At 44.2% G+C, this 72089-nt stretch overlaps 1 protein-coding gene and 1 long non-coding RNA gene across 2 annotated transcripts; one reads left to right on the plus strand and one right to left on the minus strand.

Annotated features, from left to right (window-relative positions):
• Positions 1-13986: 13986 nt before the first annotated feature.
• Positions 13987-21087, minus strand: ARRDC4 (arrestin domain containing 4). Its single transcript, XM_032994307.2, has 5 exons — positions 19169-21087; positions 18205-18461; positions 17491-17653; positions 16791-16945; positions 13987-16676 (listed from the first exon to the last, which is right to left on the minus strand). Exons 1-5 carry the CDS (start codon positions 19242-19244, stop codon positions 16620-16622), a joined length of 708 nt encoding a protein of 235 aa, XP_032850198.1. The 5' UTR covers positions 19245-21087; the 3' UTR covers positions 13987-16619.
• Positions 21088-23633: 2546 nt separating this feature from the next.
• Positions 23634-44141, plus strand: LOC116961913. The gene is made up of 3 exons (XR_004407232.2): positions 23634-24852; positions 34963-35119; positions 43529-44141. It is a non-coding gene; the product is annotated as an uncharacterized LOC116961913 (long non-coding RNA).
• The last annotated feature ends 27948 nt before the right edge of the window (positions 44142-72089 follow it).

Below are 72089 nucleotides of genomic sequence, written 5' to 3' on the forward strand. Positions count from 1 at the left end.
CTGCAATCTGTGAAACAGCCCATTGCCGATGGAAACACAAACAAGGGCTGTCAGAAAATTTCTGTTCAAAGGTCAGTGGTAAATGACAGACACTTAAATGTTGTTTTATCTCTGTTCCACAAGCTGGAATATAATAGGATTGGATTTTGATCAAGAACTCTGTTTTATTCCCTCCAGTCATTAGCTTTGTGGTCTCCTGTATCCTGAGACAAAGTATAGCTGATAGTAAAGGGAGGAGAGCTTTGACAGTTCATTCATTTTCTGGATTTTTGGGGAGTTCAATTATTTATACGCAGGGAGCACCATTGTCTTTGACTAGGACTCAGTCTGTTTCTCCTGATGCTTTCCCATCTGAGACTGCTGCCCACCAGGCTGGCTGGCTGCTTAGCTGAACCCTCTAACACACCCCAGCTCCGGGTGTGCCCCGATCAACACACAACCAGTGACCATGTGGATTTTCTTATTATTTGATACAGGGGCACAGCAAAGGCCCACCCGCAGGGAGCCAATTCCTGTTCTAAACAGGGAGCCCTGGGTGATGCTCACCTCTGAGCTGTTGAGTTGTGAAGAGGGGTCTCCTGGCCTGCAGGATTGGGAGCAGAGTCCCATTAGCTGTGGGCTGAACCTGCAAGACTGTCATCTTGATGTGCAGAATTGCAAGGGTTGGGGTTCTGGGCTATTTAAAATAGATATCCTCTGAAACTTTCTGACATGGCTTCAGATTATTCTGCTAATTAACTGTTGAAATGTTTTTGGACAGTTAGGGTTATGGGGCAAAAAAAACAAACCACCAAAAACCACTTCCCTTTTTTTTTTTTTTTATATAATTAAAATGAACATCCTGTTTTAGAACAGGAAAGCAGGTTGGATCTTGCATAATACAAGAGGCCTCACTGCTTGGGTAGTTTTCCAGATTCCCCTTGGGACCCACAGTTGTATATATGCATATGCTCATATAAACTAATAACTTTTCCAAATATCTCAGAGGTGTTAAGAAACCGTTTCCATCATGATTCAGAAATGAAAACTTCTCTTTAAAGAGAATTGTGCATGTAATCTTACATAGTGCTAAATATCCTTCATACATGTCTCTAGAAAAGAGTTTTGTAGATGTTTACTGGGCTCAAAATAACAGGGACGTGAGCCCGCTGCCACATCCCCTTTCCATAGAAATATACACAATAACAGTGTCCCATTGCTTCCTGTTAATCAGTGGGACACTGGTCAGAGGGAATTACAGGGTCTGTCCTCCCCAAAAGTCACCCGTTGCTCTCCCAACACTGAGATGCCTGAGGCAGAAAGGCTCAGCTGGGGCATGATGATGGTCCCCTCTTATCTCGTTCATGGGCTGCTTTGAAGATTAACTCCTGCCCTTGGAGGTTCCTATACAATTTACGGTTCTGGTCACTGCTTTTAACACCCAGATGGCTGCCTCAGACACTCTTCTCTCTCTTTCCAGGCCACTTGCCCTCCCAACAAACTTTAGGCCTTTTTCTGCCTGCAAAAAGGTTGGTTTTGTATGGATGGTCACATCCAGGAACAGTTTCAGCTTAAGAACATTTCCATGTAGGGTCAGATTCTGCCACTGTACTTGGGACCTCAGGATTATTCCCTGTTAGCGAATCAGGACCCATGTGCAATGTGCTGTACAAAAATAAGAAATACAGGTAGCTCCTGCCTCATGGACAGTGTGATCTAAGCTTCACAATGTGTTTTCCATGCCAACACAGCATTCTCTGCAGTGTCTTCTTGCCCTTCCTATGTCTTTATTAGGTGATTAAGATCATCTTCAAGTGAGGAGCAAAACAACCTAGCATCTTGCTGAACAGGAAGAAAATGTCACTCATCTTTTAGCTCAGAAGAAAGATCCTTTTCATTTGCAAGAGGCACTTCATTTTCAAGAATTTCATTTCCTCTCTTTCCTGTCCACCCGTCCACTGCTTCATCATTATGTAACACAGTATTGCAGCCTTGCCTGCTCCCGTAGAAGTGAGCAATGGAGGTGCTGTGTTTGGAGGTAATTAAGGGTTGCTGCTCTCAGTCCTCACCCAACAGTGTACCCTTTGCACAATGTACCTTAGTGGAGACTTCACCCTGCGTATTAGCATTGTTTGGTCATATCACTTCTAGTAGTCCTTCCACTTCTATTATATCCCCTGAGTAATGCCTGCTTGGAGGACAGTGCAATAAGTGACTTCTCCCTAATCTGATTTTTGATTCTTAGTGGCATGGATAGACCAGCATTAGTTTGCTGTTTCAGTCTGATCTGTCAGTCCTCTGCTGCACAGGGCTGCTCTTTTTATATCATTGATGTGGCAAAACCACAACTTGATTCAGCCAGTCTCCAAAGCAAGGCCAATCAGGTCGTGTGTGTGCAGAGCAGAGACAATTAACAGCCTCCCACTGTACCAAACCCAGTGCAGGAGCTGAGCAGAGAGGTCTGCTGTTGGCCAGAGCTGCTGGGGAGAAAAGGGGCCTCTGCAGGTTGTGAACAGGGTGTATGATGCAATGCAATGATAACTGTTTATGCATTGAATGAATACTTTGTCATCTGGATGCTGGCGGCATTCATTAGACCCCTTTATCACCAGTTCTGCAAATAATGGACTGTTTCCAAGTGTTACTTGAAATAGAAATCCCCAAGAAAGGATTGATTTTAACATGTCTGATGGAAGTTTACAGTTAAGTCAGTCATCAGACATAGCTGAGCAAGGTGAACAGAGTGTCAAGGTGTGGATTGGCATGGGTTTTGGGATGGAAGATCATTACCCTCTCCTTTATGAACTGCTATACTTCTTCCTGGTGTCCAAACCCTTACTGATGGATTGTAGTCTGGAAAGAGAGAAAATAGAAAGGAGGGAGATACAGTGGTCTTTTCCTGAATTAAGGGACCTGAGTGTGGTGGAAAGAAGCTGCATCTGCCATTCCATCAGAAAATCCTTCCTGGGAATTAGGTGAGGTTAGAAATGCTCCGGGGATATGCCAGATTTGTGGGGTCCCAAGCTTGGAAGGATGTTGCAGTCAGACGTGGTCCTTACCACCCACCTTTGCTTCAGAGCAGCTGGCTCAGGGAAAGCACGGTGGGGCAAATCACAACACCACTGACAATGTAATGAGAGGGTCAGGGTAGGAATTGCTTTGGGACCAGTGATTTGACTTGTTGGGTTCTGGAAAGGGTCTCCTTGAGTCTGATGGAGGTTGGATGTGTTCCCAACTTCCTTTGGGGCTTACCTTTTCCATGTCTCCTTGTCAGATGTGTTCACTGCTTAAAATCATTGAGATTTCTTTACTTGGCATTGCTAGACTGCATATCCAAACTGAATCTGAAATTCCCCCATCCTCCCTCGCTCTGTCCACTGTCCCCAACCTGCAAGAAAGCACATGATCCTCCCCAACATCTGTCAATTTGGTTAATAGGGCAGGAAGATGAAGAAAACAGCCTGCTTCTTCCACAGCTCAACGTGTATGTGGCTGACAGTGGTGATGTTTTATTTTTTTTTTGTCAGCAAGCAAGAAACAGAGACATGGTTGAGCCGATTTTTCAAGGGCTTGGTCTCAAAGACTTCTTGCGGCTTTGCAAACTCTTTTGCAAAATGCAAGAGCTTTGCAAACTCATGGATATGATTGCACAAATCTTGGAGTTGCGTGTGCCAAAGTAAGTTATTCTGCTGCCTGTGCCACCTGTTTAGATAACCAAGCAGCTGTCTGCCTACCTGCCAAGCCCGAGGCTGATGTACGGGCATAGACGTGAATGGGAAAGGTTGCAGACTGGGGGAGGATGGATCTTCCCATTAACTGTTGCCTGTCTCTCTCTGTCATACACCATCAGCAAAGGTCTCTACTGTGACCTTTGAGGATGACTGAGCTTAGCATGAGGATGAAACTGCCTGTGTGAGAACTATCCGTATGAACCGCATCCTGTCAATATGGTGGGATCTTGACTTAGGTCTGGGTGTGGTGAGGGGCAATTGCCTTTCCAGCAGAGTCACAAATAAGTTGGTTTAAGTCAAGAGCTTTCTGAGTACCTCCTTCACTATGGTTTTCTCTAGCTTGGCAGCCTCCACTGTTACTGAAATGTGACTGATGTAGACACAGGGTGAAATGGTTCCTTCACTACACAGAAACTAGTCCAGCTCCTGAGCTGTCCCCTGTCCTGCTCTGGTGCTAGAGAGCAAGACAGGGATTTAGGAGTCCACTGACTTCTGCATCCCCCAGGAAAATTACTCTGATATATACAGATTGTAGACTGACTCTAGGACTGATGGATATGTAATAAGATAATTACTGTAGTACTTGTTGAGTGTTTGGAGATTTTGGTATAAAGGCTTAAACTTTTATTCTTATAAGGGGATTGAGCTTGGGTGTCTGTAGCTAAAAGTGCAAGTTTCTACTATCTGAAATAAACAACTGTGGGGTAGGTAAAAGTGGTAGCAGACTTGTGTGCTGGGTGAATTCAGCACAAAAACCAGGATGTAGTAAAGACTGATCGATAAGCGATATTTGGAGAGTTTTCCAGGACAGGCTTACTAGAAGTACAGAGTGGTTGGTAACTACTGCCTTGACTCTGCCTGGTGGGACATGTTTTCTCATGCTGGTTGTGGGAACAGAGGTGGGTGGCCCTTTGTCCTTTCCGGATCATCTTGGATCCAACCCCAGTGACACCAGGTCTGGTTCTGGACCCAAGAGACTGAATTCCAGACAGATGTTAAAATCTTTGCCCCCTTTTTGTGTCTGTCCCTGACACTGAGAGCTTTAGGGTAGAGTGAAAATGTGCATGAATCTTGTGGTGCTCCCTAGGTCTGGAGCCAGGATCTAAGCAGGATACGTTCACCCATCATGTTCTACCTTTCTTCCCCAAAGCTCCTGTATCTGTTGCCTCTAGTCCAGAGGTATCTAGTCAGAGACAGAGTATCCAGTATCCTACAAAGCAGCATGGTCTTACCTCTGTTCTCCATTTCCAAATCTTTGTCTCTGTTGTTCTACTTATGGGTGGATCACAAAAATAATTATCTAAATGAACCAGGCACCGAAACACCATAAGTGATCGTGTACTCCAAAGAATAACAATGATTAGGTCACCCTTCTTGATTATCTCAGGTTCCCATCCTTAAAATAAGGGCAGCAGTATTTTTGCTTTTAAAAAAGCAGGACAAACTTGTTCATGTTTGAAGTATTAATTGTTGTTATTATTATTACTCATATGGATGACAGGGAAGCACCTAATGAATTCTGGTTATGTTACAATAGGCCGTGACTGCTATTGTCATGACTAAGGCAGCATAAGTTTACTAGGCTGCCTGTTTATACTAATGCAAACTCCACCACATACTTGTGGTTCATTACCAACAGATCACCACAGCCAGGAAGTTCTTATGGTCCCGATCATTTTGTATTACACCTCCATCTTTTCAAAAGACAGCAGCCTTGCTCATCCAATAGAGTATCTCTGCATGTGCTGCTGAAGAGCAGCTGCCCAGCTTGTTTCCTTACTGCCTAGCAATGGCAGGGTCTGTCTGAAGGAATTTCTTCCTTTCTGCGTTAAAAGACATAGAGGGATGCAGCTCAGACTTCCAGCTGTTGATTTGAGATGCTTTCTGTGGAGTGGGTCCTTTCTGTTATTAGAGAATTTATGCAGAAAATCAAATTCCCTCCGAGTGTGTCTGCTCAGGACTAAACATTGCTCACCCTGTATTTTTCCTTCATAGAGAGCGTTTCTAATTATATTCCTTCATAATTTGCCAGAAGTGACCTGGGGTGCGTGGGGTGATAAAATGGGATGCTAGGTGTGTGTATTTGGGTAAGTAGGAGTGGTGTCATTTTTGCTGTTGGCTGTCACACAGGCTTGACGCCGTGTCCCCCGTTTGCAGCCATTGCACGGGGAAAGAGAAGAGTTACAAACAACCTGTCCTCCCCAGGAGCTCTGCCCAGTCCTCCACGGGCCAAGCCACACGAGCCACACACCCCTTTCTGGTTAGGGCCACCCCTTCCCGGCTGCTGCTGGCCTGTGGCCCACACCTCCACCCCTGCATCCCCACAGAGGTTTTTGGTGTTCACCTCTCCCTCCTCCCAGTGAATTTTCAGCCGAAGGCCACCTCTGAAAGTTGACTATGTGGTGTGTTGCGTCAGTCCCTGCACAGCTCATGATTCAGCAGTTGTACAAGTTCCATACCTGTTAGGAACATGCCAGGAACCACAAATGTTCCTAAGCCAGCAGCAGCAAAAGGAACTGGTAGTTTCCATTCAGCTGAAGACAACAATGTCTGCAGTAGATTTTCTTGCAAACTGGTTTCCTTTCATTGCCAAGACATGAGAGCAGGAAAAGGATGGCAAGGGATGAGAGCAGGAAAACCAGCATCTGGATTTCTAGAGCCCAGAAAGCCCAAGATCTTCCAGAGAACAAGTGATACATTGCTCTGCACTGAAGTCATTTTAAAGAGAACAAAAGTCCTCCTGGAAGCAGGGCTGTGAAACCATTAAGTATTTTAGAAAAATCCCAGGCTGTGAGATCAATTAAAAGAAAATACTTCTGAGGTGCATGGGAGCAAAATGCAAACATCTCTGCAGGCATCAGCTTGAAAATATCATTATTCAAACAAGTGTTGGCACAGGAGCAGTCACCACGGCGTGCGAGCTGTGCGTCCTGGTGCCAGGCCTCAGGCAGAAGGGCTGCCCCGCTGCTGATGGAGTGGCGGGTAACCCAAGAAGGGGCATCTCCTGGCATGCTGCAATGCCTCCCGCCAGCTCTGTCTGCCAGAGAGCCAGGAATGTGTGCCAGCGACGGCAAGATTGCTTCTCACTTAGTGTAGCAGAGACTGGGACGCAGCCTTATTAGTTTCATTCAACCGTTGGCTCAAACGAGTTGAGCTGGCAGGGAGAGCTGTGACAGCAAATGCTTGTGTTTCGAGCACAGGAAGCCTTGTTCCTTGCCTTCCTCCTGCTCGTCTGCCACCCCCTGCTCTGTGCAGGGATTTTAAGATCAGTGCAATTTAGGTGTGAGGGGGAAGGGAAGGATTGAACAATTGAGGTCTGGCAATAGAATAGCCAGTCTTTGCTCAGGGATTGTAGCTGCGATGTAGCCAAGATAAAAGTGATTGACGTGCAGCTGTCTGGAAAGAAGGGAGTAGTTGAGGTGCAATTGAAGGAGTGGGAGGGATTGTTGCCTACTCAGGCCTGCGGGTGATGGCTTATGCTTGGGAAAAGTGGCACCACTGTAAATGGATGGAGACTGTGGGTGGGGAAGAGAAAGAGGGGATGGTGAAGAACCAAACCTGGATTGCCACCCTACATTAAATTAAAATGTCCCAGGCCAAGGCTGATGTTGTCAAACTTGTCAGGTCATTCTCTCTTCTGCCTTCCCCCTCCCAAAGTAAAATTTTCTGGAAGGATGTCTTTAACAGTGTGTGTTACAGGCAGAGATGGGAATCCCCTTGAACTGTGAACTGTTGTAGGCATGGGAATCCTCTCTAAATAGCCTTGAAGTCATTTTCCCAACATGCTTGCATTGTAAGTGTGTGCCAGATCCCCATAAGGGCTGCTTGGCTGTGATCAAACAGAAGGCTTAATGACAGGAGATGCAAATGATTGCTATGGTTGCTGATTGAAGACGATCTGAGCATAAGTGGGAGGTTGAGTTCTCATGGAGCTGCTCTGCGTTAGGCTGGCGGGAGGTGGGGGTTGGAGTGGGGCTGAGGGGGCATTCAGCCTGCGATGTGCCCTAATGCATCTGGGGGTGATGTAACGGCTCAGCTGAGTGGGGAGGGAGCAAAATTTACACACATGGCTCAAGCGGGGCTCTGAGCTCTGCCAGTGTTTGGTGTGGTTTTGAAAAAGTTGCATTTGAGAAATGATTTTAAGCATAAATTGAGTGCGAGAGCGTAGGAGAGTGCTCTTAGCACTGCTTGGGCTTTCCTACTAAGTCTCGTGGTGCATAACTGACAGATCACCTCTCTCCCCATGCCCACGTACCAGTACACTCTGCTGTGTGCCATGTTTGATAGTAAAGTGTTTCACTGCTTGGTTTGGGCTTCTGCCTGGAAAAAAAATATATACCTGGTACCCACCCAAGAGCTATTTATAGCAGGAATTCCTAGAAGAAAGCGTGACAACTGCAGAAAAAAAGGAATTGCCAAATAATCCCATAGAGAGCAGCAAATTAACCCCCCCGCCACATGCACCAATAGCTCCAAACTCAGTGAGAATCGGTACCAAGTGACTTAATGAAGGAAACTCTGCCAAGAATCAGTGAGCACAGTGCATGAAATGTCACCTCATGAGCAACAGCCCATGCGAAAGATCAGGCGAGCTTTTTGTCCTTCTGACAAATACTGTGGAAACAAACCCCGAGGACACAAAGACTCAATTCTCCAGTGACATGGCACAGTGTCTTTGAAGATGGGTCCCCTATGTAATGTCAAGCTGTGCTTCGGATTCTTCAAGTCCTCAAAACTTTTTGGCTTTGCTGCACATCATAAACCCCAGGATCTACTAAAGAAGATACCACCTCTCTAGTGTGACCTCTGAAATGGGAACCTGTACCTCTGTTGGACTGGTTGTTCCTACCAGGGAGACGCAATTTTTTCATCAAATGTTGTTTCCCCTTTCATAGCTCACAGACAGCAGATGTTTCTCTCACCTTGTCAGGAGCTGGTGGTCAGAGGTCTGCAGGGAAACCCAGACTTTATTTTTCACTCTGCCTGGCTGGATGTTGGAACAGGGTGACCTTGACCCTTCCTGGGCTAAGGGAGTTCAGTGTATAATTGAGCATGGAACCCAAATACATAAAAACAAAAACAATAACAAAACCCCAAACCAGATATTACCTAACTTCTGCATGGAGCAGGGTCCTGCCCAGTATATCATACTACCTCCTTCCCAGTACTTCTCTGTAAACACCATTTACATTGCGTGTTTATTCAATCCATACGCTCCTTGCAGTTCTGCGATACCTTCACTTGTTCCACCCGCCAGACTAGTTATAACAGGCACTAAATTATTAGGGTTTTTTGTTGCTCGCTTACTTTATACACCTGCAATTTTCTGGTTTATATGTCCAGAGAGGTTTTGTAGTCTTTAATTTAATATTATTATTCATGGATTTTATTGAGTATTAGTTAACTTTGTAAAACACCTTAATGGGCGGTGTCTTTTTAATTATATATGGCAAAACTTATAGAAACAAAGGAAAATTGACCCAATTTGTTGTAGGTGGTTTACAAAGAGCCCTTGAGGTGACTGAGCATCACTTTCCCTTTTTCTTGTGCTTCACACATTTCCCAGCTCCTGTCAATTCAGATCACATCTAACCTCTCTTTCCTGAAGCAGCCTCTTCATGCAGTGCAGCTACCCCTTCTCCTTACAGCACTGAGCCAAAACCCAACATCTTGTCAGTTATTTTAGGCAGGAGGAAGAAGAAAATTTGTAGAGTTTTCTTTTTCTGCTGCTTGCTGGAAATGTGTAAAATGCTGTTTTTCTGAATGTGGCTGCATATTGAGAGTCTGTCTCTGCGCTCGTGGATCCAAATGCTTTGCATGCAGTGCTTTGCCCCCAAAAGATCCCCCTGTCCTCTTCTCAAGGCTGTGGACCTGCTGCTTGCTCTCACTTCCATCTTGTTTCTCCACTTCTCTTTGTCTCTTTGTCACAGGCACACAAACCTGCAAATGAAGGGAGAAACTCTTCTCTGCCAGAAAGCTGGGGGGACTCCTTTCCCAATGCAGCAACACATGCCTGTGTTTCAACTGGAGGCTGCTGTTGTCATGGCACTAGCTCATCATAAAGTTTGACTACTTCCTACAACCATCTTAAAAAAACCTTTCAATCCAGTTGAACTTGTAATGCTATCATGTCTATCATGGAAATGACCAAGAAGCATTTTCTGCAACTATATGATGGTTAAATGACTCTGTATTGGTTAATGTATCTCTTTTATGCAGCAAAAGCTGCCATAAGCATTGAGATAATCTATGCCCTTTTTGAGGTATCCATCAAACACTGTCTGGCGCATCAGTGAAGTGTGAGATACAGCTCTGGTTTGTATAGCTGGAATAGGTTTGAATATTAGCTACACCATATCCTGGATGCAGCATTAATTAAACAGAATGGCCCTGCTTCAGGCCCCAATGGACAAGCATCCACATGGCAACTGTGAGCCTTGTCGGCAGCAAGAGATTAAGGAATTAATTGGCAGGGTTAATCTTCATGTCAGGGTTGGAAATGAATTGTTAATTTGTTTGGATGAGTGTAAAGTCCTCTCCCAGCGATGGCAGGTGGGATCACATGAGAAAAACCCTGCGAAGCTGCCCTTCCTGGGGACCTTTCTATTTAACACCTCCTGCAAACAGACCTCTCAAATTCTTTGTCCCCGACGTGTGAGACTCCTGCATGGGGTCAGAGGAGCAGGTTGTGCTGTTCGCGTGTAAACTCACGTCCTTGCAGACAACAGCCCAGCTGCTCTGGGCCGTGAGATGGGAGAGGGACTGGCTGCAGCTTGGGAGGGCCCCTTCGCGTTACGGCTTTACTTTCTGATCTTGCTCCCTTGTGCTAAGCAGATCTGATTGCTGCCTTGCAGATACTGGATCAGGCCAGCCTGCTCTAGGGTCTCAGAGTGAGGGAGAGATGTGCTGATGCTGAAATGCTGCTGTTGGGGCAAGTGGTACCAGCCTTGCACACAGCATGCAAAACTTGATAGGTCTGTATGGACACTAAACCCTCTCAGACGCTTCTCCTCCAGGACACTGTAGTATGAGAATCTGTCTGATCAGTTAATTCTTTTTCCTTTCTGCTCTCATTTTACACCTAGGACAGCAGAATATTTTCCATTTTAGTATCTTTCTAATCTGTTAAGGCTAATGCATTGGTCACATCACATTAAGACATAGGAGAAAAGCACTTCAGGGCTTCAATTATTTAAATGAAAATGTAACTTTTTGTCACTCGTGCTGTCTTTTGTGCATTGATTTATCTAATTAGTTCAGCAATAAGAATCACTTTCTCCTCATGCTGTGGGCTGATATGTTGTGACTGACACAACCTGATTCTAGAAGTGACATCATATATGACTGGCCTATACAGGAACCTGGGAGCTTTCTGGGTGTGCAACAATCCTGTTTAAAACCTTGCAGCCAAAATACTGTTGCCTTGTTGCCCGCGCTTCAGTTCCCACCATCAGCTCTTACACCTACTCTTTCATTTTCCGTGAAGCAGCACTAGGGAGACTGTGCGTTTGTGTTCCCCAAAGCTGAGGTAGGGCTGTTCACAACACACAGGCACTGCGAGGTCTGACCTGACAATGTGTATGACAGACGGTCAGGTCGTGATTACAGTCTGATCTCCTGAAGTTAATTTGTAAGAAGCTGCTACTATACACATGCAAGATATGATCCTCATTTTTGGAAAAGCCTTTGTGTTTGTATATAAGTATGACACAACTGAGTACTCAAATACAGGTACAATCACCTCCTGTTATTGTCTGTGACAGTCAGTGGCAAGCCACCTCTCTCTGTGCCCGGTGCCTAATTTATGGTGAGGCTGATGCTGTTCCAAGGCTCTGTAAGATAATGAGAGTTTTTCATAGCCAAAAATAATTGGCTGGGTTTAGCCTACATATCTGCATCCTGTCTGCGCACATTGTGTGTCACATCTGATACCAAGTCCTGCCAGTAAAAAGAGTCGAGGGCGGTTGGTTGGTTTTGGAATTCAGGTTAAATCCCCTCCCCAAGGACTGCTCACTGCTGGGTCTGTGTCCCCCGCCTGACACCGACCACTTCTCCTTTCCATATCTACCCCATTTCCCCACTCATCCAGCTTCCATCCCATAATGCCTACACCAATAACTGTGTACCATTCTCACCAATGTCTTTATGTTGCTCTCCTCATCTGTGTGAGCCTACAGAGACTTCCATCTGAGGCCTGGGCTACAAGCAAAGTATCAACGAGCCGTTTTGCTGGAGAGGGGAGAGCAGAGCAAGGGTGTCCGCAGAGGTCTGGGACACTGAGTAGAGCTAGGAGCAAAGCAGAAGGGCTGGTCTGATGTTTGGGTGATGGTTTTTATTAGGCTGTCACAGTTGCTGAGTGCTAAGTAAAAATATGTCTGACACGATCCTTAGGTATCCTTAATCTGACCACAGTCACTTGTGATTTGAGACCACAAATAATAAGAAACTCTGCCATCAACTGACACAGCAAGTATCTTGTGTATTTGTATAAAAATGTTTTGGGCTGCTCTGCATTCTTCACATTATTTGAAGCAATCTATTTGTAGGTGTCTGTCAAGCACCAGCACTTGCTCCTACTTCCACCCTCCATTTCGTGTTCTCTTCACCCTACAGGCAGCCAGATGGTTGCATGTAAGCCAAAACTAAGAAGGATTTCCTCTTTTCTTTTGAAGGGATGGGTGCTCAGAGATTTATCAGTAATACAATTGTACTTAATCAGATAGAGTCTGTCCTGTGTAACTAAGAAGGCCCACAGCATGTTGCTGGCATAAGCAGCTACTCTGGTGAAGTCCTACTTGAGTTGCCATTTTGCATTCCACGTAAAACTGTGCGTTGTTCTTTTGACTTACTGGTATTGGTCTGTTGTCCTAAAATGCCAGTAATGTGGTGATGTTCTAGTACAGCTTTTGTGTACTATCATGTCATATTAATCATGTAGAAATTATGACCATTACATAATTTGGAATAAGACTGTCACTCTGCCTATGCCACATATAAAATTTCAATATTAAAAGTGAATGACTGGGTTCATCATAGACCTAATTAGTTCTTTAGAGAATCTACTTTGTGCAGTGGCCTGTACTATCCATATTGCTGTTAACATATTATATAATCAGCTTTAGAAAATGCAACAGTCTGCAAGCCAGTTTCTACATCCCTGTGCTGTCACTATCCTAAGGAGAGTACTGAAAATCAGTGGAACTTTACTAGAAAGTAGGTGTTTCTGCTGTGGGTTTTTTCTGGAGATAGTAGAGGAATTGATTATCATTAAATCAACTTTGTCTGCAAACTGTGCTCTCCAAACACTTATTTACTGATATATATATATGTATATAGTAGAGATTTTACAAAGGGAGTTCAAATTGGGTGGTGGAGTAATGGAACATGCCCCAGGAGTTGATTAAATGATCTCTCTTAATTTGATATGTGAATTATGTGTTTCCATACAAACATCCAAAGTTTCAGAGCTGCAAACACCAGCCTGCAGTATCTGCTTTATCCCTGTATGCCAGAGTACATAATCTACTACTTGTTTAAACACTAAATATATTTTAATAGACAATTACAGTTTGTCAGCAGTAGTCTCCTATAAAACTTAAGTGTGGATGAAGTAGAATTGCTATTGTGAACTTAGTGATAGGGTATTTTAGGATCATTTAGTAAGCGACTTTTTAGAAATCCAAGACCAGAATATAAGGTTTTGCCATCTTCCTTTCTATGAGTCATGTTTGTTGTTTCTCAGATGTTTGGATGGCAGGACCCCAACAAGAGATTTCACCATCTCATTTCTGGCTTAGGTGAGCTACGTGGTAGATACAATTTGTCATGTTTCCCCATGGTGGGAGGGAGTCTGCTTTGGTCATTCTGTAGGAATGGTAGTAAGGTTGTTCTGATGTATTTAAATCAATGAACTACACAGTGAAGATAATCTTGTCTAAAGGAAACACAAAGTATCCTGTAGCATTAATACATGAGATGGGAAATCCACTTAGAGCACACATCCTGCCACTTCAGTTGTTAGGGTAAGATACCCACAATTAAGTCATGTGTGTTACATAATAACTATGGGTAGGAACAGGCCAGGTTTGATAAATTTGTTCCAAGTCTTGGTTATGGATAGTGCAGGGAACTAAAGAAATAACAGATAAAGCAAAGTTCCCAGATCAGAAAATATTAGGAGATCTTTATGTGTTTGAAGTTGGTAGTATACAGGTATTTCTTGACAGTTCAGCCATTTTTCTTCAGAGACACCAAAAGAGATATGAACAGCAGGGTGTAGGTTTGACACTTTTATTAACAAAGAACCCATGGGGCTCATTCATTAGTACAAAATACAATCATGTTCCTGTATGTTAAACAGCATTTTTTTTTTATTTTGTCTCTTTTAAACTGTTTCACAGTTATCAAAACAAAGCCCCTGCATATTGAACTTATTATTGTGCAAACAGTAATTATTTTAAGGATCAATTTCTGCACTAAGCCCGTGTCAGAGAGCAGAATTTGATCTCGTTTTCACCCCTCCTTTGAAGGGCCACATGTGCTTCCTAAGAAACACATTCTAGTTGTCTTTTTTGCAGCAAACAATCTAAGGCCACAGTTTATCTGCAAATAATAAACTCCTCAAAGATTTTTAGGGAAAACAGGAGGAAGAAAAAAAAAAAAAAAAAAAAAAAAAAAAAAAAGCACTTTACCCTTCATGCTCATTTGCTTGACCATGTTTATACCAGGTAGCACACATCACCTATCAGGTATTACAGTCCAAAAAGCACCTAATGTTCTTTAAGCTAGTATTCTGAATTATTGACATGCAAGTTAATACACAGCCACATTACTTTTCAAGTAGCTATAATGGATCTATTTAAGGAAACTATGCTTGTTCCCTTTCCAGGTGATGTGAATGAAAATCCTGCATTGATTGCATGGGCATGCCCTCACTTAAATAAAAAGGCATGAGAGCTACATCTTGAGACTTAAGGTAAATACTCATTTTTAGAATGTCCTTTCTAAAACATGCACTCAGATTTTGGTTAAAGCTGCATTTGCTATAGAAGACAGTATTTAAAGCTGCAAATGAAAAAAAAAATAACTGCAGTTTGGAAATGAGTATCTCAATCAGTAGGTCTTTTACACTGATGTAAGTGACTTGAGGTGCTAGAAATCGGAAGTCATACTAAAAGAAGACTAAAAATATATATCCGTGTAAGCCTGTAGAAAAGTCCCTGCTTCTTAAATGAAGACAGATTTAATTTTAAAAGTTCATATATTTTTTTTTTAACTGCAGTTATTGATGAAATGGAGGAAACTTAATTACTGTTCTTGTAGTTATCAAAGTACAATGTTTTACCACATGAAGCACCGGGTTTTAACGCCAAACCCTTCTGTAAGACATATGGAATAGTTATGATAGTTCAAAATCCCCTGTAGTTTAGAGACTTGACTGTAAACGTGTGTTTTGAGAATGCTGTGTTTCTGCTCCGTTTAAGTGATCTGTTGATGGTGGCTTACTTATTCCAATTGATGCTTGGCAGGAAGCAAACATTCTACTTTAAATGAAGGCAGCAGAAGGGCCAAGTAAAATGCTGTGCCTTCACTCTTAGCAGCAACAAACTCTCACTGTTCTAAATGACCTGAGGAAGAAAACATTAAAATATTGCACCAAAACAAAATTAAACAGCAAAAACAAACAAGGAAACACAGTAACAAAAATTAGTATGGATAGCAAATGACCAGTGCAGCCCCTGACAATAGATCTCTAGACAAAAATGCAGGAGTAATGAAAAGCTTTGTGCCATTACCAGAGGATTTTGTTCCCCTGATGTCTGCTTTCACTTCAGTTATAAGCTATGTATATTCTGGGTATATTTACACCTCTCCATACGCCTCCTATCTCATTCACTAACCACAGAAACCATTTAGGGTCCCTTTTAGAACCCTGAAGTATACTGGAGCTTTAACAAGACTTTTTTTGGTCTCAAATCTGACCGTAAGTAAATATCCAAAACAGAGGTAGGCTTATAAAGGCTTCTGAATAAATAAGTATTGTCCATTTTGCTAAGTATACCTGCTGTTGGCAAAAGGATTCTCCCCTGCCATGCTTCCCCTTATCATGCTATCCGTAGGCTTAAGATGCAGAAAAAGAACTCACAGTAGAAGAGGCTAGAATAATTCCCTTAAGAAATCCCTTGAAAGAAAGCATAGTGCATAAGCTCTTATCAAAGTTCAATTTTCTTTTACATACTTGTGTCTTTCATTCAGTAAATGGTTGCCTTCATAATATTGCGTAATAGCTATTCTGTCATCCATGATGTCTTCGGAATCATTATGAATGATGAAATAGTACCGCTTGGCAGTTGTTAGAAGGGCAGGTTCTCATGAAAAACAAAGTTTAGCTTAAGTGAAGACTTCACTCCACATTTTAGTAGCGTTCCTTTCTTGGATGCAGACAGTGCAAAACTGAAGCCCCTTGAACACTGGAATCTTTTGGAAATGTTTTTTTACCCCATATTCTGTTCTACTACGCAAGTCCTACTACAGAAGTTCTCAACATCATTACATAAATTCTTTGAGTGTTCCAAACAAAATATAAATTCTTTTCTCTTCAGAAGAGCCTTACATCTCCTCCTTGTACTTTATGTAGTATATCCACTTTTTAGAAAGCTTTCAGTATTTTCAGATACTTCAAGTATCCCAAGTGTAGCTGCTCCTACAATATCCTCTGTGCAGACTGATCCAGCAGATCCTCTTCCATCACCAAACATGCTCATACCTCCCTCTCGATCTTCCTTTGCCTTTCTTGTATACAAACTTAAGTTTAGAAAAAGAAAACTGTTTCCTTCTTAGCTGCACTATCAGCTTAAGCAGCAGAAAGATTAAGACATTCATCACAATGATGCTCATTACAAATCCTCTTTAGAGCATGAATGAAACAGGCTGAACTTCTTCTACATCAGTTGGATGTGGATCGATCTACAGAGAAGAAAGGCAACAGTTACTGTCTATAATTCTTGCATTTCTGTATGTGTTGGTTTTTTTTTTTTGCCATTTGACAATAAAAACACCACCTGCTGTTTATTTTTTTACCTCTGAATAAAGAGGTGGAGGCTGAAACCGGAACTCTTGTATGTAAGCAAAGACAGGACAACACAATTGTTCCTCACAGTCAATTGGTGGTGGATAAGCTGGAACATGTCTGGAGAACTCTTCCTCAGACACTACATCAGCATAATTTGGTGGTGCTGAAACACAAGGGATGACACTGTCAAATTTTGAAAATACTCACTCACAGCAAGACAACATATGTATTACTATATCCAAGACCATGAAGATTGTTTTTACTAAACATTGTACTATTGTAAAGTTGTATGAAGCACACTATACTCAAATACTGTAACTAGAACTATGTTTTTAATAAGCTTAGGCTATTCAGCAGAAACACGACAGATGTTTTCAGGGCTACTCCAGCAAAACCTGTGTTGTATCAAGATATATTCAGTAATGATTAACTTTAAGGTGTCTACCTCCAAAGCAGAATTCTCACTATTAGAAGTTAGTTATTTCAAGACTCAGCTGAAAGTAGTCAGAGGTAAAGAGAGACTTACAAAAGGCTGGAGTTAAGGTATCTTCACCAATCCTTTATGATCTTGACTTAGATTTACATGCCTCACTTCTCATGAGTCATAATTTAATGGCGTACATCCCTAATATGCCCTTAAACTTGCCTTACTATCCTTCTGTTGCAGACAGTACTATGCTGTATTACAAAGAGTTCAATATGTATTACCTTCAGGGTGTTCTGGCATGGTCAATGCCAGCCAACTCATATCCATACTAAACTGGCTGGTAATGCTGGAATTTCTGCTTGAAAATCCAATACATGGAATAGTGCCAATCACCAGAGGCATTTCAATCATCAATTTCTTAGCACCAGGAATATGGATATACACCTATATGACAACCCCCAAATAAAAGAAAAAAACATCATGAGACCCCATTGAATTGCTGCTGCTAGAAGCAACCCTACTGCCTACACTGTAGATTGTTTAAAAGTTAAAGACTTCTCATCCCAGATATATTTAGCTACTACTCTGGCAGCTTTCCTTTTTTCCCAGCAACTACCATCTTGCTGTACCTTGTCTCTAAACAAGATTAAAAAAAATACAAAACAGGTTGACAAAAATAATTATGCACTTGACTTTCAGTCCTACCTTCCCATTTCTGAAAAGAATTGCTAGAGGACCCATTCAGCTTGAACTACTTTCCCCAAATAACCTCTGGAGCTCTAAAACTAAGCTGCTTCTTCCTCAGAAAACATCTTTCCATTTCAGAATCTCTTCATGATATTCAGGCTCTCACCTACATGGTATTTGATACTTATTTATATTTATTGTTGTTCCCAAATTCAAAATCTAATAGCTGCCTAGCAGAGAAAATTCTTGTTCCCAGCTCAATGTAGTATTCAAGAGTATGTACATTTGTAATAAAAATCCATACTTACAGCTAATGAATATTCTACTCTAATAATACAGCAGTCAAGTATAGAAGGGGATACAGGTGGGATTTTCAGGGTTTTCCCATTCCAGGTATCTGTACTCCCAGAGGCAATATGGTTTCCTCGGACATTGGCAACCATCTGACGGAAAGTTTTTGTCTTCCCACTGGCCAGGTAAGTTTGTGTTTGGAAAATGGCAGCTTTTGGAACAATCAAACGAGAAGAGCAGTTCTCAATTTCTGCATAGATTGGTATGGCTTCCCCTTAAAGACAGAAAAAGTTCAGTGAATAATTTGTAATTACCAACTTTCCTCTGGGAGCATCAAAGCATGTTATACAGCACGTACATCATCTGCAATGTTATGAGAACAATACTTGTTAGTTTCCTCAAGCTAGGTTTTTTTTTTTTTTCCAGAGTGGTATCCAGGCAGAATTATAGCCACCTACTATGTTTTACGTATAAACAATGATTCATTTTGAAACATTTAAGCATAATATGAACAAGCTATAAACACTTTATTTGCAAATTATGCACCAATCTTCCTTTTATATAGTACTAACTGAATTTCAGAATGTTTTATTTTATTTCCTCAATATATCTAATGTTATCAAGATGACAAAGAAGCTGCTAAATCTTATTTTTACTGAAGCATAAACCTACACAAACAGGACATAAAATCCTGATTACATCCTCAATTAAGTATTTTACCCAAATAAAAGTATTTTGTTGTTCTTTACACTCAAATGTACATGGCTTTTCCAGAAGATTACCGACTTCCTTTGAATTTATATTCCCAAGGAAGGAGTGAGGGGAACAGCAAGATGATTCTTGTCAAAGCAAGTTCATATAGATCTCAGTTTACGACCTACTAAATGGAACTATTCTTTCAGCTATAAAGTGTTGGCTTCACTGAGATAAAAATGCCCGTTAGATGTTTAATATTCACGTTTTGAAGATAACTACTCTTACCATTACAGTATCCCTTCCTCTCAATTTTGGCACTGAGAGACACTGGCCCAGAGGTGAAAAACCAACAGCCAACCATCTTCTCCTGACTTCTTAGAACAGGTGTCTATAAAATACAGAGTATTTTTCATTTTATGGCATAAAACTATTGATCACTTGCTATTTAATGTTATGCATATCAGTCATTGCAATCTAGCCCTAAAATCCACTTGATTTGAATCACTGTACTACTCAATGCAACTGGAGTTTTGCCACCATGTAAAATGGAACCAAGGTTTGGCTATGTGAACATATGGCTGTTTTAAAATCCCAGTCTGCATTGAGACCATATCAGCTAGGTAACACAGAGACCAATGTGCATTTGAACGTAATCTGTCTTCAAAAAGACTGATTTTGCAGATTTTATACGTGTGACTTTTTAAAGGTCTAATGGAGTACTGTGGTATTTATGTTCCTTGGTGCAGAAGAATGCAGATTCAATTTCATCTGCAAGCAGCAAACAGTTAAGCAGGTGAACTGTTTTTACCTTTGTACCTTTCATAAGAAGATACAAACGCATACACACTGAGCTAAGGTGATGTATCTTCATAACTTGCAAGCCACAAAGCCCCCCAAAAATTTAGGCTCATGGCAAAACCCATCTTAATTTTTCAGAGGACTGTCACATTAGATGACATTTACACTGTCTGTAATGTTTTCACTAGAATAAACTTAAAACATACAAGCACACATGTCAAGGCTGCAAGCCAGGAGTCAAGTGACTTAAAATGATTTACCAGGCACTAGTGCCCAGTGAGTGCAATTATGAAGTCTAAAATTTCTAGTGTTTTGCACTTTTCTGGTGTAGCCTTGGAATCCATTAAGACCAGCACTGTCTACATTATGTGCCCCACAGCTCTCTCCTGTGCAATAACATACGGTCTACTCAATCCTTGCAGTATATGGATATGCTGTCTTCATTCCCCTAACGTACACAGTGGAATATAACGACTGCATTCTGCTTAAAGATGTCACTGCCAAAATACTTCTCCAAGTTCTGTCTAGAGAGAAAGATTAAAATGTAAGCATATAAAGAGGGAAAAAAACCCTGCTCAAAACATCTCTTAGCTACGTTCACATCATGATGAAATGTTAAAATTATCCTAGCATTTTAAATAAAATAGAAATTACTCATTCATATTTAAATGAATAACCACTTAGATCCAGTTGCTATCATGAAAGTGCAAGGTATAATTTTATATTATTTTCGTAATATGGGTTGAGATAAAAGAATCCAGCTCATTAGCTTCCATCTTGCCTATTTTCTCATTACTTAATGCCTGATCTTTCTTATTACTCTACAGTATTTCTAGTGATTATTAGAAACTCAATGCTTTAATGTGGCCAAATCTGTCATAAGGAAATAACTGAAAAGATCTCTGAAGCAGCTGCATGCACACACTTAATGTTAGAAAACGACATGCAAAATGGAAGGATACGTAACATAATGGCCAAAGCATAAATGACAGGATGGGCATGATTAATACTCTTCTATAATTACTGTTCCTCAACCTACTATTATTGTAGAGTTTAGGACACTGCAGCCCTATGAATGTAGTTGCTCTGGTAAGAGTAACTACTTTATGCTTGTGCATTATTATTATTAAGCCTTATTTATGCATCTGAAGCCTGCATAACTTTTTGGCAAGAGCATCTCTGCCAGCAGGGATGTAATCAATGGTATTAAAAAAAGCCACTCTGTTTGCTATTCACACAACCTAAGATCATCTATTTATAGAGAAAAGCTTAGGGAGCTTATATGCTTTCAGAAGTCAGAAAATGACACTCCAGAATAACATGGAAATGGTTATGGCTTGATGTGAATGCTTCTTGGAAATTATTATTTTTTTGCAGCTGGCTTTACGGGGGGGGGGGAGGGGGGAGGAGGAGTGGAGGACCCTCTTACCAATAAAGCTGGTGAGCTGACGTCGATATGGCTGATGACCTGGAGCTCTGTCTGTACACTTTGATCAGGTGCTGCAGGCCTCTCCAGAATTGCTTTCACATAGTACTGAATACTGCCATACTTCCCAGTAAAAGAGGTCACCAGAGGTCTGAAACAAGCAGTCATGAAAACTTTACTGTAGGTTTATAATTCAGTCCCAAACATGGACACTTCCCGTGTACATACATGTTTTCCAATTTACAGCTTGTATTTTTAGGGCCTTAGGGAAACTGAGGCCAACAAGGCACATCTAGGTGGTGGTTGATTAAGACAAGCATATAAAGCCAATCAATCAGTTTGATATTAAAAAAAACTGAAGTCAAATTACAATTAAATTAATGTTGCACAACAAGCAGTGTCTAGCACAATCCCTTCAGGTTGGATTATTTAACTTACTCTTGAGGGAGTTGAAAGCTGAACGGAAATTCATGTCTTCCATCTAGAAGAATTAAGCTTTCCTCACCTGTAAGATAAAAACGAATAGTATGTTTTAGTTATTCCATAAATAGAAGAACAAAGCAGATGCTTTTATAAATTATTTATGTATAACAACACCCAGATGTAAGGGACTTGGAGAAGTTTTTCTTGATCCCAGTGGGTTCTGGATTGGAGCCCATGCTTTATTTATGCTGTGATGTGATTTCAGTGAAAAAAATCAAGGAAACATGGAGACCTGGAGTTTCAGTTCAGGACTCTGGCCAATTTCTAATCCAAAATGGCTTCTGGAAAGCCTAAAGTAAGTTTCTTTTCCTTTACAGCAGGACAGCAATTAATCTGCTTTTTCAATGAATAGTTAAACTAACTTGTGTGCTAAAGAGCTGCAATTTAAGGTCAGTGTTATGAAGTACTATACGTAATCTCAATACATTCATAGAGTGCCTACTAGTACAGAGGCCTACATTTACTTTTCCTACAGGTAAGTCTGAGAAGCATTTCGCCCTTACAGAACAAAATGCCACTTCTCTTTAATTTTTCCATTCTGCCATAGGGCTGCAGCATCCAAGTGACAAAACTGCCAGTTAGAGAACTATGCAAAGAGCTTCCTCTGCTTTCTTAAGCCACTGCCAAAGGAGGCCGACTGCTTTGGGTGTCTTCCACGGGCAGCTTCCCAGGTGCTGCTTACAGAGCACAACGAGCATGCCAGGTGCCCGACGTAATTCACAGAAGAGCTAACCTCTGCAGGAACCCAACGCAGAGTGTAGGTAACTATGAGCTGCAGGCTTTCTTCTGGCCCTGCTCCGCATTTTTCAGCCGTTTATACAACAACTCGAGTGACTGCTTGATGAAGCTGCAGGGAGCCTCCCCGGCCACACACGTGAAGCCCGAGGTTTCCAGTGCGGGAATGCTGTCCCCATTGGCCGGGCATCAAACCTGCCCTCATGCCGTTTCTCAGCATCCCCGTTCCGACACCGGTTTCTCCTCGGGGGAGGGTTTCAACCCTCAGCCTTCCCCCTCTCTGCAAAAACCTGGGACCCGGGGGGGGGTCCTCGCCGCTACCCCGGGGAGCGGGCTTGGCCCCGCAGCCCTACCCTACCGCCCTCCCCCGCGAAGGAGGCGCCAGTCCCCTCCCCACATCGCCGGTCCCACCCCCGCTGTGGCCGAGGCGGCCGGGCAGCCTCCCCCCCGCATCCCCCCGGTCGCCCCTCACCTTCGGGCGGGTCCCGCAGGAGGCTCTGCCGGATGTCCAGGTACCGCACCTCCGCCTCCCGCCGCGGCCCTGGCCCCGGCGCCCTCACCGTCAGCCCCCAGGTTCCCGCCCCAGGGACGGAGCCCGAACTTTCGCTCCAAGCGACGCGGGCCCGGCCGGCCGCCTCGAGGCGCAGCCCGCGGAGCGGCAGCGGTCCCGCCAGCTCCAGCAGCACCTGGCCCGACACCGTGTCCCCGCTGCAGTAGCAGCCGCCACCGCCGCGCCGGGCCTCGTCCTCCAGCACCAGGGCCAGCGTTTTCACCGCCCCGCCGGCCCCGGGGCCCAGGCCCGGCCCGGCCGCCGCCATCGCTCCCCGGCTCCGGGTGAAGCCTCCGGCTGCCGTCGACGGTTGCTTTAAAACCCGCCCGTCTCCGCCAGCGCCCCGCAGCGGAAAGTCCCGCCCCGTCCCGCTCCTCATTGGCCACCGCTCTGCTCTTCGCCCTACTATTCGCCGCGGGCCGCCCTTGGGCCCCCCCCCCATCCTCATTGGTCCTTCGGCGGGGCGCACGCTGGGAGTGCGTCACGCTGCGTGATCACCGCGGAGGAGCCAATCGGAGGCGGGCGGCTGCGCGTGGACAGCGCCCCGATTGGCAGAGCGGCTGCAGCTCCCCGGCGGGGCGGCCAATGGCGCGGCGGAGCTACCACGTGCACAGCCTGTGGATAAACAGGCAGGGAAGGGGCGGGGCGGGCCGAGGGGGCGGGGCGGGGCGGGGCGGGGCGCTGAGCTGAGGGCTGAGGGCTGAGGGCTGAGGGCTGAGGGCTGAGGGCTGAGGGCTGAGGGCTGAGGGCGTCGGGACGATTCCTTCGGGCGGTCCTGGCTCTCGCCGTCCCACCTCCGGCCTGTGGCCGCTGCCTCGGTCCCCTCCGCGGGCTGCTGGGCTCTGCGCTGTGGAGTAGGGCTTTGGGCCCTGGCTGGGCTTCGGTTCCCGTCATGGCGGCTGAGGGAGGGAACTCTGAGCCAGGCTCTGCCTTGCCTTCGGTCTACAGCCCCTCCGCACCGGCAGCCGGGGTGGCTGAGAATGTTAAATAGGGCAAAAAGTTGTGGTGCTGCTGTTCCCCTCGCCTTGGTTTGCCTTGGAGTTCCTTCAGGAGCTCTGTACCACACAAACCCCTTTCCTGCCCCAGCTGGGGGTGAGGGGGTTTAGTCTGTAAATGAGCCCAGAAGCCTCACTGTCCACACAGATACTGTAATTTTCTGCACTTTGTAATCCAAGAAGTGCCCTGGTTCAAGAGCTTGTTTCTACAAGTACGTTTTGTAGTTGGATAACTAAATGGGGACACGAGCTGCGTGCTGTTACACCTGAGTAGTGTGGTATAAACCCTTCTGGACAAATGATCTTTAGGTAATACTTGGAAGACTTTTCCACCAGAATAAATGCAAAATTTCCTGTTATTTCCATTTTTTAGAAGTACAAGCTCAGGAAAAACCCCAGCATCTAAGAAGGACTGGCAAATAGAGCTATGTTGGTAGGTGAGTACAGCCAGATCCAGCAGCCTGACAGATGTGAGGTTGCTCCAGCTCTGGCCCCAGGTCCAGCCAATAGCCAACCCAATACACCTTACAAAACAAAATGCGTATATTGGACAGATACTAAAATTAATTTTGTTCTCGGAAGTGTCGTATTTTATGATTGCCTGAGTTGGCAGTAGTGCATCGTCCTGAAGGTGTGTACAGTGAACGATCTGCCAGGATTTCCATTGGTAACGAAGCAGTCACTTCCCGGTCCGAGTCACCTGCCTGCTTGAAGCTTCTGACAGATGCATCTTCCTGCATTCCTCCACCACACTAGAGCATTGGAAAACACCAGCCTGGTGTTTCCCAGCTGACTCAGTTAATTACTGAAATTAGCAAAAAATATCTTCCAGACTCAGAGCCTTGGCTTTTAAATAACTGACAAGATAACGTCAGACTTCCTGAGAATCCCGGGATACTGTTGTGATATCCTGTCCTGTGAAATGTAGGCTCATATTCAGATTTACTTCTGCGATGAAGAACTCGTCCTTGCCAAGAATGAGGTAGGCCCTTTGAACACTTTTGGTTGGCTACCAGTTAATGCATACCTCTCTGTTAATCAGTAATAACGTGGGAAAAAGTAATGTGGTTACAGAGGTGGTGAATTCATGGGCTTTATGTGGCCCCTTGGCCACAGATTCCCCAGCTCATGATGAAGAATTATGTAACTAAAGAAAATAATGCCTTGATGGTTGGTTGAGTATTTAAAGAATTTTTGGATATTCATATCCCTTTGTGCTTTTTGAAATAGTTTTTATAGAAACTGCAGATGTTGCATTATATTTGGGATTTGTTGTGTACATTTGTTGTGTACAAAATCATGCTATCTCCGTTATTTTTTAGTTCAAAACTTGAACGTCTAGTTTCACATAAATACTTTCCTTATATCCAGTTTTTTACATTAGCAAGTATCAAGTTAGTTTTATAGCTAGCCAACAGAACATGCTTGGGTGTGCATACTGAATATTTGCTTATTTGGTAAATTTGCTTAGGTACAATGTGTGTATGCAATTTCTTGATTTTGAAAGTATGATACTGGGGGGGGGGGGGGGGAAGCACAAAAGCCCACAGCTCCCTTTTTTTCTTGTATAAGTTAGATCCTGTATAAAAGGAATTAATTCTCTTATGGATATTATGTGACCATTGAAATGTTGCCTCCCGTTATTTTTTGCAAGTGCAAATTAATTAGATAGGGAAATGAATAAACATGGGCAATTGCTTACGAAACAAAACATTATACAGACTTAGTGAGAGTTAGGAGGCTTGAATAACTTGAACGATTAGCCTGTAGACGACACAGTTAATAGGAACATTCTGTCACAGTGAGATGATACTTATTCCAGATGTTTGTTTGCCCTTTAATACATCAGCAGGATTCAAAGACCAGAACTTATTTAAATTGTCATGGAGCGATTGGTTTTCTCATCCACCCATCTTGAGAATATTTTCTGGTGCATGAGGCATTTTAACTGACCAACACAGTGAAGTTGCATGAATGGTGGAAACTACCGTGTCACTATTTTAGTCTTTGAGAAGCCAGAAGGAAGGAACAGAAGATGAACACTCAGACAGTGTGGGTGTATGTGTGTGACTGGACATTTGTGTGGGGGTGCATGTATAAAAGAGCAAGAGATACATTAATGTGCTTGATTATATTTTCATTTCACTTACTTTACCACTTTATTCAGGACTGTGTAAGAAAGAACTGCCTGAACAAGTTAACAAATGCACAAGTTAGCCTGTAAGAGTAAAGAATACACAAAGAAAGGTCTCATGTGGAAGTATCCACAAAGCTGTGAACAGCTCCAGCAATAATCACAGACTTTGTCTTGAGGGTGAAGGAACCAGGAGAACATTTTCCCACAGCAGCTGGTAATATCATAGCTCTGCTGGTTAATTTGGAAATGACTGCTGTGGTCAGATTACTGAATTTAGATAGATCTAACAGTGTAAGTTTCTATATGTAGTAATTATTTTTAACTCATTTCAGTGCACATATTGAAAACAGGCTATGCAACCTAGACTTTTTGAAAGTATCATATAGATTCCAAGTTTCCACAACAGGAAGGACACCTGATATATAAATAACCATTTTTGTGGAAGATACAAGATAATAAGTGATCTTATCACCAGCAGCCTCTGCCAGGAAGGTCTCTATTTTTCAGGGATTCAAACAGTGACTGGGAAGGAAGTGCAAAACTTCATCAGTATTTGCTGTCGTCTACGAGCTCAAAGGGAACAGAGACAGAGCTCTTACTCGTGAGTCAGGCACCAGCACTAGGAGCTTGCCAACTAAGCCTTTCTGATCTTAATCAATAGCCTGTCAGTTTAGAGAGTGAACAGCTATTTCTGCTACTGGAGGAGGACTTTGAGAAGTATTTATGAGAGCTGCTAACAGCTAATTTACAAACTGTGGATTTCTTATTTGAGATCGCTGTGCTGTAACATCCGTTCAAGTGTCTTCCTTATCCAATACCAAACACAACTTGAAAAAAAACCATGACTGAGCTGCAGTTGAGTTCAGTGGAAAAGCCACGAGATAGGCTCTGCTTAAATGAAGGCCTCACAAGGGCAGAGAACAATGTGTGAACTTCGTACTGGCCTTTCTGCATGGTAGGGAGGATTTGCCCATATGCCTCGACCTTTATTTGCAAATAGTCTCAACTATGACTAACGTCTGACAGATGTCAGAAAGCAGTTGAGTGAGAAATGTTTACCCCTGAAAGCAGGTATTACGGACTTTTTCTAAGTTCCACAAAAGTCCTCAGAATATAGGGCCTTTTTTTGCCAGATATTCAGAAATGCTCTTTCTGGGTTTGTTTATGGAGTCAGGACAGGGAAGGATGGGAGGTCATTCCTTTCTTTCCCTAGTTCCTGGCCTCTTACCAGTGAGTTCTTTCATCAGCACTGTGACAAAAATGAAGCCCTGGAGCCAAGTGTGAATTCTCCCTGGCACTCCCAATCAGCATAAGAAGGCAACGAAAGGGTATTGGTGACACTTGCTGTCACGTACAGTCTTTCATTACTTTTATTGTATTACCAGTAATTGAAAGGTCAGCCAAATTTTTCTTAGACAATTAAGTGACATTTACAGATAGGAGACTGCAAGGAGCCAGAGATGCTTTTCCAAGTGCTGCTGCAAACGGAGTGCCCAGCTAGTCTGATGTGTCACTGCTGCCAGTGTGTAAACCGCCAGTAAGCATGTTTTTAAGAATCATGCTGTATGTGGTACATTGAGAAAAGCAAATACGAAGATACTGGCCCAGGAATCTCAAGGTGGACATTTTATCTCAGCAGGTGTATGTTCACACAACCCATCAGTCAAAGTGCATCTGGAAATGGAAAATCACAAGTGACAGTGGGACAGCTGATACAGGAAATCTCAGGCAGAGGAGGGGCACAGCAGGTTGCAGTAGGGTCATGACCGAGAACCAAGCTCTCAAGGCTCACGTGCTGAGTGCTTGGTTCATACTGCTGCCTCCTGCCCTATCCTTACCTTCTGAGGAGTGGGAGAGGTGTGTCTTGTCCCTGGGTCTAGAGGTTGGGGTGGAGGAAAGGGTTAGAGTGCAAACTGCAAGGGATCCCTTCCACTTTCGGTAGCAGCACTGTGCCAGGACCTTCCCCCTCACCTCCAGATGAACAATCACGTGAGGCAGTAGCAGCAACCCTGACTGCAGGACAAGGGTCCCCATACCAGTTCCTAGCCCAACACGTTGGGATTGCATCCCAGCACGTGATGGACCATCATGTTGTTTCATGCACCAGTAAAGAAAACACTTGAGTGACCTGTTGTTTGCTTAAATATTTATATAGTGATTCAGATTGCAGGATCTGTTATGGCTAGTTCCCTTACATAAAAGTGATCTAAATCCAGCACTCAGTCGGGCAGCAGAAGACTGCTCGAGGGTGGCTTTGGATGTTTACATCCACTACAGGCTTTGCAAGGAGTCTGAATAGAGAAAAATGGATGTGGTTAGAACATCCCTTCATCCTGGTGTCCCCTGAGGACAGAAAGATTTATTGGGGTTAGTGGCGCCTGCACAATTAGAGTGGCCTTCTGGAAGTGCTCCTCTGGAGGAAGAGCTTCCTACAATTGTAGCATGCACCCCTCTGCATTTCAGTGACTCTGACTTCAAAGCAAGGTGGTCAGAAATATTCCTATAAATATCTGACACAGAGGGAGGATGCAGATTTCTGTTGTTGAATCAACTCTGAAACAGCAGCTGTATTATTTATGTGTGGATCGTGGTTTGGTGTTCCAGCTCAAGGGAATGAATAGCCAGAAAGGGAAAGGGGAATTAACAAACTTATTTGGGTTCTTAGCTATGTGCTGCTTTAACTGGTTCCTACCATGGGCTGTAATTTGTGGGTTTTGAGGGCTTTGTAAAGTGCCTTTTTTTAAATTAAAACTGAAGAAGTTTGAACTCGGGGTGAATCTGGGTCTTGTACCAGAAAACTTCACACTGAAGGGAAGTGTATGCCTGGATGTGAACTCATCTTTTGGTAGAGTATTCCTGTAAACAGGAATGTGTGCCTTGGGGTGACTCTTCAGCCTTATCAGTTCATACCAAGAGATGACATTGAATCATAGCTCCAAGGAAACACAAATGGCACATCCAAAATCTTTGTAAAGCTAGTTCCAAGTGTGCTACTTGCTGGACAGCATCTGGCTGAAGCAGTTGCTCTCACGGCTGTGTCGGGCTCTCAGCATGGTCCAGCAACACAGCAATTAACAAATGTAGAGGTGCTCTACGTGAAGCGGTTTTTTCACACCACCATTTCTGATGGCTGCTGCTGTTGCCCAGGCTTAGGAAAGATTTTGATATTGAAAATTGAGATAATGGAATTCTTTATGCCAAAAGGGCATGTAGAGTAAGAGCCACAATGGGTGGAAAGTGGAGTCAGCAGCCTGAGATGACACGAGTGATCGACAGGAGCCCGGGATCACAGTCAAGCTCTGCTGATGGGAATGCATACTTTAACTTAGAACAGTGTTATTTGGCATTTACTGCTATTTCAACGTAGTTTGCAATATAGACACAGCATGATTCTGTCCTTAAAAAGATGCATGTGTCATGAGGTGCTTATGCTCAATGTCAGATTGTTGGATGAAGAAGAGAAATTATGATGTTAGGGAAGTTGTACAAATGCATTCAGATACTTGATCTCCTATGCCTGGAGTAGCAGAAGCTGCTCCATGATGTGAAACATCTTTCCTTCTAACACTTGGAGTTGGGCTTGGAGTTTAATAGTAGCTGCCCAGAGTTAAGTCCATCTAGTCAAGCTAACCCAGTACCACAAGCTACTAAGTTTTCTGTGTGTGCTTTTGCTCAAGCTTAAAGTCCAAGCCAGTAGTTCAGTCATCATATAATTGCTTAGCACAGGAGGGGAACAAGTGAAAGAAGGGCACCAACACTGGTAAGGTGTGTGGAGGTGAGGTCTCCCCACATGCTGCCATCAAGAAATTAACGCTGGATGGCAGAAGGCAGCAGAAAAGCAAACATAGCCCAAAACAACACAGCTCCTTAACAGCCTTTCCCTAAAATCTAGAGACCAGAATAACCTTGGACCTGTAAGCAAGTCATATCATCAGGTCAACCAAGGATATTCTTGGTGTCCAAGACAGGATGTCGAGCTCCTGCCTCCTGTGCTTTGGAGGGAGGTAGAACATCTCCAGTGATGGAAGCTGACTGACAAATCTAGGGGAAAAAATCCTCTTACATTTACTGTTAACCAGCTGATGCTGCAAGGCATGAAATCTGATTATAATTATTGTCTTAGGGTAGAGCTGCACCTTCTATGAGTGTGCGCCATTATGGAAGTGCATCAGAATCTCTCTCAAATAATTTCATAGTTCCCTGGGGACACCAGGATGTTTTGAGTCACATCTTCCTCCCCCTTTATGTGCGTACAAGCAAAAACTCTTGACAAACACTGGCTCAGAGCATGCACCCTAGAAAGATACTGAATCTTGCCATAAAGGTGCCAGGTCATGGCAACACTGTTATTCCCTCTACTCACCTTTGCTTTTTATTCATCTTTCTTCAAGGAAATGGTGTGTTAATTCAAGGTAGAAATTGGTAGTTTCTAACTAGTAGGTCATTGTTTTGCTACTTTGTATGAGGTTGAATCATTCCCATTACTGAATTTGTCTAGATATCTATCAAGAGTTAATACCGTCCCAAGCTTTTCTGTTGATAGGCTGAAGAAGTTGAATCTTTTATACCTCATCTAAATAGGCCCATTTTCTCAAACGTGGGAGTCTTTGTTTAGAAGGGTGGCTTTTTAAAACCATTAGTGGGTTAGCCACATTTAAAAATATTTAAATGTTTCTTGGAGAAATTTGTTGGTAGACCAGTTCAAGCCATGATTAAAACAGAAATGAAAAAGCTGGGCTGGCAGTATCTTGTTAAGCCTGTATTTCCTTTTAAAATAAAGTACACAAATTATTCTTAAATTGTTTATATCTCAAAAGAAGAACTTCCATCCCAAGGTACATTTGGTATATGAGAAACTGCTTCAGTCTGCATGAATTTCCTTGTAGAAGTTTAGAAGAGGTCCTGCCCTTCTATATTAGCCTGCTGAACTGTGAGGGGTTAGAGATGAAATTACCCGAACCCTTCCCATTAAACTTTAACTGAAACAAAACACCCCACTGGAACAGAGGTAATAGTGCTTGAAGGAGCAGATGGAGCCACTGGATTCCAGAAAATATCTTAACCTAGCAACTTCAGTGGCTGACAATATCTGATGGAGAAAAAAACAAACACAACGAGCTAATATATTCATCACCAGAAGAACCCATCCCCAGTAGCTGCTCATGGACACACGGAAAACGCCTCTTTCTTCTGTACTTTCCATCCAAGCACATTGTTCATTACTGACTTGAATGGCATCCAGCTCCCAAAATAGCCATTAAAGCCACCTCCAGTGAGCCCTGCTTCTGCCCCTTGCCCGAGACATGTGCCACTTGTTTCTGGCTGAAAGCGCCTCCTCTGTCCCACAGCTTGTCCAGAGGCTGGAAGTCCCTGCTCCACTCTGGGTGCTGTGAATTTGGCAGCCCGTGCCTTCAGTACTGATGTGCTCTTACCAAACTGTGGGAAAAGCTCAAGTCTTGGCCTTTCCTATCCTCAGTCATTGATGAGACATTGTAAATGGTCCACATTCATAACTGGCTCGTAAAAGTGAACACAAAGGCAATTAATTTTACTGAGAATGCAAAATCCTTTAGGGTATATTCAAAACTAGAATCTATAGTGAAGTGTTGCAAAATGATACCGTGAATTTCATCTGCCTTTGTACCACAATGGTAACACAAAGTAACTCACACAGAGAAAACCACTACTGATGCCATCCAGGTAGCGGTGGTCATTGAATTAGCTATTAGCTGTTGCACTAAGAAAAGAAGTCTTGCCATTATCAATAGTAATACTTTAAAAACACAGTGTTCATCAGCTGTCACAAATGCAGGGAGAACAGAGAATCCAGCAAAATAAGTGATGCTGTTCTGCTTAAATACACAGCTCGCCCATGTCCTGATCGTGTCATTCAGCTCTAGAATTGCCCTCTCCTACATCTCAGGAGTTTGTAGTAAAACCAGAAAAGTGGTATTATCTGTGTGTTATAGATATGCATGTATACATATATGCATAAATATATATGTATAAAAGAAAAGGAGAACACACATAAAACTCACTTGCTATGGTAACTGTTGTGGAAGCCAATAATGGTCAGCTAGCTGTGAAAAGCATGGGAGATAAGAACACATTTACTGTTAATACTGTTCATTTTTAGAAGAGCGGACAATGATACAGCTATTTTGACAGTTTCTTCTGAAATGTGAAGTATTAGGCATTGTCAGAACCAGGATACAAGGTTAGATGGACTTTTAGCTGCCTGATGTTGTGATTCTTATCTTCCTCCATGGGGTGAATTAGAATTCTTTGGATCAATGAATGTACACATTCTTTTCTTGTATCAGACAACATTACACATCCTCTTGTCATTATAATACACCAGAAGATTATTTTCAATGATAATGAGCAAGACCACGTCAATCATAGGACTTTTGTAGTGGGAATTTGCTTCTTACTATATCTTCCATGTGCCAAATTTCCCCCTTTTTTCTTCTTGAATTACCACTCAGAAGTTGGTAGCAAAATGTTCAGAATTTAAAAAAGATAAAAAGAAAACGTCTCACTTCTGCTGCCACCAGTGCTCTAAGTTATACAGGCATTAACTTCTCCTGTGCATCAATGATTATAAAAATGGCACAGGCAGAGCCTACATTTTATTCTGCTTAAATATCTGTACAGATCACAGCTTTTTGCTGATGGACACTATTGTTGGAAAACATTAGTATGCGCTACCTGTGTTTTCCCATGTTCAAAGGAAGCAATCACAGAGCACTTCATTTATTTTGCTAAGAGCTCAGTAAATGCTGCATTGTTGCCATTCTGCAAAGAATGTATTGTCATGTAGAGGCATTATCATTAACAGATTCTTTTCAAATTCCAGGAAGAGTGTGATATTTTTATTTGGCATAACGAAGTCTAAGCACTTATGAAATTTGAGTGTTTTAAGGCCTTTAATTTCCTCCACACTCAATTTTTTTACTTAATTAACTGGAAATTTCTTCTGTGTAGACAAGTTCTAGGCCCCATGTTAGGTCTTGGGCTTGGTGTGTAACTGATGAAGACACTATTGGTATCCACAGGATCTGAAAAAAGTAGAAATGGATTACAGAACATGCCAATTGTAAAACAACTGCATCAGGAAGTTAACTTATAAAGAGTGGAGATTTAGCTCAGATGTTGATGGAGCAACTAACTTGAGGTGGCTGAAGTTAGGCAATCAGGATCCTCTTAGTGCCTCTAGAGAGAAAATTGCATTTTCAGATGTGTCTCAGTCACTGTCATGGATTTGGAAGTCAATCTCACTCTGAAATTTTAGGAAGTTAATTCACATTTTCCAGTATGAGGGATAGGAGCATAAGGCTTCCTGAAAGTCAGTAGGATTTAGGTTCCTAAGCTGGGAAGATACTTTAGAAATGGGATACTTCAGCACATTTTCCTTATCTTTGTTTTGGTCATTCTGTTCATTTTTGTTTGGGACTATTTGTCCTTCTAATAAATAACCAATTTGCAATTAATTATAATTGATTAGTCTCTTCTTCAGTATTCATACTTTGATAATCTGTAAAACTTCCCAAAAAAAGTGGTGTCATAATTGTAACATTTTGTACCTTGACATTAACTGTATATTTCACTCATGGCCAATTTAAAAATCAAAATAGAAACTTTGTAATATTCTCCCTTTACAGTTTGGGTTATGAGAAGCTGAGAATTCCCTTAGGCTTGATTGATAAAACATGGCATTTATCCTATTCCTAGGATGACGTTCAGCAAACTTTATGACAGAGGGAAACAGCTGGTAAAGTGGGTTCATGGAAAGGTGAAGGTAATATAGACATAAAAAACAAGGGGATAATGATTTTAAAAGGGATAATAGTTGTAATAACACCATTAACCTTTTGCTTCAAATTATTGAATGTGTGGTCTCTTCAGCAGACTAATCAAAGGTTTGCATTAACTGCAATGCAAGAGGAAGTGGCAATATACAACCTGAGGTGATTTTTTCCCCTCTTCCAATTATTCACTATCAAACATTTACTTAAAAAAAAAAACCAACAACAATAAAATAAAATAAAATAAAAAAACAAACAAACAAAAAAACAGAAAAAGAGAGAAAAACAGCCCTGTGGCTGTTGAAGACCCCTTCCAATTTTGAAATGAAGCTGGCTTGCTTTCAGAAGAAACAAACTCCAGCTTCCTTCCTGCTTTGTAAGAGGTGGATTTTGCTAGGGAAAAAATAAATGAAAAGTAAATATAATTTGCTATAGATAAATAGAAATTAAAGTCAGAGATGTAAAGAGGTAGTGAAGTGTTACAGGGCAGACTGTCAGAGCTAGCCCTGAGCTGTTTGGTGGTATTGCATGGGGGGATCAGCAGCAGAGCTCCACCTCGAAGGGCAGGCATACACATCTCTTCATAAAGTGTAGGCATGTCATTGCAGAGGCCTGATGGCTCACTTGAGACGTGCGAAGCTCCACGCTGCTCTGTCCGGGTCACTTCTGGTAGCTAAACTGCTAATTCAGCCTGGATTGGAGAAAAACTTCCTTTTTTGCTTTCATGTTACATGCACACAGGGTTGACTAGCAGAGGCAGACTATGCTTTGAGAGTTTATTCACATGCTAAAAGGCAAATGCACTGATGGTGGAAAATTGCCGTTGATGGTGGAAAAGCTCACGGTGACTGGATGGAATTGTTCAGGAATTTGTCCGGTTGGACAAATCTGCTTTGTCATATGATTTTGCAAGTGGTGATCCTTACTGTTCACTTAAGGCGTCTATCCAAGGTGCACATCAGAGCACCTTTGGTTGGAAACCTCCCTTCTGTATGCAGTGAGCGGAGAGAGAACCACCTGAGTTAGACACCCCAAGCAAGATTGTCTGCCTGGCTTGCAATGTGTCATGTCAATCTAGTATGAAAGGAATAAGTGTAAAAGGAAGTTTGCACCGTTCCTCGCTGACAAAACCTCCTATCATTAACAGCTCCGTTCTGTGGAATCAGAAGACGGTAAAAGACTTCAGGAGCAGCGTGCCTTGAATTTGAATTAGCCAGATTGAATTTAAAATCAACAAGCTGAAAGGGCCTGAGATAAGAAGTCAGAACATTCAGAGGAAATGAGAACTGTTCTGGGAACTAAAGGTGAGAGAAACACTAAGTCACATTAAAAATATTCAGCAAGAAAAGAGACACCTTTTCTTTTTCTGGACACCTTTTCTTAGAAGTTGTCTATAATCAGTAACCTTTCCCAGGCACTTTCCCAGGCTGTTTTTAGTAGCTGAATCCTTTGTTTCAAAACCACCCATTGATTCAGTGCCCTAAGTGAGAAGTAATTAAGGTGGACAGAAATCTTGCCTGCTGTATGGTTGTATGAGGTATAGAGGAGAGAGGCAGAAAGAGGAGTGAATGAATTTTTCCAAAAGGTAGCTCTCACAACACATGTGAGTTTGCTGTAGTGTATCGTTAAATACATGTGTATGTAGATGTGCAGCTCTATTCATCTGTCTATTGATCTATTTATTTCCATATACACACATGCTGATGTACATATGTGTGTGTTCCTGAAAGATAACGAACTGTTTAGGCAGTACTTTGTCAGAATATCATTTAAAGAGTTACATCCTTTTAATACACAGTAGTTTAAGCAAACTCCAAGGTTCTTACTTGGCAATAAACCCATTAAATCATCTTAAATACCATGTCATAATGACAATTTAATGCCACCAGATGTGGCACTAGGGATTTTTTTTTTTTTTTAAATGCTTTCCTGGAGATACAGCTTCCTGAATTTTAAACTCTCTAGCCTGTTTGCACAGCTGTTAGATCACAGAGCTCTGCCATCTTTTTGCCTTGCATCACTTATTCACTAAATCATGTGTGGCATGACTACAAACTCACTGCATCTAAAACGTTTAGGCTCATATCCACTTCACCCTCGTAAAGGCTGAATAGTTGCACCGTATGGGAGAGGGTGTATGAGCGTTAAAATCCGAGAGCAGTATCCATTCCAGCTGTGGAGCTCCCTCATGGGGAGATTTTAGAGATGCAGTCAGAAGACTACCCTTTTCACACTTCTTTTCACTGGCTACCTAGCATCCTGTGGCTCTGTAAAAAATACAGATGCCTGGCCACTTTCCTGGCTTTTCTCACCTTGTTAGCCAAAAAGGCAACCAGATTGGTAGTACGGCACCACTTCTACATGAGAGAGACTTGAGAGAAGGACGTGTTAGCAGCGTACAAGAGTCCAAAAAAGCCCTCTCACAAACAAATACTTTACACACTGCATATTTAAATAGTGGAGAAGCCATGGGAGGCTGTGGAAGAACTTAGGGACCAACAACAGAAATACGTTAAATGAGGAGCAAAATGAATGGAGGAAAGATGCTTTCCTGGCTCGGAAACACGGTGGTCCAAAGCAACCTGTAATCCAAGAATTCCCGAATTTCTGACTGACAGAGAGCAGGAGACCATCTAATGAGCAGACTGTTGATTTACCTGACCAGCAGCACTGGACCAATCAAAGCCGGGACACTGGGCCTTTGCTCTGACCCAGTGTGGGGGGACCGTGTTGTCAGGCTTTTTGTCACGCTGTGAGTTTGTCTGGGTGAGTGCTGCATGATCTGTGATGGCAAATGCGGCTGCTGTCCCGCTGAGACCTCGCGTTAGCCATGCATTTTCCCCTAAAAAAGGTGGTGGGTACGTGGGAGACATGTTGGCAAGGGTTTGAAATGAGGTGGTGAATTTTGTGCAATTAGGACATGCTGATAAGTGCGATCACAGCTGAAGCACAAGCACTGATGGTGGAATTTGGAGCGGCTCTTGGATGAGTCAAAATCATGGTCTGTGACCCCAGGGGATCGCTGCGGGCATTTCCTGAGGGTCAGGAAGGTGGGCACAAGACACTGAAAGCCTAGCTGTCAGTAGGTGACAAACACACTCAGCTTGAGTGTGATTTGGTGGTGTCGCAATACCGACCTCCTATCAGTGCCAAAGGATTATTAAATCCTGATTTAATGTGAATTAGAAATACTCTTCAAAAAGCTGACTCAAAGCCCAGTGGAAAGATTACCATTGCCTTGCATGGAGTCTTGGTTTGATTTGCATTTTGGCTCTGGGGCTGACATATGAGTGCTTGAGCAGCTCTGTATTGAAGAGGGCATGAAATGCTGTCTAGATGACCCTCCAGTGAAGTGTAATATTTGATAGCATCAGTAAATACAAAGCAGAAACAAAATGACAACAGCATTTGAGCATCTTGTGATAGCAAATGAGGTGGAAAAGTTAAATGGATATAGGAGAGGATCCCCAGAGGTTGGATCGCAGCATGATGCTGGTAGGAGCCCGGTTGTTACCATACTGATATCAACATGTGGAGCTCTAAATCTTTTTGGATCGTGGCTGAACAGAGATTTGCTCGTAACTGCCTTTTCTCTTATTCATACTGTAGAGGCTGTCCTCCTCTCCTACCAGCAAACAAATAAAAACTCTGTGCCAGCTATAGCAGCAGTTTACATGGAAAAGCAATGAAGCAATTTCAGCAAAGTATTAGATGTAATTTAGGCTTTTTTTTGCTGTCACTTAGCAGCTAGAAAGAGGAGATGCACTGATGTGCAGAGCCGGGTGTGTATTATGCAAACTCATATCACAATCTCATTGACTGTTTGTGGACCCCCATATCTCTCTGTTTCCATCTGTTGTTTTAAGACCAAGTTGTTTGGAGAATGTCCAAATTCCTTTCCCTTTCCCAACTTTGGTGAAGTACCTGCCTGCCTTAGGCTCCCTACATAGACAACAGGGAGAGAGGCTTCTCCAAGGAACATGATCTGCCAGGGGATGCTCCTCTACTTCTCCCCCTTCCGTCCTTCCACCCTCTTCCCCTGACTGCACAGGGATTTTAGAAGGTGCCTAAATACATCACCCCAGTCAAGGACCAGAGTTGGATGGGGTGAACTGGGGCTATGCTGCTGTCTTCAGCTGGTCACGGTTCAGAATTAAGATACCACAGACTGTAAGGAGTATGAATGTGTGATCCACTGGTTACCCACGGCCCACGGGTGGGCAGCAGCAGAAGCTGCCATGTCTGAGTGTAGGCAATATCTGGTGGCTGATGCAATATTTCAAGAGATAACAAGGGAAAGTTGAGCTTATCCAAGAAAACAGAAATGACACAGAAGATAAATAAGCAAAGCATATAAAACATAAATGCAATCCTATTAAAATTAAGTGTGTTTTAATTTCTGAAAAGAATGACATTTTGGTGTTAGATTTACTGAACAACAAAAGATTACATGCATCATTAAAAGAAAATGTTTTCAAGGGCCCTTTTAAAAAATTGTATCCATGTTTGCAATTGCCATGTGCAAAATATAAAAATCAGAGAAGGGAAAAAAACAGCAAGCAGTGGAAATAGCCCATTTTGTGAATTATAGGAAAAAATATACCATCTGTGATTTAGTGTAGTTCCCAAGATCCCATCTGTGATCGAAGCACAGTCCTCGTTGAAGGCTGAATCCCTGAGCCATTCCATATGATAAAATATTTCTCTTGGAAGATGCTTGGGCTAATGGGTTTGTTTTTCTGGAATATGGCTCTTCTAGATGAGACATAAAAGCCTAGAGGCCTTATTTCTCCTCCAGTGGCCGACTACAGCTGATGTCAGGAGAAGCAGGAGTGAAAGGAGGTCAAAGATCTAACCACCTTTTCCTTCAAAATTTCTATACTATTTATCAGGTCAGGTTGTTGGGTCTGAGAGGTCTAGATGGTGATTTCATTATCTCTGGTGTCAGACGTGCGGTCACTGGGCTCCTTGCATGAGGAGGGCTCACTGTGCCGCTGTACAACAGAAGCTCTATTTCCTTTTGTTACTGCTATTCAGTTTTCAGCAGAGTGAGAGAGAGAGTGATCCCTTAAACTGGCGCAGGCCTCTGATGCAGATGCACTTCTGCCGTCGTCCGATGCCTTTATATGTGTTGTCACTGTGATCTCTTGGTCTTAGTCCAAAGGTGGCCTTGGCTGTATCAGGTATTTATACAAATACAACAGATTTCATTCAAATTCTCTATTAATTACACATACACCTACAGACTGGCGCAATTTCAGTTACCACTGAAATTTATATTTGAATAATAAATGCATTCACCTGTTTAATATATGTTTATACTTTCAACTCTATATAATTACATGCTGGTTATACAATTATAGAAAATACTTGCATATTTTGCACAATTATGCTATTACTGAAATAATGCCTGCAATAGAACTGCGTGTATGTGTGTGCACGTTTGGTAAAATACAGCCGTGGTTGGTTGTTTCAGAGGCGTCCAGAGCTGGTGCCGCTCCCTCTCGGGGGAGGCGTGCTGCCTGAGCAGACGGCGATAGACCGCAGGAGCGTGTGTGTTACTACTGTTATCACCTGTGGGTGAATCTAGCCCTTTTACAGAATGGTTTCAGCTTTATTATAAACCACCTGATTTCATGCTTGGCTGGCCCGGCTCCCCGTGCCCCTCGGTTCTGACGCCCAGCGCGAGGTGCCCCCCCGGCTGGAGGTGCGGCTGCCCAAGCAGTCACCCCAGAACCACCGTCCCCCCTTACGCCGAGCCCCAGGCGGCGCTTGCCTCCGCCGCTTCTGGGACAGACGTTTTGCTGTGTGCCTGTGTGTCCTCGGAGCGCTTCAGGCATCCTGCCAGGCTCGCACTACCCGCTGCCGCGCGAGCGTGCGAGGGACGGGGCAGATTCGTGTCACGGCATGCTGTGTCGTGCTGGAGAATACAACTGCAGCTGGCTCTCATACAGCCCTCTGGCCTGGGTGCTCTCCTGCTTGGGGGGGTCCTGGTCACCGCCTTAATACAGATGAATAAACAAACAAGTAGCAGCCATTGATAGCAGCAGCATCTGTGTTTGTACTGATGGCGAGTGAAACGATTCACCCAAGCTAACACGACAAAGCAGCGTCAGAGCTGGGAGCGGGACGCTTGCCTCCCACCTGCCGCTCCCGGGATCAGCCGGCTGCCTGCACAGCACCACGTGGCAGAAAAAAAAGGCCCGTTCAGTGGGATAAATATCCATGCCGTACAGGTCTTGCAGCCAAAGGGTTAAAAAGAAATGAGTGCATTTGGCGTTCTCTGCGGAGTGCCCAGAGTCTGAACATGAATGACCAAATTGCTTTTTACTTTTTAAATTAAGGCCTCTGTCTGTATGCACGCAGCTAACACTGCTGTTCCATTAAATAAAAGAATTTGTTCCCACTCTTATTTTTAATAGGGTAAGACCCTGCCGTTCCATCTCACAACTTTACTGACACGAGATCTTATTAAAAGCAATTCTCCCCCCTTTCCTCCTTGAAATCTGAGCTTCTGATAGCTTCATCCACATTGTGTTTATTTTATATACACAGCTCTGCAGCTGCTGCTTCCTTCTTCTCCGATAAATGACAGCATAACTGTTGCATCCACTAAAAAAGTAAATAAAATTAAATGGGGAAGAACAATACATCTCTGGCAGAGCATAATAACTCTTTTAAGGCACGTATCTAAATTGTACAGCCTGATCTTAATTGTAAGGATAATTCTTTGTTATTTCAAGCAACTTGGAACGCGACAGCAAACGCACACTCTTGGCAGTACATCCAGAGAGATTTCTGTGGAAACAATGGGGAGAATTCTCCTGAACTGAAAGGAGATTGAAGCGTCTTTATTAGGTTAATAGGGCTAGAGTCTGTGCTGAGAAAGAATGGAAGAATATGTTATGATCTGTTGGAGGGTTTTTTTAAGCACAGACAGTGCTGGATGGGGCCCTGCGTGGGTGTTGTGTGGGTGGGGGTTCAGTGTCAGCGTTGGCAGCGAGGAGCCCCTTGACCAGCCAACCTCCAGCCCTGTGTCTCGCTCCCCGGGGAGGACCAAGAGCAGGAGGTTTCCCTCATCCTCCCCAGCTGGTGAGCCAGGCTGGTCCCATGCTGGACCGGTGCCGCTGACGTGTGGCCCCATCCAGGCTCCAGGCCAGTGCCTTTCTGTTATTATTTCTCTCTGTTTCATTGTCTCTGCCATCGCTGAGGAAGCCACTGCCAACAGTGGAGGCCAGCAGCAGTGTGCTGGTAGTTACTGGTGCTGCGTAGCCACGGCTGTGGGGCTGGGGTACAGTTTCAAAATGTCTATTCAGTCCTTAGACAAAAGTCCTCTTGAGTTTGCCCAGAATTTGTCTGAGGAGCTGGGAAATTATATTAAAGCAGAACAAGCGAGAGAGAGTAATGTGAACTCAGACTATTAAATTAGGAGAGGACAGTATTTATGGTAGCATCAGAAACTGGAATTGTTTTTGACAATCATCCAACTCTGTCTGGAGTAAGGGGAACCTGTGCAAATGTGTGATTGGCTCTGCTAACAGCTTGGCTGATTCAGAAACTGCATAGCTGAGACTCCAGGGTAAAGCAAGTTGCTTTCCTGACTGGTGGCTGGGGAAGAAAGATGACCTGGTGAAGTGATCTTATGGAGGAAGGGAGAAGAAATACTTCCAAGCAATGAAGCACTATCCTTGGTGAGATGATAGGAAAGAGTAAGAGGACAGAAATACAGTCCAGGTGATAACTTAAAAAATGTAGAAATCTTTAATTTAAAAGAGAGATAAAGCTACATAAGGTGGGAGGTGTAGTGTCTGTTTTGGAAGTAGCTAAGACCTTGGGAAAGATCAGGCTGGGCAGGAGCGCTGCTGCTCTAAGGGAGTAGCAACAGTTGACAGGCAAGGTGGATGCCTTATCAAAAGGATGAAGGAATAATGGCTATAAAAGGCACGAAAGAGGTTTCCAGAGCAGGTGAAGTAGCACTTGTGGGAGATTAACCCCAGGTGTTATCTGGGAGATGTCTGGAGGGAGAGGTGAAGAAGGGCACTGGCTCAGCAAGGCCCGGGGTGGCTGCCTGGGCGCTGCACAGCAGGACACAGCCTCTCTGCTCCGCAGGGTGTAGAGCCGGTGCTCGCCAGCTCCGCCGCTACTGCCCCGTGAGCGATGCCCGGCCATCGGTGTGGCACCGCAGCCTGCGCAGGCGTCCCCGGGAAGATGCTGTGGGGACCGAGTTCTCTGCAGAGGGGCCCCCCGTGCCGGGAGGGTGGGCACTTGCAGCTCCCCATGTGTCTTGAGGGCAGCTTTAAGCCTTCTACGCATCACGTTTACCATGTAATCGGTGGCCGTTTACCCCTGCACCGAAATAAATAGCAAGTTGTTTACCATGGCCTCAGCCTGCTTTCCTGCCCTGCGTGCAGGGCACTGGCGGGGTTGGGTGCTGCCTGGAGGCCAGACTTGGGAGGGTGGGGTGAAACCTCAGCTTCCAGGAGAGGAGGAGGAGGAGGCTTCAGACCTCGATCATGTACCTGCTCTGCAAGGCAGGCTGAGGCTGGCTGTGGGTTACTATTCCAGCGTAGCCTCAGGGATAAATAAAAGGAGCCGTGTTCACATGAATGCTGCCCCTTGTACCAGCTCCAAGTGTCAGCAGGGCAGCTCCTTGTCCTCAGCCAACCCAGAGGAGAGGCTGAGGCACTTGCTTGTCGCCCTGTCGCTGTTTTAAGGAGTTCATTCTGCCGGGATGGACCATTTTCTCTCTGCTCTGTTGCAGCATGGCTGTGAGCAACACAGCATAGCTCAGCTCCCCTTGGACCAGCAAATTCCAGACAAAAACCAAGGACAACATCTGGCCCTTTGAAATCATCCAAGAAGTACCAGACGCAGCCTGGTATGAGAGGCAGGAGGAATCTATAAACCTGAAGCAGCACTCTCATTTTCTGATGCTGCAGTTTGGTCAATGGCAACAATGTCATTGCTGGGTCCATTTTTGTCTTTTAATTGGGAGGAAGATTTACAGCTTTTATAGTATCTGGTCTAGCCATTATCATACAGATGCTTCTTGCATATGCTCCAACTTGAAGCAAAACACAAAGTAGCTTGATATTAATATAAGCTAGAGCTCATCATGAAACAATCACATCACCAGAGATTTATCCTTTGGTGAGGGCAAGAATTTCCCTGGGAACGGATCAGGTTTTTCTCTGTGGTCTAAACACTGAATTAGAACCAACGAGGTGACGACGACACAGTGGGCAAAAAGCCTTGCCCGGTGAGTGCAGGGCAATAAATGAGGTTTTCGTTTAGTTGCATAAGCTCTTAACCTTTCTTGCTGCAAAGTGCCATCTAGTGTTCACAGCCAGGCCGGCCAGCCCCTCGGCCAGCCAGGAATTGCAGTGTCAGGCTGCAAGCAGCTTAAAAAGACTAGGGGGAAGACAGACAAGTAAACAAACTTTAATTATTACTAACCAGATGTGATCGGTCTTTAACACATGATTGTAGCAACCGAGGCAAATGAAGCTTCTTTACTATGTCATGCAATAGGAGATGTTTCAACTGAGTTCAAAAATTAACCTGGATCTCAGAAAACAACGTGATCGCACTGAAGGAGCATGTTGTTGGGAAAGCAACTGTGGAATTTCATGCACAAAATATATGCCCAATGATGTGTCAAATTTGCATGTGCAACGAGCATCGTGGCATTATTAATGTTGTTTGTGTTACAGCGGTGCTTCTGCGTGCTCATGAGAGAAGTGGAATCGGGCACCGGACACACGGAGTGGTGCTGGATGGTCCCTTACTTGCAAGTTTGCAAGCCAGCTGCAACGAGTAGGTGAATTCAGGAGCAGGAGAGCACCTTAATGACCATCATCTGCTGTGTAAGTGCATGCAAGTTAATTGTACATGCAAATTAGTCATGCAATAGCCTAAAATCACACACAGCAAAGACACAGATTAGCATCTAAAGTGCAAGAATCGGGGAGGGATGATCCACAAGAACGCTGAGAAATTGGAGCAGAGGGGGAGCTAAAAAACTGCACAAAAACGACTCTGCATCCAGATTTGTATCTGAGGCATCTTTCGTACTGGGCTGGGGCTGACCTGATAGGTTTGGAAATCTCCCTGGCACATCTCATCACCCCTAAAACCACCGTGAGCACAGACCTCAAACACAAAGGTGGTTATTATTATTTGCTGTTATCTGGATAGCGCTGACAGCACTTAGAAGTGCCAGAGGATTCATGCCTTGGGTTTTGCTCTTGCAATGGCCAGGAGCAGAGTCTAATTAGCCCAAACAACATCCATGATAGAGAACAGCCCTACTGACAGGGAGCAAATTAGGTCTCTGACCTAGCAAAGCGTTTAACCATGTGCCACATTTTTTAGTACGTGTATCTCTGGATTAAGACCTGGATGATGCAACCTCTTGCTGCCTCTGATTTTTTTGACTGCAGTATGAAGCCCAGCTCATCTTGCTGGCTCAAAAATATCTGTGTACAGTATTAATCTGCTTTCTAAACTGACTCCTTGTGTCTGGACAAAACACCAGGGTTTCCTCCTAAACTGAAGGATCTTTCTCATCTACCTTCCTAGACTTTTTGTAGGAAACCCCATCCCGGTGTTCAGCCATGCACAGCAGCTGGCTCCGCACTGATGCTGGTCAGCAGCATCTGGGGAGAAACATAGAGTGACTTTAGCACATCTGTGGTGTGACCACTTGCCTGATGTCTCAGCAGTAATGCAGCCCTTTTCATGACAACAGGTCACCTAAGGGGCTCTTAGTCCCTCTGTCCAGTTGCACACTCACACACACACACACAGGATCTTAAGGCTGTCTCAGTATGAACGACAGCAGCTCCTCCTTTCTGTTTGCTCCTTTGCGATCTGCTGAATCTCTCTTGCATTCCTTGTCCCACTTTGGTGATAAATGGCAGAGCGAATACAACAGCAATGAAGAACCTGGAAAGCTGTGCAAACTACAGGGGATGCTGAGAAGTGCCTAGTTTTATCTTGGAATTTGGGAAGCAGATGTTGAATCTGGTCTTGAGGGAGTCACCTTGCTGTCAGAACTGACATGACCTTTATGAATTTCTCAGAAAACTCCTTGGCAGTGAGGACTTTGTGAGGAGCTACATGTCCCTCAAAGGGAGTTTTAAGATTTACCCTGGATCTTCTCATGCCATGGCAGAGGCCGGGAGCACGTCTGCTTTGCTTACCAAGCCACATTATAAGCTTGGTGGTTCAGGGTGGGGAGAAGAGGAGGTTTAAGGAGACTCCAGCTGGAAATTGGTGGGTGTTACACTTGATGATCTGCTTGCACCCCTGTCCAGGAAGCCCCTGGGACAGTGTGCCACAAAATATTCCCCTATGATAGCTGCTCCTTCCCTGTACTTGTTGTTGGACATCTGAAATCACTGGGCTAGATGGACCTTTGGTCTCACCTCATGTCACTGCTCTTATCTCCCACGTTCTTCAGAAATTCCCACCTCTTCTGATCCACTGTGTTGTTTCCACCGGTGTGACAGGGCTTGGTACCACAGAGGACAACCCCACTCCTCTGTCCCTGCCCCACTGTGAAATTGTGTATGTTCCTGGTCCAAAAGTTGTACCTATAGATGTACTGCATGAAGCTGGCAGATGAGGTAGGTGCCAGCGGAGCCTTATAGCACCCCTCACCGTGCACATCCATCTATTCCACTGAGCTAGGAGGGTTACTGTTATGATGTCTGCTGAGCTACAGACTGCTGGGGTCATCTTAAATTTATCAGCTCGTGCTGTAAGTGATCATTGTGACTGTTTCTCATTTGCATTGGCCAGAAGTGCCTGGTGACCCCACTGCTGAGTGAGCACCCGAACCTAGATGTTCACAGGCTCCTCAATTAGCAGTACAAGAGAAATACAGCTAAGAGAGCGCTTCTGTGTTATAGAGGCAACCTCAGAGGTTTGCACATCAGGGTTACAGCTCCCCTTACAAGTGGAACCGCCAGTTCTTTAATAAAGCCTGAGCATGATGCAGCATATGCCCAAAGAGTACAGTGTGTGCTGAGAAACTTGCACTGGGTTTTGTTTATTGTCATGTACTCAGAGCAGCAACATTTGTGCAGATCAGATCTGAAGATGGGGGGAAAAAAGCCCACTCCTCTCAATTAGTTACAGCACAGTGTGTTTCTTTAGTGCCACCTCTTGGCCAGCAGACTGTAAGGTTTCGTATGAAGACGAGCATCTTGTGTGATGTAAATGTGTTCAACCTGCTCTGCTCCATGCTGGTGTTTCATGGAAGGAAGGAAGTGAATATTGTAAATTAGCATAGAGGAATAGTCTGAAATATTTGTATTTCTTCCTTCATTTTTTAACAGGCTTATTCTATGATGGGCATGGTATGGGTTTTGATGTAGAATCCTACCAGCTGGTGTGTGCTCAGGCTTTGAATATGATCATACCAAAAAAAAATCTAGCATTTTCAAATGTAAAAATAGCACAGTATTTTTCCCGACACAAAAATAAATTATTAAAGATTCTCCGACATTTCCTTGGTTTAATTCCTCTCAACTCCACTTCCAATGTATCTTTTGGGATTTATAGACTGTATGGTCAGAAGGACCCCTTCATGACACAGGGGGATTTTTTCAGCAAATCCTCCATCAACTTCAGAACTTTGGGTTGAGCAATATGACAGTTTTTCAGACCGTGGTCCACAAATCCCAGAGTTCGGGACTTATTTCTTCAGAGTGAGGAAAAGGTAACTAATGCAAACAGGGCAAGCTTAAGGTTTGCTGCCCAGGAGGTGAAAAGTCCACAGCAATATTTTCAGGAATCTGCGAATTGAGAAAAGTTGCACACAGCTACGGCAGAGAATGCTCTTTAGGTAGGTGCTCACCCTTGAGGTGAGGTTTTCAAGTGACAGATCATCCATTACATCCTCAAGTAATTGATGAAAATAGTTAATTGCCTCCCTATGACATAAAGCATGCAAATCTGGTTTTGCTGCCTGAGTTAATGTAGCTTCCATTTCTAGCCGGTGGTTTTAGTTACGTCTCAATGGTGAGCTCTTCTAACCAGGACTATCTGATTTTCTCTTTGGAAAGTATGGATGCTGTCCTAATTGCCAACTACCGATTAATAAAACGAACTCAATAATGTATTAGAAAGATACCTTCTAATATGAATTACATATGGCCCAGCTTTACTGCCTCAGTCACTGATTGGAATGGTTTATCCAAGCGCTTATCTTTAAGCCTCAAAATAATCCCACTGAACTCGGCAGTAGACGGCAGCCCTCAGTATTAAAAATAAAATCTCCAACCCTAGCATTTTACAATTTTAAGACCCGGCAACCTAAGTGTTTGCCAACTGCAATCGTTCTTTTCATTTTAGCTTCTCTTGGGCATATTATGTGACTCTAGTTTTAGTCATTAAAGTCTCAGATTGTGCTTGTTTTGTTAACAACCATTAGGGCAGGGGTTCTTACTCTTAATTGGCACCATCTGGAAATGAGAAGGAAATTGCTCAGGATGAACGCAAAGATGAGGAAAGGCCTTGCACTTTTCCATGGTTGCAAAACTTGTCCCGTTTGGAATAGCCATATCTGACCTCACAATCATCTCGCTCTTTAATTCTGTTGGGGGCTGGAGGGAGAGGGAAATTTTCTTTCAGGAAAGAGGCAATCTACACATTGCCAGCAGAACCAGAAAATAATTGTTTAAACGCAGAAAGTTGCACAATTCAGGCTGCTAGCAAACTAGGCCTTTTTATGCAAATTGAATATCTTTGTTCCCAGTTTTTTTCCCATCTTGCACCACTTGTTCAGCATTTCCTCATTTTTTGGCACTGGTTTCCATAGCTGCGTGCAATCACACTCTCACACAGATGCCATTCCGTGTTCAAAGCACTGAATGCTACAGGGCATATTAGTGGTTTTATGCTTTAGATCTATCTTTATGTAACTTCAGAGCTCATTAATATATACCATTTTGTGTGATTAAAAAACAACAACCTGGCACATGAGAAGCTTTGAACAGGAGAATGGATTGCAAGGAAAGTGGCTTTCTTCTCATTATGCATATTTTAAGCTAGACATGAGATGGGCCCAGCAAGTCAATGGACAAGGTACAACTTCTGCAAGGTAATCATTCCCTGACTGCAGCTGAGCGGACTGCGTGTCAAAAAAAAACCAAAAACCCAAACCCAAGCCCCGAAAGAGTCAAATGCTATTTGAAACATAAAGATTTTCACATCACAATTTTACAATAGTGGATGCAAATGAGTGAAAAATCCCATGATGGTCCTTTTAAGACTGTTTAAATTCTCAGGGAGAGCCATTTTCTTTTGCTGTGTGACAAGCTAGACGCAGGACTGAGGTGGAGGTACCAGAGTGACTGGGTTAGTATAAAAATCCAAGAGCAGAGACCAGAAAGGTGTAAATATTCTGGCTGTTGGTGAAGCCTGAAACATTGACTCTAACACCGTTGTGCCAAAAAAGGATTAAGATTATGTGTGCCAGAGCATAGTTCTTCTCTAGCTGTGGTTGCTGACTTTGAAGGATTGAAGTGATGAGTATCTCCTACACCAAATAAGGTGATGTAGGAATTTTTCTGACTATCAGTTCTGACTTTTCCAAGCTGCTTTCTGTCTAATGACACCAGCCCGTCCTCCGCTTGCCAAAGCACAGGCTGTTTTAGCAACAGAGGACAGAAGCGGTTGCCCTTTCAGGTTGCGTGCCTGTCCCTGCCGTGACTGTTTCTCCTGCCAGGGTGTCCTGATAACCTCCCAAGAAGATCACACAGCACAGGCTCACATCCTCACTCATGCTGTGACGGCTGCAATGATGAGGAGCAGCAGGAGGAATTGGGAACCAAAACCACGTCAGGATATGGCACCCAAAAGTCAGACATCTGAAGGTAGGGAAACTGCCTGGTGCATCTGACAGCAATCAGAATACAAACATGGTCCCGAGGGGCAGGAGGACATTTTGGTGTGAGAAGAAAGGGGACCAGTGCAGTGTGACACAAAAATAACTTCTACGGAGGTACCTGTAATATGTGTAGGTGCATGTGCTTAGCCATCACTGAGCAAACCAGAGAGGTGATTCCCCCCTAGCCCTTTGAGGAGTCTATATTTCTAAGGAACAGCTGTCCAGAAAAAAAGAGATACTTTATGTTAGGATGGTTGGGAAACTGCTGTCGTTGCAGCTTGGGCCATGGCAATAATGGAAAATCTGGTGTATAATCCACCCGATGCTCGCTAAAACCTTCCAGAAATGGTCAGGCAAACACATTTTTCCTGTCTTAATTCCTGAGTTTGTGTTATGGGATATGTCACTCGTAGCAATGCAGCCTCTGGCTGGCTGGAGGAGTGATGAGGAGATCCACACAACCCATAGCGACTCCACGCATGTCCCCGGTGCTGGGCAGCTTTGTCCGCTTTTTCCTCCTTCACATTCAAAAGGACATACTGATCATATGCAACTATGACAGCCAATTGTGACTAAAGTATGAAATGAAAATCCCTGCCTGGTGGCACAGAGATCTTAGACAGCTATTCTGCAATTACTGCCTCGGTACAATTTCTGCAGGGTGTTACTTACTCCAACGCAATATTGAGCACAGGCAATTTAGTGCAGAGGTCATAAAAAGAAAAATCTCATTAAACCCACTGTTTAAGACCAGGTAGTTTCCCAGCTCCTGATTCTGCTTGTATGAAGCCTTGGAGGCTGGTTGGGTGGCTGCCCAAGGGAAAAATCCCTCCCTGGTGCGAAGAACAGCAGTTGTAGTGGGGAGGGCGAGCTGTGTGCTCTGCGGGAGGATGCAGAGGCTGCCAGGCTGCCGTCTGCTTCACTCCCTGCCCTGCTGAACCAGGGCGATGTAACCGGCTGCTGAGAGTGCAGACGAGATGCAGGGAGGCTTAGAGCTGAGAAAGTCTACTGAGTAGCCAACAGCCTGGATTTAATAGCCATTTCTTTCCCAGGAACAGCAAACCCCCTGGGGACTTGGCACTCTCTCCCACAGGATGATCTGTTGAATACTCTGCAAGATGCTGGACCAAATTCTCTCCGCAGCAGCATCAGGTGCTTGCAACTGCTGCTCGGAGCAGGCAGGGCCAGTTGGCAGCGGTGCAGGCGTCGTGCAAATGTGCTGATGTAGCACTGACACGGGAGCTCCTGCCAGGGCCCTGCCTGCAGAAGGCGAGGCAGGCATGAGAGCTATCTTTGTGCAGTGTAATGTACTGACAGCCCCAGCTGTCCCATCCCCTGTTTGGAGGTGGCAGAGACCCCCCCCCCCCGCAGAGGTGCCACAACTGTGCCAGTCAGGGTGAATCAGACTCTCCAAACAGCCACCACCACCCCTGCGTTTCGCCTCCTTGAGCCGATGACCTGAGCCAGGAGACGGCAGCTGTGCAGCCCGGCTGGCCCCGCGCGCCGACCGGCTGCCAGAGCGGTGCGGAGGGAGGAGCAGCGCAAGGTGTGGGCGCGCCAGGGGCGGCTGTGAGCCTGGCCGGGGGTCAAGTGCTTTTGGGAAGGAACGTGTCAGAGATGGTCCGGGGAAGGTGGTTCACATCCCTGTGACTCAAGACCCAATTCCGTCCAAGAGAACATGACTGTAACTATGGACGCTGAAAGAGCCCAACAAAAAAACCCCATCAGCTTACTGACTTTTCTTCCAAGAAAATGACAGTGTATATTTAAAATGAGTTAATTCTCTTCCCACAACACCCTAGTTCATCCTTTTTTTTTTGTTTTGTTTTCACCTATAAAGCTTTGTTTTCCATTGGAATGATTTGTACAAAATACTTCATGGTGATGGGAAAACAGCCCAATAGCAGTTACCCAAGGAGAAATATTTGTATATACAGAGAGAATTTAACCTCAAACACTCAGTTCATATATTCATGTGTGATTTATATTGCCCCAGGCTCCGAGGCAGAGTGAACACTGACACCCTTTGATGTTGAAAGAAGCCTGGTGACTGGCCTTTGGAGAGATTTGTGATGTCTCTATCAGCCTGTCAATGGAAAACCGGGCAGCAAAGCCAGGCCCCCTAAAGATTTCAAGGCCTTGTAGGCAGAGGGATCATGTAAGCATTTTACTTCCACCGAGTGCTTGAGAGGCTGAGCACAAGTGGCCGGGCTAATTGAGTGCTTACAGGGTGCTGTGCTGTAGTCGGCACCTCACATCTCTCCACGACTGATGCCCTTTTGGCCTGGAAGAGGTGCCAGTGCCAGCGATGGGGACACTTAGCAACTGCACACCCCTGGGTGATGGAGTGCTTCACTTTCTGTTGCAACCTAGTAGGGATGTACTAACCCATGGCCAAAGTGAGGAATAAACCTTGCTTATTAGAAATGGAAAAGATTTTCTTGTCCTTCTTGACAGGCAAATAAGGTTTGCCAAGAATTTCTGCTCATTTCCGTGGTATCATCCAGGGTTTTCCATGGGGCAAAATAGTCTTGAGTAAGTTTGACATCTCACATAGGAATGGATAACGCTGCAACAGAAAAAAAAAAAAAAAAAAGAAAAAGGCACCATCAGCACATTCTGCATTGCACATCCCTGGCACTGGAACAGACCATGCACTGAGGCTAGCAATGGGAAGCAGGTGGCAAGAGAGAACAGGAGCTGATGCTCCTTGTGAGTTGAATTCCCAGGCAATGTGTTGAGTAACACTTTGGAAGATAGGATTAAAATTCAATGATGGATTGGGGAAAATGGCTTAAAAACAGTAGCATGTGATAGACTAAAGACAGCTGTAGAATGGTTTACATAGAATCAGGAACTGCTGGCTAGGCACAGCAGGATCTGAGGATTACTGGGGATTATAAACTGAAGATGCATCTGAAATATGATGCTATTGCAAAAACAAAGGACCAGCGCTCCAGGCTCAGATTGAGGCTGAGGGCTCATTTGAATCAGGTGTGTCCAAGGTTGCAGCTCATCAGGGGAGGTAGAGAAACCATCCAAGCACTTGGAAACTAAGAGCAAGGGGAGCTGGGATGTACCACTTTGGGCAAAGAAAGACTAAGGGGTCGCTTCTGAGGGAGAGACTGTAGTAACCAGAGACTGACTCTACTTCCTGGTTGTTGAGAAACAAAAAGTGAAGCTGCAGGTAACTCAGAAGCAGAGGAGGAGAATGGGCAAGCACCGCCGTGCACAAGTGTCACTAAATGCCTTGCTCTGATGATGGCTGCAGTGCTACCAGGAAGGAAATCGTGCTCAGGCTGCTGATTTGTGTCTGGTTCATTTTACATGTGATGGAGACAAGAAGTTTTAACTTTTCTTTTGGAAGCCCAATTCTGTTTTGGGCGGCAAGGAAAGGGGCAGAAATATAGCAATAATTTTTTTTGCTTCTCTGGCTGCAGAACTGAAAAGCACTCACAGCTATAGCATTAGCAATGCCACGTACTGTCCTTAACTCGCTCTTGCCCCTTTGGAAAGTCCACTGGCATCTTCCCTTGTGCCCTTCAAGTGAAGGGACTGTAAAGTCACAGGCTTAAAGGCTGTGAACAGGATATCTGAGACAGGAGAGCAGATATCCACAAATTTACCTCAGTGGGAAAGTGGAGAATAATTGTGGGTTCTGATTTTCCAGGGAGACTCTGTGGGGAACTAATAGTCTAGACTTGTCCTTTTTGAGGCCTAATTATGTCTCTCTGTCAAACTATAAAAACAAGAGTCTGTAGCATCACAAGGGAAAATGAAAGCTATTGGCCTGTGTTCTGCATTTAATAGGATGTCAAAATCTAAAGCACAGTCTGACTGGTTTTTGACTGAGGTTAGAAAAGAGAATGCAACTAATTAGGCTGTTTCTGAATATCCCTCTCTGTCTAACAGCTGTAGACTTGCAAATTGTAACATACTGGGAGTCCCAAACTCTCTGATCAGTGCTGCCGTCTGGATGGGAGGGGTCTTTCCCGCTGATGGGATTCAGGCTCCACTTGAGCAGTGTCACTATTAGTGGGGACAGTTCCCTGGGAAATGCCTTGTACCATTGTACCTCTCCGTGTTAAGGAGATGGAGAAACAGAGCTGGGTTTCAGGACTAAGGAGGTGCAGCTGGAGAGGATCAGGGCGCTCCATGGGCAGTGTCACACACTGTTGATGAACTAGTCTTCTACGGCTTGCCTTGAAGATTAATTTTCAAAGCATTTCAGAATGCAGGAACATTTGGAAAGTACCTCGTGTATGAAATGTAGCCTCCACTCTGGGTATCGTGGTCCCTGAATAAAAGTGACACCCAGTGGTCTCCAACATAGAAACCTGAAAAATACCCCAGACATCTTACATGTGAGCTACAGCAACTGGACCCAACCTTTTTCTAGCCAAGCTGCTCTTCCATGTCCTGCTCTTCCACCTGCACCCACGTACTGACCACTAACTCTGCTCCCAGTCTCTTAGAGCAACTTTCTTGTCTGTAATCTTTCATAAGCAAGCACCAGAGGAGAACACCATCATATACCTCTACAAAACCTGAGACAACAGGAGGTGATGGCCCATATTGAAATGACTAATGCATTAATTACACCTTGGGGTCTGCTATGTCAGGGAATGTTAGATGATGTCCTAATGCCTTCCCCTATCCTTTGGAAATTAGTTTGAGGGGTTTTCTCATTGAAATAATTTCTTGGTGAGAACTGCAGCAGTTACAAGCTCCTTTTACCTTTCCCTTGTCAGCTGCCCTCATTCTGAACCAACGCTATGCTCAGCTGGCTCCTCATGTTTTACAGATGAACTGAAATAAAAGTGGAATTTGTCCCACTATGACAGAAAGGAAGAACTGTCTACAAGATTTTTCGTGCAAGTCCCACATCCTTAGTTTTGCTCTCTTTTTAACATGGAAATTTGATTGTCTTCTTCTTAGACATTCTGGGGCGCCTTTCTGGTTTTCATTCTTCTTCTCTGACCCAACTTTGGGTTAATCGGGAAACTGCTGACTTTGCCTCACAGTCAAAACTAAACACTGCAAACTCAGAGGACATCAATGAGCAGGGGAAAAACGTGGCCTCAAAATGGTGATTTTTTTTTGATGTCACTTCTGCAAGGTCTTGCAGAGGGATCTGAGTCAGGAAAGCAGAATCAGTGAGTCCTTAAGAAAATGGTAGCTCTTTCCAGGAGTCAGCCTGAAAAGAAAGAAAAAAGGTGGAAAAGAGTGTAAAAGGAGAAAGACTTGTATAACCCAAAGGAGCTTAGGAAGCTGAGAGAAACAAGAGCCACCTGGATCTCCTTGGTGACTGCCAAAATACTGTGTGACATCGTCTCAACACTTGCATGGAGATTTATAGGTGTATTTTCCAATAACTGCACACTGATTTCACCCACAAATAATAGTTTCAGCAGACATGGCTAACCCATGCTGTAAAGCGTGTCTTTTCCCAGGCTATAGCTGGAAAAAAGACTCAAAGCAGCTTGGAAACTACTGGGAGCAGGAAACTGCTGCTCCCTAGAAAATCTTGTCTAAGCAGACCGTTCTTCTACAGCTTTGTATGAAGATGCCTAATTCTGAGGGCCCTGCGGGTGACACAGACCACCTTCCACTGTGGCAGTGGCAAGGAAAGGAAAAGGACTTGGAAATGTCTTATCCTCGGGTCTGTCCTGTGTTCCCAGTTGTAGAACTGATCCCGCTAAAAATAAGGGTAACAAAACTGTGGCCTTTCTATGGATTATTCCCAGTGGCCACCAGCTTTATTAGGAAAAGATCCAGGCAGAAGGCAAGAGCTTCATTTCAGTGTAACCCCAAGGTACGTCTGTGAAGATGGCTCATCTGCTGCTGAGGACAGGTCACGGGCTGCTTTCCAGCACCCTGGAGCATAAGCTCCCCAAAGCTTACCAAGAAGCTACTTAGATAAGGCCTCTAGTTGTGATTTTAGGAAAGCCTTCAAGAATGATCTTAACCTAACTGCCCATTTAAGTCTTACCGAATCTTGGCTGAGGCAGATTTAAACACGTGCTTAAATAATTTCCTGATTGCAAGCTGTAGCCCTCAGTTGGGTATTGCTGCCAGTTTAGCAAAGATAGCCCTCTCCCAGCGTGAGTAATGGGGAGTTAAGCAGTGTAGGAAGAACAAAATTATAAATTACCACTTCTGAGAGGACAGCCAGTTTGTTTGCTGTCCCCAACCATCTTCTTCCTTCTGCAGATGTTCCTCAGGGTTTCTCCAATCAACACAAAAGCCTTCCCAGCTGCCCCACGTTCAGCACAGCTTATGAGGAGCTATTGAAATGGTGTGTCTGAGCACCAAGGCACAGGTCATTTTGAAGTTTTGACCTTCACCAAGGCAAGCAGAAACTGCAACTAAAATACAGGCTGCTTGCAAAGGGGAGAGGGAATTAGTAATCACACAGCTCAAATTTAGCCTAAGAAGTTATAAAGCTGGAATATTGGCAGTGGGAGGGTCTGGGGTATTTCCCCTCTGTTTTCATCAGTACGGCTTGAAGGGTTGGAAGGGACGTGCTGCTCAAATAAAGGATTGCTTTTGCCATTTAATCTGCAACATAGAGATGACATAAAATTTACCCCCTGTGAGTTGCCATGTAAATGAATCCAAGTCACATAACGCACAGGGAGCAACAAAGCAACCCAGCCCTCTTTGCTCTGCAATACGGGCATTTAATTTGTACATAGAAATCCCGGGAACTGAAAAAGGCTGGGGCCAGTTCACATGTACATCCCCACGCAAGCTTCCCTCCCACAACAAATGATTTTTTTCTGGGGGGGGGGGGGGGGGGGGGGGGGGGGGCAGGGACTGTACAGGCAGAAAAAAGGTCATCAAATCCATGTTAGATGACAGCACAGATTCCTCAGCTACCAAACGCAAGGGCCGAGCAGAACAAAGAGATTTGCATTCTAAGTGATGCAAAGCAGCCAGCAGTGTTTTAATGTTGTGTTTGCTCTGTGATGTCTTCATCAGGCGCTCAAAGGCAGCGGCTCTGGCAGCCATGGGTCCCCGTGAGCCTGTCAAACTCCGTTTCCATGGTTTTCCTTCAGGCAGCACCATCGGCAGACAGCACAGAAACGGACCCCTGCAACCTGTTTTGAACAGTGTCTCTGATGTAGGGCCCCAGAGCGGGCATCAAACTAGCAACAAGCAGCAAGAAAATAACAATTTTGCTTTTCGCAGGTGTCAGAGCGGCAAACAAAAGGCTGTTTATAAAAGATGCAACATCCCCTTTTTGTCGGTGTTGGCAGTTTAAAGTCAGCTGGGCAACCGTCGACTTGAGGAGGAGGTTTTGGAGGGGGTGTGCTGTGAGAAAGGGAGCTCATCTTGAGGAATTCAAATTGTTTCCTCTTTAAGCCTTTAGCCTCACTAAATAGGGCCTTCTCATCACCAAACTAATAGCTGTTAACAGCATTTCAGTTATTCTAGTTGAATCAATGAGGAGGGATATTTTCTTCAAACAATTACGTTTTTTTTCCGGACAAAGAAAACGTAAGGGTCTCGTTCCTCCCTCACCTCGAAAAGCACTCTTTCATTTAAATAAAAAGTTCAGAACATTTGAAGCGTTTGAAGCCATATCTGAGCATCGATACTGAATATTCAAAAGGTGAGAAAGACAAGTCCATGGTCTTTTTGCCTGTGTGTGGTGATGACATGGAAACAGTCTGTGCTAAAAGGGAAGTCAGGGAGAGCTGACAACCAGACCCAGCTGGACCAGTGAATTTCTGAACAACACTGGTTAGGGAACTTCACCTTTTGGTGCCTCAGTTTCACCATGTGTGAAATTTGGATAATGATTTATTTCATCTCTAGTGAAGGACACGGAGTTTTATGCACAAGCATGATACAAAGCTCATGGTTATCCTTGTGGTTATCATGACACTAGTGACTGGAGCTGATGCAATTCCCTCGTGGAACAGGTTTCCATTAAAGAAAATTGATGGGTCAAATGCTGACCAAGTTACAAGAGAATCTGCTTTTTCTTACCAATTAGCAGACTTTATCACAGCTGCTCGGGGAGGTGCTGGGAGCCACCGGCCTCATTGGCTCCTGCTTCCTTTGCAATGCATCTGCCAAGCCAGAGAGAAGCCAGGAGTTGGGAAGCTTTGGGAGCACTGGATCCGAAGATGCCCTTTTTTTTTTTTTTTCCTGTAGTGGAAAGACTCGAGTGGACATTTGGTTTTACGAGACTTACGGCATCTGTTCAGGAGCTGGGAGCTGCTCAGCTGGGAGCTTACAACATGGGATTTTTCATGCACATCAGCGGCTGCTACAGCAGAGCTTTTTCCTTCATGCACCCATACGCTGGAAGCCAGCAAGCTGTAAGAATGGCAGTCCAGGATCCCTGCCTCTTCTCGAGCTTTAAGGTTCCCAGCTGCTCTTGAGTTTTCTAAAAAGAAGCCACAACTTTGTACTCCAGCTCCTTACGGTTCCCGCTGCCTTGGAGACACACTTGTTTTCTTTAATGGAAAAGGTCAAAGCGTTTATGGTTTTGCACCAAATTAGCGTGGAGACCAATGGGAAAAAAAGCCAAGTCTCATGCAAACGAGAGATGCATTTTTTCTCTAGATCTCTCAACCCAAAGCACTCTCATTCATGGTTTGACTGAAGTTATCTAAAGTACATCCAGCAAATGCTGTTCCTGTCCTCACAAAACTCACCTCCTATGCTTATAGCTTTCAGACTAGACAGATTTAATACTTTAACTATAATTAAGTGGCTAGTTATTTATTGCTCAGTATTTACATACCGAGCAGACTGAAGTCACTGTGTGTGTTTGGAGATGCTGAGAATGTTGGGGAGCAGATACAGGTGATGCAGCACTGCAACTGAAATCCTGCCCTGGCTCTGTGTTTAAATGAATAGTTGCAAGATCTGTAGAGAAAATGAGCTTAAGATTGAGAACGATTTCAAACTGGTCATGACATATTGATCACTGTAACAATTATTAGTTTTCTGGACTTTTAATTGGTCTGTTAAATAAAAGCAAAGCATTTTAAAAATTAATACTGTTTGTATTTACAACACTGATTAGCACCAGAACAAGGCCAGGTACATCCATACCAATGATGCAGGCAAAGTATTAACAGATCCCGGCATTGCTAACTGCTGTGTATGAGGTTTCTGTGTCCCAGGAATAGTTACATTCCTTTTCCACTGATAGAAACAACACATTTGTTCTCAATGTATTACTGTAGAGTGCAGAATTTGCTCTGACTTTCTCAAGAGCCAACTGTAGAGCAGAGCAAATGTTCAATGAAATGAACAGTGGCTGTCATGAAGGGATGGGGTGAACAAGCTGCAGACTCTAGCGGAGATGTCTTTTGATCAGAGGAACTGCTTGTGACTTTTGTTCAGTGTCTCATGATGAAAAAAAACCCCTCTGGTGGAAAAAAATGTGCCTGTGTCCCATGTGGAGTCAGAAGCTGGCAGTCGTAGCACCTAGACTATTTTTTTTTAATGAATACTTGTGTTTGCAGGGTATTGCATGATCGTACAAAATGCGGCTTTGTATTGTTTCCCAGTTTTGAAAATAGCTGTAAGTGGTGTGGGTTAGAGCAACCAACAAGGCAATGCAGAACTGACTTCATTCAAGAATGGTTTGGAGTCATACTCCTGTGTAGCAGGGTAAAGGCGACACGTCCGGGGAATTTCTGGAGGGAATTGGGAGCACTTGCTTTAAAACTGAGGGCTTTTGGGGAAAAAAAAAAAAAAAAAAAAAAAAAAAATCAAATCTCCTGTCTATACCTGCACTGTTGTTTGTGGCTGGGGACTGAGCTGGAGGGAGGGAGGGGTGCTTAGGAGGGGCTCCCCTTTTATTCTCTCCATTGCTTTGTAAACTCTATTCTAAAATTAGGAGATTTACAGATGTATTTATTTTGGAATAAGAATAATTTCTTCTGGTTTGGAATAAACCTCTCCAGAATTGGACTTGTCACCTGTGTGGGCAAGATTTGAAGGCTGCACTGCTCAGTATGGTAGAAACAGGCTGTAAGTGTAGAAGGGGAAAGCCTTACCTAGGAAGCTACTGCCTGCCCCAGAGGAGTAAAACTACAGTGGGGGGGAAAGCCACTGCTATTCTAGAATGCGATTATGCACAGAGATACCCCCAGAGTTGGGCAGGGAGAAGTGTGTTAACCTCTTGTGTGCTGGGAACCAGGTAGCACCCTTGAGCCCCATTACCAAATTGTTAATTATTCTATAGGATCTCCCTCCTGTGGGTGCATTCCCATTTTCATGCTCTGACGTAGCAGCACAATCTCACCATTGCCATCACTATTCTTTTATTTGCTATTCTTACTTTTCAGGCAATTAGAGAAAAGTTTTTTAAGGAGAAAAACAGTCTGAAGTCTTACTCTGCCAGTAAGCAGGGATTTATCATGTAAGAAGTCTTTCTAGGCTGTCAGATTTATATTATTCTTTGGAGTCATGGCTGTGAAAGGTGAAAAATAAAATCAAAAAGGACAAAGAAGTTAGCACAGCACAGTGTGCATGAGGTACCCTGAGCAGAGAAAACACACTGGATGACACACTCGGGGTGAAACAGAAGTGGGAAAAAGTAATTTTATCTCAGCATTTGCTTTGGCTGACTTCTCAGTTGCCAGCATATTAATGGCTCTTCCCCTAGCAACTACAGAGCTTCCAACATGCAACTATTCTTTGGTCATAAAGACAAAAAAAATGGAGTTTGCCAGAACAGAGCTACCCCATTCTGGGCTGCTGACAACAGTCCCAGACTGTCCATATGCTCTGCTGCACTCAGAAGTGGTAAAGCAACATTTTTGCTCCCGCTGGTGCCGGTGGTGTCCCTGTGGTTGTTATTGTTCCCATCCAGACCCTCTCCTCTTCCCTGGAGCTCCTGCCTGTTCTCTTGCAGGCTGTACCGACAGCAATGTCACAGCTCCTGAGCGCCGAGGAGAGCGAACAGATGTAGCTGTTGTCACTTCCCTGGGAGCCGGTGGCATGGCCTGTCTCACTTTATTCCTAGAAATGGCGGGATGGCCGTGGAGCAATTTAGAGTGAAAAGGGACACGGAGGGAGCAGGGATGCTCCCACGGGGCAGGTCCGAATGGAGGTGGGTGACCGGCCCACATCCGGCAGGGAGGAACAGGATCTGCCACCTTTGGGGCTGTGAGGGCTAAGAGAGATCGCTTTTTCTGATGGGTTTTGTTTAATTGATGAGATGGGGAGTGGGGAGTGAGGTGGCAAAGGACTAGTGGGTCCCTGACTCCTGTAGGGGATGGCAAGCAGTTCTCCGTTCCTGCCCAGCAGGAATTCAGGGCTCTGAAGGGTTTGGTAGAGATCAACTAAAATGTTCCTTCTCCCAGTGAGCGCCATGGGATTTTGATTCTCCCTGCACGTAGGCAGAGCATGAGTGTTAGATGAGACCCCCAAGCACTGCACATGAAGACTGTGTTTTCTCCACAGTACAGGTCATGATCAGCTTAAGCCTATGCTGCATTTTAAAGATGTGATCCCATTTCCTCCTCCACCTCTCAGCTAGACACCCCCACCTTGCCCAAGTCCAGCCAAAATCTGATCACGGAATGAGTCACATGGCTGAAGAAATGCTGCTCATACACAGAATGGTAACAATGGTGGCAACCTGGCCTCACAGCTGCTGAAGCTGATTGTGAAGCTGCACCCTTGATGGGTGTCATCTAATTCCCATGTTTAACTCTGTATTAAGCACCCTGGTGTCTTACAGCCCCCAGGGGAAATCTTTGCCGTTTTACTGACCTGGGGGTTCCTGATGCAGACCATAAGCTCAGTCTGGTCAGCAGAAAAGCTGAAGGTATAGCAAAACATTCATTTCTACCTTTAACCATTAGCAGTAGAGGGAGAAAGTAATTGTTCTGATTCCTTTCCATGAAAGACAAGAGTGGACAAAATACTACCTTCTTTCTGCTATTAAATCTATTGTCTTCCCAAACCTACTCTTATCACAACTTACTGTGCTTTCAGAGAAGGAGATTCAGTGCCACATGTCGTCTTTAGGGTAAAGATTTTTACGTTTATCTGCACGCTCACTGCCAAGGCTGATAAGAGACTTTATTCTTTTCATTTTCACTATTTTTCTCCTTCCTAGAAGCCAGTCCAACTTTAAAAAGAGGGGTAAATATCTGAGCTTGTTTTACAGACTTAAAGTGAGGCTTCTGAGGTTTTTTATACTTATTTATACCCACTAAAATAATCAGCTTGAAGAGGCTTTTTCAGCTTCTTGGGCTAAAACTTCCCTTTTGCTAATATTCTCTTGCTCTGTTCATTATTCCGTGCTAGACTCGTCCCTCCCCTGATTGCATGTTATCACCTTCAGTGGAACAGCTGTGTCATTGCTAAAGGGTGTTAATCTTCCCCTATCTAACACCTTATTGACAGCTAGAGTCAGAAAGGCCCCCAGTCTTTTCTGACTTGGGTGACTTCTCAGAACATTCTTTTTTTAGCTTCCTTTTCATTTCATACCAATCCTGCCATAGTCTGATCTGGAGAAGTAGCCACAGCATAGCACAGCCCCTCCTGGGCTGCTGCAGCCAGGTTTGAAATGTTCTGCCTCTATCAGTTCTAGTGATTATAACCAGGAGAATATTCCCTAGCAATGTCAAGGGACAATAAGCCACAGCTAATCAATAACCACAATACCTACGGCACACCAGAGCCCAGAATAGAAACTGCTCTGGCAGGTGGGACAGCTGGCTTGAATTTTTATTTAGCGGTTGTGAAAGACACTGTGGCTTTCAGGGAGACAAGAGCAGCGCTGACAGTGACAGATCCCCCATGACACTGTGCCACTGAACAGAACGAGCCACTTCAGCAGATACAGTTCAATTTTCCTGAGAGTTTTGTAATGGGCTGGAATTAGTCTAGAATTTAATTTTTCTGAATTCCCTTTGCCTGCTAGTGTTCTGGACTGCCCTGCAGTTCCCAAGGTCACCTTGACTTTTTGGAGGTCTGGAGAGTTGCCCTGACTCTAGAAAGATCCAGGGCAAATTTTCCTGCTGAGCTGATTGCCTGTACAGCTCTGCCTTAAAACAGCCAGTGCTGCAGTGGGCACCCCGGTCGGGATTTCTGCCATCCCTTATGAGCGCTGGGTCTCAGGGGATCTTTTCCAGAGACAGCCTGTTGTGCAATAGAGAAGCAATAGGAAGCATCCTTCTTTTTAGACTTTATGATCCTTGACTGTTAAATAAATGCAGATATTCAGATTTATCCTGTCTGTGTCCAAATGCAGCCCTCAGGTGCTGAAGTTGGCAACAGATTGCCTTCTCTAAAGTCAATGGAACGAAGCTGAAACCACTGAGCCCACTTAAGGCTGGTGTCACTTTGTAGAGGTGTCCCCGTGGGTGATACCAGAAACCTCGAGCAGCGGTTCCTAATCGGAGACATTAAGCAGTTAATAAACACCAGTTGTCCTGGCCTGCTCTTGGAGTCACCGTAGCAGAGTCATGGCCATCAGAAGTGGGATCTGAACAGCCCACTGCTGTTACAACCTTAATTTCCTACCGAGCCTAAGCATTTCTGACAGTAGAAAGCATTTACTAGTGGACTGCTGAGCAGATCAAGATGGATACAGTTCTCTTGTTGTTTGAATTAGGAGGTAGGTTCAGAAAAAGGAGACAAATGGGGTCATAAAAGAAATGTAACGTTTATTTTATAAAGTGATTTACTCATCCTGCCTCTCCAGTACTTAAAAAGGCAGCTGAGTGCGACACAGGAGTTTGAGTACAGAACTGAGAACTGGGAGCATAGGGGCTTCTGCAGGACTTGAACCGATGATCTAATTTTACTCCCAGTGTAATTGCAGTTATCTAATTGACTATGATTATTAACTTTATTAGACTGATCAAAATTGGGGCAATACTAATAGGCAATCTGTGCCCAGAATGGCTTTACCTAACAGCCAATGTGCAAGTACTCACTAGATGATAAGTTATATCCTAATTTGACGATACATGTGCTGGCTATGACTGTCAATTGACTTCAAACTTGACCCTCACAAATACTGGATTACCCTTCAGATAAGCTTTCTGTGGCGCTGCAAGTCCAAATATCCTGCTGCACCTCCAAATCCGTCACCAAATTTCTTTTGGGCATGAACTGGGCCAATGATATTTTCAGAGAGGCTTGGCCAGATGTAGTCATTAAAAGAGCTAGGCCAACGCAGAGCGTCGTTAATGAAAGAAACACAGACCCCCAGGGGAAAATATGAACATTAGGTTATTTGGCCACCAGCTGATTCCTTATCAATAAGTGATGTAGCAGAAGATAAAGTTGTATTAACACGTGCTGAGAGGATGCTGTCACACAGAGAGGCACTGCACTTGGGATAATAACCTGTGGTCTCGATATTCTGGAGCCCGCATCAAAGCAGAACATGTCAGGCATACAATTTTTTTTTCTTTAGTTTTGCTTTTTACATTACACACGAATAACCCACTCAGCTAAATAGCCTCGGCTGACACTCACCACGAGCCCCGGGGAGCTGAGCTGGGTGGCCAGCAGTGTCCGCAGGATCAGTCAAGTCATCGCTCGCTGGCCGGGTGCGCTTGCCCTGTGATAGTTCGATACGGTTATAAATTACAAATGATTCTTTTTCCCATCCCATGAGAAAGAAAACCATCAAAAACTGCCTGAATATGTGATCTAACGTAAAATGAAAGAAAAAATGCACTCAGCCTAGTAATAAGTTTGCTTCAGGATGCTGGCTTTGTTCTCTCTGACCAAACTCTGTGCCCAGAGCTCACAGCCAGGCAGCAAAGAGAAGTTTGAATATTATTTAAAGGATTGGTAAGGTCACGGTGGCCTGAGCCTCTCGGGCCTGAATTAATCTCCTTGGCACAGCAGTCTGCTCTTGCTCAGCTGCTTGTGCTTGCAGGTACATTCGTGTAGAGCAATGCCATCCAGTGGTTGCTCAGATTCATCACAAAGCCAATGGCTCCTTCCTGAGGGACATTACTCGAGCGGAAATGTTTCTGCTCTTGTTCCCGGCTAAGGCATTTCTCAGATCTTAAAAGGCTGTGACAGTAGCCAGCTTGATTGCTTCCAGCTTCTTCAGCTTTTTGCATGCAAAACCCAGGTATGTTTTAAGTAGCAGCTACTTGAAGATGTTTAATAGACATTTTGGGGGTAATAGTATTTTATGTGTGCAGTCCAGATACAAAAATTTATTGTCAGGCGTGGATTTTGGTGTGGGGAGTGGTTACATGCAGTCATGGGGAAAATTATGCTGCTTTTTGAGACAAAAATGCAGTCTGTGAATGAAACTTTCTCTGTCCAGAGCCCAGGAGATACTGAGGTCACTCAGTGAGACACTTTTCCTTCAGGATGATGCCCAAGAGAAAGCACAAACAAGGGCTGTGCTGCGCAGAACCTTTCTTCATCAGTCACATTTTAAAGAGCTCTAGGATTGCCGGCTACCCAAGGGCGGGACATTTGTGGGCGGGGTGTCTTAAATCCGCCCGGCCGCATCCCCTCTCTTGCTTTCTCCCAAAGACATCACACAACGCCACAGACCAACATCCCGCCGCGACTAGATGAAGAGGCCGACGTTTTCTGCCTGTTGCACTCCCCAAGTCGGATGCAATCGCACGGCTGGGGACGTGGGTGATTTATCCTACCGAACACCGCGACCCGTCGGGCACGGCCCGTCCCCGGTGCACCCCAGCACGGGCTCTGGCCCTGCTGAAGGGCACAAGCCCCGTCTCACCTTTGCAGCCGGGCGGGCGCAGCCGGAGGGTCCGACCCTCCCTCCCAGCGGGGCCCGGTGGGGGCCGTGCGGTGCCGGGTGCCCGCCTGCTGCCGCCGTTCGGCGTGCTGCCGCTCCTGCTCCGCCGTACAAATTCCAATCAGGCGCGACAAAGCCCACCGGGTGCTGCTGACAACAGGTGTCTCATTAAACATCTCTCAACCTTACAGGCATTCGCATTGACAAGAACCAAACTCACACTCAATCACAGCTTAATCACAGCCAAACTCTATTAACAAGTCATACTAATTACCAACTTCTAACAATTTCTCAGGTTCAGAGGCAAAATATCCTTTCTTTATAGATGAAAACAGACTTGTGATACTCCAGCTCTGGCCATAATTAGGTCCTTTTAAACAAAACAAAACTAAAATAAAAATCCAGACGGATCCCTCTGTGGTAACGGTCCTGAAAGTACAGTTGTACAACGAGATGTTTTGTTTGTTTTAATTTTGTATCTGCTATGTTGCCCACAAGGGTCCAATTAGCTTGTTACAGATGCTTGTATCAGTTTTATCCAGTTGTCTTTATTTTTTTTTTTTTTAAGAGGGGTAACTTGTAGCACAGATTGCTGGCCTGCAGGCATCCAGAGATCAACAACCAGCTTTCTGTGATACCGAGCCCCCTGTGAAACAGGCAGTCCTTACCCACAGCATTCATAATGCACAGGGTAAAACGAACAGAGGGGAGGGAGGAGCTTGCACTGGATTTTGGATTATCATGGAATAATCTGGTGTGTTCAAAAGTTGCCTGAAGATGGCAATTCTGCCATGGCTAAGAATAACTCTGACAAACCTTGCTTGCTACACCTTGCAAATTAAAATGCAAGTTTTATTTTTAATAGCGTGAAGCACTGCCTTGCAACAAGACAGAAAGCTCTTAAGATGTGTCTTTGAATTGTACATGTCACTATTTACTCTTGTCCCCTGGTATGTTCAGCACACATGTAATTCTGTGTTAACCTGGCTGCTTTTCCCCATTGTGTGGCTGTATTGAGTGCCCAAGCACTTGAGAACTCACTTGTGTAATCGATACGCTTACAAAAGGGTACGTATAAATAACATGAAGAATCTGACTTGAACTGACAGTGGGGGTACTGCAGCTAGGGCTAATGCCTCATCCTTAACTCATGCTGCTGCTGGAGACAAAAAAAAAAAAAAAACAAACCAAACCACACAACAGACCAAGTTAAGGACTAACATAAGATTTCTTACCATCTTCTGAGCAGTATGGTTCAAGGGAATAAGTCTCCTCCAAGTACCTGCAGTGCAAAATCCAGGAGCTAGCTGTTTACCTGTTCCTGGGTTTAGTTGCCGTTTGCTTTTCCTCTCCTTAATATTAAAAGGAAATTAACATTTCTCCTGGAAGATTATAATGATGCAGCTCAGCAGAGACTCACCAACTCAAGGTTTAGTATCAGCAATTATTTTTACCTCTGGTGCAGGCACTTTTGTTTCTTCAGCGAGGCACAGCAGGATGAACACAGGCTACCTGAAGCTCCTGGGAGAAGGCTGCATTTCGTGGGGTGGGTTGGTGTGATGTGGGACCCCAGTTCATCTTGCTGTGAGGGCCGTTACGTGATGTGGCGGCTCTGGGGAGCTGCAGGCACATGGAAGCAGCTGCAGGGAGGAGCAGGCTGGCACCCGGCTGTGGAGGAGAGTGGGGCAAACCCACCCACCTTTGTTTCCCCTGGCGCAGCCCCACAGGCTCTGTCCTTTGCTTGCCCACACTGCCAGAGATCAGCTGCGTCCTCGGTGTGATGATGGCTTAATGGTAACATAAGATGGGGCAGATTGGTTCAAAAAATCATTACCTGGCAAGAGCAGAAGGCTTGGGTTTAAGGTTCAGCGTTGAAGGCTTTGTCTTGCGAGGGTACAACCCTCTCATCCTGACACTGCCATCCTCCTCCATCCTGGGGCTGACTGGGTGAAGTGATGGCCTGCCAGAGGACGGAGCACAGGAGACTGTGATTCAGCCCATTGTACAAAACATAATACAAAGCGAAGCCTTTTCTGAAGCTTTCAGGCTGCAGATGCATCAGGCCAGTGTTTCCCTGCTTGCCAGCTCCCCACATGAGCTGGCAGTGGCTTCCCAAATGTGGTTCAGCAAGGAGATGTACCAGGGAGGGATGGGATACAGTTAAGTAAAGCTGTAGGTGAGCAGAAATCCTGGTGAGGCTACACGTCACAGCAAGCCTTTTATCATTACTGCTGCAGCAGCAATGGTACTGCAAAAGGTGGCATCTCTCATGTGGGCACTCTTGTTTCTATGACCCTGAGTAGATGAGCTTGGAGCAGCCACATTGCTGTTGACAAGTGGCATCTTTCATGCCAGTGAAGTTGAGTTTCTGAGGCTGGAACAAGGAGAAGTAGAGGATTTTGTTTTTTTGTGTTTTTTTTTGTTTTGTTTTGTTTTGTTTTTATTTTGTTTTGTTTTGTTTTTGAAAATTCTTGGTTTTGTTTTTTTTTTTGAAAATTCTTGATTTCAGTGTAAGGTCCACTCCTGCTTGAGTAGCAGGATGAAAAAAGAGAATTCTTTGTTCAGAGCCATAGTGAGGCAGGACAGGAGATGATATATCCATGTGCAGTGGAATAACCATGAGAATGTTCATGCAGTGCTTCATCAGGAAAAAATGGGAGATTTTGCCTAGCCGTAGTCTCGTTCCTCTTCATAAGAGGCTGTTTCAGACCAGAGCAGAGCACCCATTTTCCTGGCTTTTGCCAGATGAAATTTGGACATAAGAGGCTAGCAGGTGCTGATGCAGGCTCCAGAGGTTCGTTCTGGTTCCCATGTTCCTTCAGTGTATGAGCCCAGGGCCGAAGCGATCTGGCTCCTTTTTGGGAGCGTGCATGATCAGCAACAAGCCTTTCTAGTTTTGAGCTTTTCTCTGGTGTATGAATTTCTTTATTCTTCATGGATTTTTACTGTTCCTGAAGTTAAAAAAAAAAAAAGAAATAAATTAAAACAATTGAAGCTTTACTATTTTGTGGAGCTGTTGCTTCTGATCTGAAACTAAAATCCCGCTTCGTGCTCCTCCAGTGTGGAAATCTGTCAGGTAAATAGAAATCACCTCGTAAAAGCCCTTAAACAGCTCTGGTTTATATTTTAATTGAGGAACAGAACATTTTAAGCATTTTTATTGGGTGGCGCCTGCTGAATGACAGATGTCCGTGACGGAGTAATGCTGAGCACACTTTCATAAAACAGGGCAATTCCTTGCTTAAAACATTTACAATTAAAGGCTTGATTGAATAACAATGAGTTCTGTGCATGGAGCTCATTTCTGCACTTGTTTGTGCACCTGAATCAGGCTGTGATCATTCGGTAGGTTGGATACGAGGTGCCAGTTGCTTTGTTCAATGACCGAATAGTGCTCACGGGCACAGCTGGAAATGTGCCTTTGATTTTTCACTGAGATGGAGATAAGGTACACTATGCTGCGCTGTTAGACTTGCTAACACCCTTGTTTCAGCTGGGAGCCTGGTTTTGTTTTTTGTTTTGTTTTGGTTTGTTTTTTTTTTTTAAACTATGTGTTAGTTACTCTCCCAATTTGTCAAGAGCTAGAGATTTTAAAATGAACACTAATCCTTAGCAGCTGAGATGGAAAAATAAAGCAGAAGTGAGTTAAGACTATCTTCTGGGAACCCTATTACTGTAACACCCAAGAACATCACCTTGGTTCGTGCACTGATCCTCACAATATCTGAAGGCAGTTGGACTGGCATTAATATTACTTTCTCCCATTATATGTGGGGAACTGAGGCACAGAGAGGTCAAGTGACTCACACAAAGGTGTTCTTCAAAAAGGGGTCCCAGTGCTGTATGCACATGACCAGTCTTTGTATGGTATTTAAAATTTAGCCTTGTGAATGTAGAACCAGGCTCAAAGCAAGCACAAACCACACAACAGCAAACCAGATGACACGGCTCAAACTGCAACCTTTCGCTCAAGCCAAGTAAGAGGCTCGAGTGAGAAAGGATTTCAAGTTTTAGCCCTACTGAACTGAAAAAGACCGTGTCTAAACTGACGTCAATACAAATTTGTGAAGGCACAGAAATTCCTAATGGCAAGAACCTGAACTTCAGAAAATCAGCCTCAGTTTTCGCAAAATAAAAAAGATGAATCTACAAAGTAGATCCTGCCACAGCAGAAGGAACATGTGTCATGGGAACAGCAGAGGCAAAATGTGTCATGGGAAAATCTTGACGGATTCAGCCTAGGAGGAGAATGTGCAAATTGATGCAAAATTAAATGCAATTGAACAAGATAACACATATCTCAGCAATGAAGAAAACTCACAGCATACTTGCAAAAAAGATGGGAATTTAAATCCAAGGGGGGGGTCTGAGGATGTTTAAGCAGTCCCCAGTGACTACATTTTGGCAGGAATATGAAGGTTTCCCCAAAAAGGAGTCAGGAAAGTTCCGCAGAGATGAAACAAGGAGTAACTGAAGTACAAGGGTCAGTTACAGAACTAAATGGAAGTTGTGTAACATAGCCCTCCTACATAACAACAAAGCAGGTACTAAGTAATAATACAGGTTGTCTGCTACTAAAAAGTCACCCTGTAGTTCACTTATGGGATACTGTATTTTCTTCTCTTCCTGGCCTGCTCTGCTGGCAGAATGATTTTCAAGAATTGCTGGCTACCAGCTCCAAAGTAGCTTAATTTAATTTCCAGGGGAAACAAAACTCTGAACTAGCCTTATTTGTAAAATCTCTGAAGATGTGGGAATGTCCTCTCATTGTAAGGAAAGGGAGTGCAATTCAGAGCCTGGTACAAATATATAAAGGGGTTCAATATTTAATTAAACATAATCTTCCTTGTGGCATGAGTGACTGAGCTCTTTCAGACTGAACATCCTTGAGGTTTATTGCACTATTCTCCAATAAGTGACAACACAAAACCTTTTGCAGGGCCGTGCTGGCCCATCACCTGCCTTCACTGTGGCGGCACTAGCTGCGCTGCCGCCACCAAGAGAACATTTTGGGAGCTAATAACTTTCTACTTTTACATGACAAATCCATCTCTCCAGGTTGTCAGATCGCTCTGACATGTCTCTCTGGCACCAGGAAAATACAGATGCTGTCCCCGTGCCACTGGGGTGAGAAACCCACGGTGCTGCACCAGCTGCACAACAGCACAGGCTGCCCCGCTCCACCCTTAGAAGCAAATAGACATTTCCAGCTACTTAAAAAACCAGCAAAGACAGGGGGAAAAAAATCATGTTTTGGGGCTGTTATTCTCTACAGGTGCCCTGATCCTGCACCCACGGCTGAGCTCAGCACAAGCAAAGGAGTTAGGCTGGAAGTGTGTGCTGATGGAGGTGCTGAGGATTTGGCTTGCAGACCTGCCTTTGCAAAGGGTCAAGACAATCTCACATAGGGCACAACTCTGTTAGTTTTGTTCTGTTTTTTATTTTTTAATAATGAAAAAAAAAAAAAAAAAGGACAGCATTGGCTCTTTTCTGGAAATTATATTCTGCTGTGTGTGAGAAATGAGAACAAGCCAGTCTAAAGGGAAAGAGTGCAACGCGTCAGCTACAAGCCTAAATAAATTCTGAGGTCTGCAGCTGCCTGGCCCAATTTCGGTTTTACATATGTAAGGTGGCTTCTACCAACACAGATTTTTATTTCACAAACCTCTCCCTGTTAACCATTCATAGCTGCTACCTACTCCACAATAATAATAGTAAAAAGAAATAATCTTTTTAGTAGAAAAGAGATAATTACTAAGTAGGATGTACACTGCTTGAAAAACTACTGGGGTGTTCTAGCGATAAATCTAGTCTCCACATGCCCCTTACTCAGCGGGATGTGTTCTTTCAGCCTTGACAGTGGGCTGGGAGGTGTCCTCTGCCATCCCGACACAACGGCCTTGGCTGGGGCATTAGCATTCCTCGGAAGTGCCCCACTGCCTGTGCTGAGGGTTTTCACGAAGATGCAGCCAGGGCTTGAGTCAAAGCACAGCAGTGTTGAAGTGAATCTTTCCAGGGATGCCGGGACATGAAGCACTCACGGGTTTCTTCGAAAACGACAAAATGAGTCCTTGTGCCGTATTCCCCAGGCTTTCTCCTAGACGTCTACCAGTTACACCCTTCCTTCCTGCCTGCAATTAGCACTTACAGTGTTGCAAAGGGAGATGAGATTCGCTCTCCGCTGTCCTCCTTCAGAAATCTCTCACACCTTCCCCACTGGGTGGGAACACGCGCTGTGGGTTAGGAAATATTCTCATAGTGGAATTACATTTGCAGCAATCCTACCCCCCACCTCCTGTTTTCTTCTGACTGTTAAGACTCTGCTGCTCATCGTGGTATAGGAGCACGTGAACACAAAAGCTCAGACACAGCATTTGGTTCAGCAAAGCCCCAAATCTCCGTGACTCTGTTCACCCCCCCCGGAATTGCATCGGCTGAAATTGGGCCCAGTATGTTTCATACAGGGTAACTGGAGCTGGATAAGTGCCTGCAATTTTGGTGGAAGAGTGGGGTGAGGAGAGATGTGGGAGTATATGACCATTGACCTTAATTAGAGAAGATAAAAATGTTGAAACATGATTCCTAAGAAAAGCAAGGAAGGCCTCTATTGTCGAGTGTTTCCACATGGATGCCACTGAGAAGAGGTCAAGTGCTTTCTATATACTTTAAGTAAACAGCAGATTGTGAGTTCATAGTATGGACTGGATTTGAGCAGTCTCTGTGTTCTGCAAGATCATAATTGCGTCTTACGTGCTTAAGATTTGATATCCACCAACATTATTACTTGAGAGTTGCCAGGAAATACAGTGGCTATTAAGAGTTATAAAGTTTGCTAGTAAAACTACACCTAATGCCATATATGGCTAACCCCATGCTAGAATTGTCTCGGGCTTCTACTCTAAAAGAGCAGCGACGATGGACACTTTTTTAAAAGAGTCTCTGCTGTTGGTGGCTTTTTATGATGAAGACATGTCTCCATGCATCTTCATTGTCATGTAAAAAATGCACATAGCCTGCAAAATTAAATCTGCTAAATGAGAAATGGGTTATATGTCAGGAATAGAGCTCCAAGTAAGGTAGTTTATTTACATACTACTGTGAAGCATATGAAGCTGAGTTAAAATGTTAGGCATAAAACCTTTTCTTCTGTTTTTCTGTTCATCTTTGCAGCTATCCAGACTGCAGCTTAAGATGACTGAACATAGTGGGCTTGTTCCCAAACCAGCTCCATTTCCCTACCTGAAGTAGGATTGCAGTGAAATCACAAATTACAGTCTTATTTCATATCTGCAGATTCAGCTCTAGTGTCACTGCCAGCCATTATGGTATTATCAGGTAGCAGCATTCATCTCAGGTGCTCACCATCTCTTCAATGCCCTGGAGAGACCATGCCCTCATTAAAGGTCTTGTTTACAGACAGGGAAACTGAGTCAAAGAGGAATGATCCAAGTCCACAGAAATCAGTGACAGATTATCCAGAGCCCCCAACTACACCCAGAAGACCTAATAACTTCTCCAGCTATTGCTAGCAGGAAGAAAGGGCAGGAGTGCTCTCAGGGGCATAACTGGAAACAGATGAATCACTGGAAATCCTTCTGTCCGTTCAGTGGGCTTCACGTGAGGATTTGAAGTAGTTGGGACC

The sequence above is a fragment of the Tyto alba genome, unplaced genomic scaffold (assembly GCF_018691265.1).
Source record: "Tyto alba isolate M040663 unplaced genomic scaffold, T.alba_DEE_v4.0 Super-Scaffold_41, whole genome shotgun sequence".
In the NCBI taxonomy this organism is placed as follows: Eukaryota; Metazoa; Chordata; class Aves; order Strigiformes; family Tytonidae; genus Tyto; species Tyto alba.

Bases quoted from the DNA above. Each gene is read 5' to 3' on its own strand.
- ARRDC4 (XM_032994307.2), bottom strand. From the start codon at position 19,244: ATGGTTGGCTGTTGGTTTTTCACCTCTGGGCCAGTGTCTCTCAGTGCC. The intron at 16,946-17,490 runs GTAATACATATT...CTTGTGTTTCAG, and splicing joins CATGCCAGAACACCCTGAAG to CACCACCAAATTATGCTGAT. The intron at 16,677-16,790 runs GTAAAAAAATAA...TCTTCTCTGTAG, and splicing joins CTCCACCTCTTTATTCAGAG to ATCGATCCACATCCAACTGA.